The sequence below is a fragment of the Haemaphysalis longicornis genome, unplaced genomic scaffold, assembly GCF_048455015.1.
Source record: "Haemaphysalis longicornis isolate Haplotype H1 unplaced genomic scaffold, Haemaphysalis longicornis Haplotype H1 scaffold_2, whole genome shotgun sequence".
Classification (NCBI taxonomy): Eukaryota; Metazoa; Arthropoda; class Arachnida; order Ixodida; family Ixodidae; genus Haemaphysalis; species Haemaphysalis longicornis.
The window spans coordinates 168,886,739-168,958,827 of record NW_027526295.1 but is presented as its reverse complement, the minus strand read 5'-3'; the positions used below and the strand labels follow the sequence as shown (position 1 = coordinate 168,958,827).

General features: G+C 45.6%; 2 protein-coding genes across 3 annotated transcripts; both read left to right on the top strand.

Moving 5' to 3' along the window:
• Positions 1 to 27,587: 27,587 nt before the first annotated feature.
• Positions 27,588 to 32,138, top strand: LOC144169477 (uncharacterized). Of its 2 annotated transcripts, none has more exons than XM_077698663.1 (5): positions 27,588 to 27,730; positions 27,980 to 28,037; positions 28,336 to 28,348; positions 28,436 to 28,476; positions 31,849 to 32,138. In XM_077698663.1, the coding sequence occupies exons 2-5, from the start codon at positions 27,989 to 27,991 to the stop codon at positions 32,094 to 32,096; spliced, it is 351 nt and encodes a 116-aa protein (XP_077554789.1). In that variant the 5' UTR covers positions 27,588 to 27,730; positions 27,980 to 27,988; the 3' UTR covers positions 32,097 to 32,138. The 2 variants fall into 2 exon arrangements, with proteins under 2 accessions (XP_077554789.1, XP_077554788.1); XM_077698662.1 differs by having other exon boundaries at positions 27,589 to 27,730; positions 27,973 to 28,037.
• A 5,706-nt stretch (positions 32,139 to 37,844) lies between these two features.
• On the top strand, positions 37,845 to 42,177 carry LOC144169476 (uncharacterized). The gene is made up of 5 exons (XM_077698661.1): positions 37,845 to 37,984; positions 38,262 to 38,319; positions 38,423 to 38,435; positions 38,520 to 38,560; positions 41,894 to 42,177. Exons 2-5 carry the CDS (start codon positions 38,271 to 38,273, stop codon positions 42,139 to 42,141), a joined length of 351 nt encoding a protein of 116 aa, XP_077554787.1. The 5' UTR covers positions 37,845 to 37,984; positions 38,262 to 38,270; the 3' UTR covers positions 42,142 to 42,177.
• Positions 42,178 to 72,089: the final 29,912 nt, after the last annotated feature.

Below are 72,089 nucleotides of genomic sequence, written 5' to 3'. Positions count from 1 at the left end.
TGCATGAAGCAGAGTGCACGAATGTGGCCGGCCAGCAGGGCCACACCCTCGAAGCTCGGGTGTAAGCCATCCGCAGCGAGTACTGGGCACGCTGGGGGGTTGTCAACGCCATGATCGTCGAAGCGGACAAAGCGTGAGTGGCGGTAAAATTCTCGGAGAAGTGAGTTGAAACGGCGTGCCTTTTCGTTGCAGCAGCAAGCGAAGCGAGAGATTCGGTAGTTGCGGCGGCGGATAGCGGAGCTAAGAAAAATGAGACTGGCGTACATAGTAGAAATTTTCGGCCGAGATTCAAGTATGAGGTCAGTCAGTGAGCGGTAGTCACAGAAAGCATGTTCAGCGAAAGTAGAGCTGAGATCATTAGTACCAGCATGCAGAAAAACTGTAGTGGTAGAGGCAGGGATAAAGTCGATCAGTGAGCGTGCGTCAGCAATGCATGCGCCAGGCTGAGAAACAAAAGCGGGGGATCCAGGGGTTTTGGTTGTTTTTGTTGTTGTAACATAGGCGTAGCCAGACTGCATGCATACTCTTCATTTCCGAAACATCTTCCGCTCCTTCTCACAGTTTTCTGCAAAGCTATATAAGAAATGTGTTCCAAATGTTTGTGACAGCGAAATCATGTAACTACTCTGATGAAGGCAAGTCCCGTTGCTGCTACGTAAGTAAACCTTGTTTGTTATTATTCTTGCAGTGTATCCGACTCTTTACTTATATATAAATATATATATATATATATATATATATATATATATATATAGTAGGGAAATGACGGGCTTGTTGACGAAATACAGAAAGATAGGTCGGCAGTCTACAACGCCAAAGAGAAGGCATAGGGGTGTGGTTAGGCTCTTTTTTTACTACGGGTAAAGAAGTTAACATTTTTTCAAATATACGGAAGAAAGAAAAAAAGCAAGACACGCGCCCACTCTGGGCGTGTGTTTTTCTTTTCTTCTGCCATATATTTAAAAAAAATGTTAACTGGGAACCACCTGACCACCAGCGCCCGACCACCAGCCTTAATAACCAAATTCTCAAACGCCCTCCCTAACATAAACAACATCTTGCGGAAATACTACCCCATTCAAGTCAGTAATGACCGACTTAAAAAGACGTATCCGGAAGCCCCAAGAGTTACCTACAGAAGAAACAAGAACCTTAAAGACATTTTAGTGCATGCCAAAATTAGCGCTTCCCATGAACCAGTCATCAGCCCTTGCCTCCGCCCTAGATGCAAGACCTGCAAACATCTGCAGACGGATTGCATTGTCAATAGCACTGCCAACCAATACGTTCAAAAGATTAATTAAAGCTTCACTTGCACTTCTTCTAACATTGTGTATATGCTGGAATGCTCATTCTGTCAAAAGCAGTACGTTGGAGAAACGACTCAACCTATGAGCTTACGCCTGAATGGACATCGGGCCGACACTAATAACAGTGCCTCCATAGCAGTCGCGCAGTACTTCAACCAGCCGAACCACAATTTCGATGATCTCAAGCTCTATATTCTGCAGTCAAACTTTAAGTCTCCAAGGGACCGGAAATACAGAGAATCGTACTTAATACATAAATTTACCTGCCCGGAGCCAGCTGGAACCAATGCTTCGAAAGGCAGCTTAGGAACCTTACGGTATCTGAATCGAACAGAAAAATAATGATCTTACAAAAAGTGGGCATCTCCATCCGCAACATTTCTGCCTGCCCATTCCCAAAGCTGATACTTGAATACAATTTCTGTGCTTTTCTTCCCCCCCCCCTTTTTTTTTCTTCTGTGTTGCTCCTAGCCGATTTCGACATACCACGCGCACTCGCCTCCCTCGACCTTCGGCATTTCGTCTTACTATCTGCTTTACACAAACACGCAAAAAGGAAGAAGAAAAGAAAAAAAAGAAAAAAGAAAGAAAACTGGAAAGAAATCTTTGAATGTACCGCAAAGCTCCGCGTGAGTTGCACCCGCGCATACCCCTTCTATTCTTCTGCAAACACTGACCTCCGCAGTCGGAATTCTTCAAACTATACGGGCTGTTGCTGTTGAGTTTTCTCTCTTACACACAGTTCAGTAACCTTGTAATTGCACCCCCAAGCCGCCCCTCTTGTCCCCGATCTTCCCGGAAGCCTCCTTTGAGGTCGTCCGGCCCCACCGCAGCCCAGCTTAAGCCGTTCCCCCCTGTTTTCTCCGACTCTCGCGTAGTCTTCCCTCTTTCTCTACTGCGGGATCCTGTCACAAGAACCAAACTTCCCTTTCTCTCTCACTGTTTCGCTCCTTTCAACCGACCCTTGACCCACTCTGCTGCCCTCCTTCTGGCCCCGCTTTTAATAACCTCCCCCCTCTGTCTCCAACTCAATCTGTACCTATAAAACAGTGTGCCAGAGATGAACCCTGATGGCTTGAAAAAGACAAGTCTCCTTGTCGAAACGTTCGCAGAGATCTGAGGCCACTACCTTCTCCAAAGTATTATTTCTATCTGTTGACCATATTCAAAGCCCTCTCGTTCCCTATATATATATATATATATATATATATATATATATATATATATATATATATATATATATATATATATATATATATATATATATATATATATATCACGAGATCGGCCAGGGCCCCAGACACACGCCTCAACGCTTCCATAGTCTGACAAGAACTTTTTCGATGCAGAGCATCTGATTCACTCGCCTTGTCCCTCCGGCGTCGTCGTCGTCGTCGTCGGCGTTGTCCACCCCTCCCCCATTCCCCTCGCCGCGCCAGCTGCGCTCTCCGCCGCTCACCCCCTCTCCTCTCCGATGGCGAACACTCTCACGCGAGGGGTATTGGATTGGATTCGATTGAATTGGATTGGATTGGATTGGCTTGGCTTGGCTTGGATTGGATTTGGATTAGATTAAAGTGGATTGTGTTGGATTGTGTTGCGTCATAGCCGCGGCACGTTGCGTCATAGCCACGGCAGACGAGCTGGGGCCGGCGCATGTGCAGTACTCTCTCTTCCGCGGTTTCTTCTCCTTCGGGCGCGCTGCGCATATAACCGGTGTGCCGTTCTCCGGCCAAGCAACATCCACGCTTGGCTCAAACACCTAGAGTCCACGCCGCTTTACAAGTACGCCAACGCCGTCATCGACTGAGACCGGCTTACGCCGTCCCCTCAACGTTATGCGCGCTATAAAACGCGGTCCCTTCGCCGCTCCGCCTATGCATCGCATCTACACAGGGGTTCCCGCGAGGGGAGGTGGGAGTTTTTATTTCGCGTTCCAAGCATACGAGGGGCGAACACGCCATGGCCGAATGCACGGCGCCACATGTCGGAGCGTCGACGTGAGAAGGATAAGAGGGAGAGAACCACAGTCGCGCCTAAATGCACCGAAAAGCACGTACGTTACATAAACACAGTTCTCCACACCACATTCCGGGGTTCTGAAAAATTTCGTCCCGACATTTATGTTCAACACTCCCCTGAGGGCTGTAGACAGGAAACACTTAGTTTTGAGAGTCACAACACGGCTGCGAAAACTCTGCAATGAGCGGCAAGAATGGCTACAACTTTTCCACGCGAACTATTGAACTGCACGAACCGTCCATGATTTAAATCTCATAGTTCACTGGAGAAAGTCGGATGAAGGCATGTAAACTTCTGCTGAGCTTTGATGCCGACGGGAAGTATCTTTAGGAGTGCCAGCTGGTATTTATGGAACGTGATATCCCTGCGGCCCTTGTTGGAATAGGTCTTGGGCCGTTCCTGCGCCAGTTTGATGTATTGTGATGCCAATGTGCGAGCTTCGTTCAGTCGCTCGCGTACTAGCGTGGCGTAATCGGATGGTTCCCGGAGCTAAGTTTTGTAATTGAAGGTGACGGCGAGACGCAACACTGGATCTCTGCCGTACACTAGAAGGAAGGGTGTCTCCCGAATGGTGTCTTGGTAGCCGTTGTTCCAACAAAACACATCGTATGTCAATATATCAGCCCATTTTTCGCCTGTGGCGGTCAACATGCTGATCATTTGCTTCAGTGTCTTGTTGGCCCTCTCGCGCTGTCCGTTCGCAGCTGGGTGATAGACTGTAGTAGGAGAATGGTTAATTCCATGGTGCTGAAGGCATGCTGCCGTAAATTTTGCCATCATCTGAGTGCCACCATCGGTAATAATTACGGCTGGCCAGCCATGCTTGAGAATGATGCGACGTCCAAAGAATTTTTGAACATTTATGGCATCTATGTTGCCGACCGGTTTTGCCTCTATAATATTTGTTATGTAGTCGATAGCAACGATAATGTACTTGTAACCCTGTGACGACTTGAATGGTCCAACAATGTCGAGAAGAATCGTGTTGAATGGAGAATGCTCATCAGTTGGCTGCAAGAGAGCTAGCGGCGCAACTGGCGAAGGATTCATTCGTTGACAAAGGTAGCAATGGTTGACAAAACTTTTGATTTGCTGGTACATCTTCGGCCAGAAGTATTTCAAGCGCATGGCTTCGAACGTACTTCAGATACCCATGTGAGCTCCGTACTTGCCTCCGTGAAATTTGCTAACTTCAGTTCTTTCGCTTGCAGGAGAGCACATCAGAAAGCGTTGGTGCATCCGGCCCTGATCTCTCTTGTACAGAACGCGGTCGTGTATGACGAACTTAGATCGTGCTCGCTTCTGCTATTTTCTGGTACCGGATTCTCCCGCCAACAAGCTGAAGATGCCTTTACAGAAAGCATCTCCTTATTGCGCTTCATCGAAATTTGCCAACGGTTGGCCTACTTTTTCAGGAAAAATTTGAAGAGCCTGGTCGGAGTTTTCTCCAGAGTGAGGGATCCTAGACAAGAAACCAGGAGGACCGTGTACTTTTCCGGATTTATAGATTACTTCAAAATCCAACTCTTGCAGGACAAGAGACCAAAGGAGTAACCTTTGATTTCCTACTTTGTAGCGGATACCCCAACAGAGGGCATGATGGTCAGTCACAACTTGAAACTTCCGTTCCATTACATAGGGGCGAAGTTGTCCCAAAGAACATTTCACAGCGAACACTTCGAATTCTGTTGAGGTGTAGTTGTTTTCAGTGCTTTTGAGAGAATGGCTCAGGTAGACTACAGGCCGTAAGTTGCTACATTCGTCCTCTTGTAGAAGTAAAGCTCTTACATCCTGCCGCGCTGCGTCCGTATGCGTTTAAACGTTTAACCGCAAATCGTCCGAAAATAGTTTCAGCAGCGGTGGCTTACAAAGGCAAGCCTTTAGTATTTTGAAAGCATCTTTCTGTGGATCTTCCCATTAAAATGGAGTGTCCTTTTTCCAAGGCGCACGCAGAGGTGCGGCATGAACGCTATAGCTTGGGATAAACTTCCTGAATTACGACGTCAGTGATAAAAATCATCGAAGCTCTTGGTCGCTCCTCGGTGGAGGGACATTCTTCACAGCCGCCAGTTTTTTCGGATCCGGAAAAGCTCCCTCTTCTGTAACAACGTTTCCAAGGCAAACTTTTTTTGTGCAAAAGAGAAAACACTTCTGTTGTGTGAACTTAAGTCCAGCCTTGCAAAATCGGTCGAAGACTTCTTGCAAGTGGTTCGGGTGCTCTTCAAATGTTTTGATATAGATGACATAGTCGTCTATGTAAACTAGAGCGTAGTCGTACTTCAGGTATCTAATCACAGAATTCACTGCGCACTGACACGTGAACGGTGCTGCTTTCAATCCGTAAGGCATAGGAACAAATTCTTGCAGTCTCCATGGAGTCACAAATGCAGTTTTTTGAGTGTCGGAATCGTTCATTGGAATTTGGTAAAATTCTGAAACACAATTCATGACTAAGAAGAATTTGCAACCAGTGAGAACTTGCAATGCGACCTCGATGCGTGGTGTAGGATAGACTGTGTCTTCCGTAACTGCATTGAGGCGCCCGTAATCGACACAAATGCGCATCGAGCTATCTCTTTTTGTGACCAATACCAACGGTCATTTCCATCGACTTCTGGATGGTGCAATTACTTTTGAATCAATTAGGTTCTTGATCATCGCATTCACAGGATATGGTCGGCAAGCACCCTTGGCGATTGGTGTTGCGTCTCAGGTCGGTATTGTGTGTTCCTGAAATCAACAGTTCCCAAGATCCATACTGCTTGTGGAAAACTATGCGAGGTTTGCTGCGAGGAGTTCCTTTGCTTGTTCGAACTGCCCATGTGTCAGCGTTGAACCAACATTGAATGAAATGCTATTCAACTTTAAGCTCTCATGCTGAGATTCACGGCAAGGGGCTGACGCTGGTTCCTCCATATCCGCAGGAGACGCCAAGGTAGTGCAGCGGAATATATTCTCTGCTTCGTCAGCGCTGATATGTAACCCTGTAATGTCGGAGACAACTTCAGCCAATCACACTTAATGCTAGGAGTCTAGATAACAGGTTGCATGGAACAGTTTGGCAGAAAACGTAGAATATTCGCTTCGTTGAGCTTATTGCAGCTGGTTCAAACGGAACGCAGTGTCGCTCAAATTGCAAGCGCTTTCAACCAACCTCCATTGTACGTCTTCTTCCAATTGGGGTGACCTAGAAAACTTGACTTTTACTAGCTTCCGCGATCTTGGTGAAATGTGGGTCTGCTTTGCAAGACGAATCTTCGAAATTTGCTGAGGCTTAGGCACCTAAAAGGGGTTTGTACTCCACTAAATAATGGGTTTCAATGTCACCAGAAAGTCATTCCCAAAGAGAAGTCGTTCGCTCTCGAGGTGAGGGACAACGATGAAGGTTTGGTGGAATGCTTGGCCGTCAGCAACAATCGACGCAGTCACCTCTCCTAAATTTATCAGTAGCTGGCCGTTTGCTTTTTGCAAATGCACAAATGCAGGAAAGTGGCGTAATTTCTAGCTCAAACTGCTGTGCCAAGAGATCGTTCCTTAGGGTTCTCATTGATCCTGAGTCCAAAAGTGCTGAGATCCTTCTTCTCTCAATGGAAACATTCATGCTTTTTCCGCACGCTTCCGCGTGACATGCGACACGCTTGAATAATGATAAACTCTCACGGCTGTCAGAGGCATCACATCGTCTTTTCCCTGGCTGGCACAGGTGAAACGATCTTGCCATTCCAAAAACTGCTCTGTCAGTTCCTGGCTACACACCGTGACGAAATGTCTAGATTTCTTGCAGTTGAGGCAAAGCCGACGTATAAGTGTCTGCTGGTGAGTTGAACGCTGAGCGCTCTGCGAAGGTGATCCTGGTGGCGACATCAAGGCAGCGTTTTCGACGTTCGAGGAGGCGAAGTTTGGGGCGTGCTGCTTCCGCACCTGGCAGGTGGTTGTTTCCTTGAGGGCGAAACTGGTGGGCGTTGCTTTTTCGGTGGGGCAGCCTTCAGTATACCGGCGGACTCATCATTCACGGTGAGTGCTTGATCGGAGCGCAGTAGCAAATCGAACAGTGGGCCCACAGGCTTGAAAGTTTTGTCGAAGAAATGCTTCTCGGCTTTCTGTGAGAGAGTGGCCAGGATCAATTTTCGTTTCTTGACTTCGGTCTCGGTGTAGCTGCACTGTTCGATGAGCTCCAATTTTCGGAGAGCGAAGTTCGTGCACGACTCCCCAAAACGCTGGCTCGCGCCGTACATCTTCTGCTTCCTTTCAACTTCATCATCCAGGTTGAAGCGCTTGCGGAAAACTGCCTTCAGCTGATCCCAAGTTGTGACTTCCGCTGTCCTTAGGTGTTGTCTCATCAACATGAGATCTTTCGGTGGCAATTTCGAAACGATCAGAGGGATGGCTGCGTCGTTGGCAACATTGAAGGTTTTTAGCCAGAACACTGTTTGGTAGAGCCACGCCATGCAAGCAATCGAGGATGTCGTCAGTTCGAGGAAGTGGATAAACGTCCTTTTTATTTATTTTGTTTAAATATCTGTAATGAACACAGAATCGCCATGGCCGTCTTTCGTTCTGACCAGCACGACTCGCAACGCCCATTGACTAGAAGAGGGCTGAATTACATATTTTGGCATCATCTTCTCTACTTCCTCCTGGGAAGTCTGCCCAAAGGACGGTTGTCCAAGTCGAAAATATCCCGATATGACGCTAGAAGAGAACGGAGCTGACAGGCTTCCGGAGGGGAAAGGTCTGACGCTATCATGTCCATAAAATCACTGGTAGATCGTGAAATGTCCTGTTTGCTGTCCGTAGAGAATTGAGAGGCGTCCGTTGTCACCATGGAAACTTCGCATTCAGCCAAGGGAATCAGTGTAGCAAGCGATATTCCACGGGGAAGGACTTGGGTGGAGAAACCGAAGTTCAAAAATGGGAGGCCTATTTCGTTCTTCGCTACAGTCACGACTGTATAAGGAAGAGTTAAGCTGCGTTCAAAGAGTATATCGGTGACGGGTCAGACAAGGTAGTAAACATGTGGGACTGCGGGCACGACGATAAAGGCACTAAGCCATGGCCTTGGGAGCTAATCGAGTATGTCCGGTGCCGCAAAGCCGGTAAGTGGGCGTGATGTCATCAAGGGGTGCTCTAAGCAGCTCAAGACGTAAAACCCCGGCGGCGCAGCCAGTGAGGGCTGCGGGGTCTGCCAGAAAGTCCAGTCAGAGTATTATGTCGTAAGGGCATGTGTCCCAGGTGGTGACGGCAATTAAGACGCAGATGGTAAACATGGCGGATACGGGGGTATTTCCTCTGTGGCGACTGGTACGGCATGGCATATTGCCGCGAACCATACATTGGGTTTGTTTATTTGTGTTTTGCTTTTACCACCCGGCTGCGCCGGTCTGCGTTATCTCTGCGCCAAGGGAAGCGCGTGTTCCATTCTTTCTTTCTGTGCCGCATGTGTTATCTGTTGTGATAGGGAGAGCATTCCGATCTAACATGAACAGCCCAGAATAATCTTCTTGGATCTACTATGTTCTCGATGCGAATCGACGTTTCGAGAACCACGCGCGCAGAAAGATAAAAAGCCTGCAGTGCGGACGCCGGGGCATTCGATTCGACGACACTCGCCTGTGCAAGTCACTTTGTTGACCGCTGCTTCGCCGCCTCTGTATTCTTTTGAGTTGTTAGGGGAGCACAAGTTCGCTCCAATAAACGTATTTCTCATTCAAGACAACTGCTTCGTCCTTGTCTTCGTGACATCTGGTGGAGGTGCTGGGTACGCACCCTTCATGCCCACTACAACCTCTGGAAGCCGCCAAGCCAGTCCAACAAAAGCCAGCCTCCGCGTGCAAGATTTACCACCCGAGTTCGGTCTACTACCGGAGAAGACGAAGAAGAAAGACGTCACAACCAGCACCATGCTCAACCAAGCCAATCCTCCTGTCGTTCTGCAGCAGCCACGGGAACCGCCATCATTCCGAGGAGCCCCCGCAAAAGACCCAGAAGAATGGTTGGAAAAACTGGAGCGCGTCCGGAAATTCAACAGGTGGGACGACGCAGAAACGTCCGGCACGTTTTCTTTTACTTGGAAGATTCGGCTCGCACTTGGTTCGAGAACCACGAGAGCTCCTTGACAAACTGGGCTCAGTTCAAAAGCGAGTTCACTAAGACCTTCACTACCGTGGTCAGAAAAGAACTCGCAGGGCTTTTACTCGAAACTCGAACGCAGCACCCTAACGAAGGGGTAGTGATCTTTGTTGAGGAGATGAAGAGGTTGTTTCGACGTGCGGATCCGGAGATGACAGAAGAAAAGAAACTAAGGTTTCTCATGCGAGGTATAAAGCAGGAGCTTTTTGCTTGTCTTGTCCGCAATCCTCCCAAGACGGTGGCCGAATTCGCGTCTGAGGCGGCCGCGATGGAGAAGAGGCTGGAAGTTTGAACGAGGCAGTACGATCGCCCGGTCAACGTGATGGTTTCCGAGACGATCGGTGCCAGGGCTACAAGCTCCGACACACTGCGTGAGACCATCCGAGCAGTGGTCAGGGAGGAGCTTCGGAAGCTTTTTCCGACGACGCCGCAACCTCAAGTGTCTTCCCTGACTGACGTCGTCCCCGAAGAGGTTCAACACGCTTTGGGCACTTCTATGCCATCCGAGGAACCCCGCGAGCCACAGGCGATGACCTATTCTGCGGCTGTTCGTCGACCCCGCCCTGCTCCAACGCGTCTACAAGAAGCTCCACCGTACCGCCGTCCACTCTCGCCGCCGTCCCCACTCTCGTCGCCGTCGACCGTACCGCCGTACACAGCCCAAACCCAGACGCCGAGGAAGACTGACGTTTGGCGAACGCCAGATCATCGTCCGCTGTGCTACCATTGCGGGGAGGCCGATCACATCTATCGTCGCTGCCCGTACAGGAGACTCGGACTGCGTGGTTTCTCCGTCGACGCCCCACGCCCCCGACCCGGCCAGCGCCCTACTGAGATCGACGAATACCTGTCCAACACCAATCGAGGACCAGCCCGCTCACACCGATCGCCATCGCCCTACCCATACCAGTCGCCTAACCGCCGTAGCAATGCTGATTTCGCACGTGAAAGGTCCCCCAGCCCACGCGGGGGAAACTAAAAGCAGCAACTTCTGGAGGTGAAGTTGCTCTACAGCGAAATACTGGAAACCCTCCAACGACGCAAGGACGCGCCGAAGACAGTGATCCACGACATGCCCTCATCCCGACGACCCGACCAAGCCCTGACGAGATTCCTGAACACGACGACAGCTACACGGCGCGACGCGTACCCGACCTGACCGAGACGTCCGTTGAGAAGACGACGACAACGACGATGCACAGTGCCCGACCGTCAACACGTACAAGCAGAGATACGACGCCCCGACGATCCCGGAACTCGAGGAAGACTGCATCTGACGTCAAGGTGTCCATCGACGGCTTTGACGTAGTCGCCCTCGTAGACACGGGAGCTGACTATTCGGTAATGAGCGGACCATTTGCGTCAAAACTGAAGAAAGTTATGACCAGATGGGACGGTCCGCATATACGCACAGCAGGAGGCCACCTCGTGACGCCAAGTGGAACGTGCACATCGCGCGTCACCATAGACGGCACGACGTACCCTGCCGCGTTCGTCATCTTGCCTAACTGCTGGCGCGACGTAATTCTCGGAATGGACTTTTTGACGGAAAACGGCGCAATAATTGATCTGCAGACCAAGTCGATAACTTTTTCCTCCGATCACTCCATGACGCCGGAACCGAACCCCGAACACCGTGCAGCTGTAAGGATAGCCGATGATCATGTCACCCTGCCACCCCGCGCAAGTTTGATGATCACCGTCTACTGTGAAGGTGCTGCTCCTGACGTTGACGCTATTGTGGAGAGTGACCAAAGGTTGCTTCTAGACCGCGGTGTGTCTGTCGCAAGAGGCATTGCGCGCTTCAAGGAACACCAATCCCACATTTTCGTTACTAATTTCACCGAGGAGTACCAGCATTTAAACAAGGGCGCGGCAATTGCATTCCTCGAAGAAACGCAAGAAGCAAGTGACGTGATCGCGGTCGCCGACTTTGAACGCACCCCCGTAGAAACCTTCAAGCTCCCGCAGCCCTTCGACGTGAATCCGGCGCTACCGCAAGAACAACGGAACAAATTATTGGCTTTGCTGCGTCGCTATAGCGAATGTTTTTCGTCGAGCGCAAAACTACGTCAGACCCCTCTAGCGAAGCACCGAATAATAACCGAAGATGGAGCCCGACCTACCCGACAGTCACCGTACCGTGTCTCTTCACACGAACGGGAAGCCATCCGGACTCAAGTCGACGACATGCTCAGCGACGACATTATACAGCCATCGAAAAGCCCCTGGGCTGCGCCCGTCGTACTCGTAAAGAAAAAAGACGGCACATTAAGGTTTTGTGTTGACTACCGGCGACTGAACAAAATCACGAAAAAGGACGTGTACCCCCTCCCCCGAATCGACGACGCCCTCGACCACCTCTGCCACGCGAAGTACTTCTCATCGATGGACCTGAAGACCGGCTACTGGCAAATTGAAGTGGACTAGAGAGACCGAGAGAAGAGTGCATTTATAACCCCAGATGGCCTATACGAGTTCAAGGTGATGCCGTTTGGGCTGTGCACAGCACCAGCGACGTTTCAAAGAGTCATGGACACTGTGCTAGCTGGCCTAAAGTGGCACACCTGCCTCGTATACCTCGACGACGTAGTGGTATTCGCCCGGACTTTCGACGAACACCTTGCAAGGTTGGAGTCTGTACTCGAGGCCATTCGTACGTCGGGGTTGACGCTGAAGCCTGAAAAGTGCCGTTTCGCATACGAGGAACTCAAGTACTTGGGCCACGTCGTCAACGTCGCGGGAGTCCTACCTGACCCGGCAAAAACTTCAGCTATCGCGAACTTCCCTAGGCCGAAAGACAAGAAGGGCGTGCGAAGATTTCTCGGGCTGTGCGCATACAACCGGCGCTTCGTCGCAAACTTCACACGCATTGCAGAGCCACTCACGCGCTTGACGAAAGACAGCACCCCTTTGAGCTGGGAAAACGACCAAGAAAAAGCATTCTCCGAGCTGCAAAAACGGCTGCAAAGCCCGCCCGTGCTCGCTCATTTCGACCAAAATGCCGAAACGGAAATCCACACGGACGCCAGTGATATAGGCTTGGGTGCCGTCCTTGTCCAAAAGCAAAGCGGCTGCGAAAGGGTAATCGCCTATGCCAGCCGTGGTCTGTCGAAGGAGGAGAAAAACTATTCTGCCTCTGAGAAAGAGTGCCTGGCTATTATATGGGCGATTTCAAAATTTCGCCCATACGTGTATGGAAGGCCATTCAAGGTTGTAACAGACCACCATGCGCTGTGTTGGCTCGCCAATTTGAAGGGCCCCTCTGGCCGTCTTGGGCGGTGGAGCTTGCGCCTCCAGGAGTTCGACGTTACAGTCGTTTATAAATCCGGCAGGAAACACTCCGACGCCGACTGCCTGTCCCGCGCCCCCGTCGACCCACCACCACAAGACTCTGATGAAGACAGCGCGTTCTTCGGGATCGTGACGGAGAGCGACCTAGCCGCCCAGCAGCGTGCCGACCCCGACTTACGCGTCATAATCGAGTATCTCGAGGGATGCAACGTTGCCGTTCCTAGGACCTTCAAAAGCAGCTTACCAGCATTCAGCCTGAGAAACTCCGTCCTCGTGAAGAAGAATTTCAGCCCCGGAACAAGAGCGAATTACCTTCTCGTCATCCCCGCGGACCTTCGTGACGAAATTTTGGAAGCGTGCCACGACGACCCGTCTTCTGGACATCTCGGCACAGCCCGCACTATTGGAAAACTCAAGGCGAGGTACTACTGGCCCGGCCTTACCTCTGACGTCACCCACTACGTCCGGAGCTGCCGTGACTGCAAGCGACGAAAAACGCCGCCGACAAGACCCGCCGGACTTCTGCAACCGATCGCCGTCCCATTGAGACCATTTCAACAGATTGGAATGGACCTTTTAGGCCCGTTCCCTCCGTCACGATCACAGAACAAGTGGATTGTCGTAGCGACAGACTACATGACGCGCTACGCAGAGACCGCCGCTCTTCCGAGGGGGACTGCACAAGAAGTGGCAAAGTTCTTTATAAGCCAAGTTGTGCTGCGACATGGAGCCCCGGAAGTCCTAATCACAGACCGCGGAACGGCATTTACTGCGGAGCTGATGCAAGGAGTATTACGCTACAGCAACACGGATCACCGAAGAACGACGGCGTACCACCCCCAAACGAACGGACTAACAGAACGTCTGAACAAGACAATCGCAGATATGCTGTCAATGTACGTTGACGTTGAACATAAGACTTGGGACGAAGTGCTCCCGTATGTCACGTTTGCGTACAACACGGGCTATCTAGGAGACGACGCAGCTGACGCCGTTCGAGCTTGTCTACGGTAGAAGGCCGACTACGATTCTCGACGCCATGCTTCCGCACGTAGAAGACGACGACCTCAACGCCGACGTCCACGGATATCTTCAACGTGCGGAGGAGGCCCGCCAGCTCGCTCGAGTTCGTATAACGGACCAGCAGCTGGTGGATGCGGGCCGCTACAACCTCCGACGCCGAGACGCCGAGTACCAACCAGGGGATCGTGTGTGGGTTTGGACTCCCATCCGACGACGCGGACTCAGTGAGAAGCTCCTGCGACGCTATTTCGGACCCTACCAGATTCTACGACGTGTTGGCCAACTTACCTACGAAGTGATCCCTGATGGTGACTCCGGCACATCACGACAACGCAGGCGGCCTGAAGTCGTCCACGTGGTTCGCCTAAAACCTTTCTACGGACGATGACGAACTTTTATTTTCATTTGTTCGGACTGTCGCTTATGTTAGCATCGGGTCGATGTACTCTTAGAGGGGGGGTAATGCCGCGAACCATACATTGGGTTTGTTTATTTGTGTTTTGCTTTTACCGCCCGGCTGCGCCGGTCTGCGTTATCTCTGCGCCAAGTGAAGCGCGTGTTCCATTCTTTCTTTCTGTGCCGCATGTGTTATCTGTTGTGATAGGGAGAGCATTCCGATCTAACGTGAACAGCCCAGAATAATCTTCTTGGATCTACTATGTTCTCGATGCGAATCGACTTTCGAGAACCACGCGCGCCGAAAGATAAAAAGCCTGCAGTGCGGACGCCGGGGCATTCGATTCGACGACACTCGCCTGTGCAAGTCACTTTGTTGACCGCTGCTTCGCCGCCTCTGTATTGTTTTGAGTTGTTAGGGGAGCACAAGTTCGCTCCAATAAACGTATTTCTCATTCAAGACAACTGCTTCGTCCTTGTCTTCGTGACAATATTGAGGGCGTCATACCTTTCCAAAGAGTGCGGCGAAGGTTCGAACGCATAACCGAAATATTGGATAAAATTGAACGGCGCAGGGACGGGACTAAGAATAGAGGCGACAAACCGGGTCGCCTCTACACTTAGTCCCGTCCCTGCGCTGTTCAATTTCACGCAATGAACCAACTAGCCCAGTTAAAAGCCTCCTGCGAAATATTGGGGACTGTGCAGACTAAAGCACTAACACGAGCACCGTCAACTTGAACATCTATCAAATTGGATCTTGGAATCGAAGTCAGCAAAGGATTTGCAGGCTGGGTCGTTAATGCAGCGGCACCTCCGGGAGCTGCACTGACTAGTTTTCCTGGAGGGAGATTGAGAAAGTGGGTGACGGAGTCGGGCGCCGTGGCTGCGGCGAACGCGACTGGCGACGCTGAGATGATGGCCAGCGGCTAGAGCGGTTGCATTGTGTGTTGTCGGTTGCGAAGGCTGCTGAGGACGTATATATATATATATATATATATATATATATATATATATATATATATATATATATATATATATATATATATATATATATATATATATATATTCCTATATCCCATTCCGTTTTCGACGTGTGTCCCCCTTTTTAAGTGCACTTTATAAGCGACCCCAAACCATCCACCGCCGGCGTCGGCGGCGGCGGCGTCGGCGTCCGCAGTGCTCCTCTATAAAGAAACAGCATCCGGCGCCATGTTTCGATCCGCGGACTTTGCGGCCGCAGCGCGACGCTCTACCGACCAAGCCACGGACGCGACGTGATATCAGCGTTAGTGACGCGCCTTATATCTTTAACGCATTCAAACTACGTCGTCAGCGGCGTGCGTTGGCGACTCAGCGGCGTTATAGCGGCTTGATAACTGCGTGGTGTACACGTGATACTACAAACCCGATGGAAGAGATGGAAGAGAAGGCGGCGAGGCGGTGGGCTGCGGGGGCCGAGCGCAAGCGCCGCAAGCGGGCCGACAACCGTGCATTCGCACTTTCACATTCTCCCCATCGGGAAAATGCAGGGGAATTTTTTTTTCATAAGTTTGACCGGTGTCCAAGAAATTGTTTGTTGCAACTATATATATATATATATACAGGAAGAAATGCCGGCAGTCTTCCTGCAGTCTTCCCCCTCATTTACAAACCCTATATATATATATATATATATATATATATATATATATATATATATATATATATATATATATATATATATATATATATATATATATATATATATATATATATAGGAAATGAGGGGCTCGTTGAAAATAACACAGAAATAAGGGTTGGCAGTCGAGAAAACCTCGGAAAGCAAAGGGGAGGATGTGGTAGATCATTGAAACAGATTAAGAATTTGGAAAGAAAGAAAGAAAGTGAAGAAAAAATGCCCGCCAGGTGGGATCCGAACCCACGACCTCCAGAATACCGGTCTGGTGCGGTATTCTGGAGGTCGGTATTGGAGGTCTGGAGGTCGGCGCGGTATTCTTTTCTTCACTTTCTTTCTTTCTTTCCAAATTCTTAATCTGTTTCAATGATCTACCACATCCTCCCCTTTGATTTCCGCGGTTTTCTCGACTGCCAACCCTTATTTCTATATATATATATATATATATATATATATATATATATATATATATATATATATATATATATATACCTAAATATATATATCTATATATATATATATATTGAATTGAGCCAACATAACGGATTGAACCGAAAACTGTGCCGGTTCGTCTACGTGGTTCGGTTTAATGCAGATTACGTTCGTTCCGCGTCACTTCGGTTTCGGCCTAATCACGAACCCTTATCTGAACCCTTAATATAAATACCCCAGAAAGTGGAAGGGAAAATAGCCCCGCCGGTAGCGTAGTGGTCATCGCACCAGACCGGTATTTTGGAGGTCATGGGTTGGGATCCCACCCAGCGGGCATTTTTTCTCCACTTTCTTTCTTTCAAAATTATTTATCTGTTTCAATGACCTACCACATCCTCCCCTTTGCTTTCCGAGGTTTTCTTGGCTGCCAATCCTTATTTCTGTCTTATTTCAACGAGCCCCTCATTTCCTATTCTGATTCGCTACATGCATAGCGAGGGCCTCTGTTCTGGCAGTCTTGGTGCCATAGGGAGCTTAAGAAGGTTCAACGCTGGTCGACCACTCTCGACATGTCGTAGACACTCGAGTCACGGCCCGGGGGTTAAAAAGAAGGTCCCCTTCACCCCGAGTAGTCCGAGTGGCGCTGGCTACCACCCCCAAGTGCAGGAAACAAAACTACCTTAACAGATATACCCAAGAAAGTGCTGGGAGAACAGCACCGCCGGTAGCGTAGTGGTTATCGCACCAGACCGGTATTCTGGAGGTCGTGGGTTCAGATCCCACCTGGCGGGCATTTTTTCACCACTTTCTTTCTTACTCCAAAAATTCTTCATCTGTTTCTATGACCCACCACAACCTCCTCTTTGCTTCCAGAGGTTTTCTTGACTGCCAACCCTTATTTTCTGTCTTATTTCACTGAGCCCCTCATTTCCCACTTTTCTGATTCGCTACATGCTTAGCGAGGGCCTCGGTTCTAGCAGTCTTGGTGCCAAGGTTAGCTTAACAGGGTTCAACGCTGGTCGACCACTCTCGACATGTCGTAGACACTCGAGTCACGGCCCGGGGGTTAAGATGAAGGTCCCCTCCACCCCGAGTAGTCCGAGTGGCGCTGGCTACCACTTCCAAGCGCAAGAAACGCTAAGAGGCGGGTGCTGTGGCGCGCAGTTTGAATTGTACGCAGTGCAGCCTACTTTCGTTTTAGTGACCAGGATTTTTGTTCATACTCTACTATAAAGCTTTGTCGAAAGAAACCACGCAGTTCCAAATTCGAATTATTGTAGTTCGAAACACCTTCCTTTTACTCTATCGCTATGGCAGCGCTATTGATGCTGTGCGGTATAACTTTAGCTTATGGGCCTGTTCCAGTATGAAGAGCATGAATGAGCAATCCCCATTGCCAGTTCGTTAAGTCAGTGAATCGATATGCCCGCAATATCATACCAGACTGACACGTGGTCAACGATCCTGCAATACAGGACGAATACAAGCATGACATTTTGCTTTGCACACGCCAACGTGAATTTTGCATTTTTGATACAAACCGAATTCCCGAGTTTGGTGCGCACCGCAATTTGTCCTTGCTTTTCAGCTCGTGGTCACTGAGAACGTCTACGGTAGAGTGTACATAACACAAAGTCGTATACTATGGCAGTCTTTTATTTCAATGGCCTGGTCTTTCTGGTGGCTGCCCACTCAGTCAGCCCTTGTTGAGAAAGTGGGAGGCCGCTGCACCAGCCGCCCCACTAGCCGCTCCACCGAGTATTGCGGCAAGGATTGTAACAAAAAGACCGTATTCTTCGGAATCCGGGAACATGACATCTTTTAATGCCGTTTCGATCTGTTCCGGGGTGAGGAGTGACCCTTGGCTTTGCAATATTTTTCCCATTGATTCTATGGCCTCTCCCGTCTTCTTGAGCGAAGAGGTCCCATCGCCTGAAAATTGTGTGCAAAAGAGAAATCAACATTGGTTCGGTGACAACTTATTGTATTATAATAAACAAATGGTATTACCTATCTGATTGATTCCTTGAGTAATACAATTTACTCACCTCTTTGCGCCAACCTTGCCCGAGGGAGTGACCCAGGCACCCTGAAAAATACAAGGGGGTCATAAAAAGTTTACGACTATCCCGCAGTAATTTAATATAAAAGGGTTACCCCCGCACATATTAGTCGAGGTAAACGGAAAAGTTTCAAGTTATTCACACAGTGGCAGCGTCTTGAAGGTTCGCAGCGCATGAGAAAAAAGCATTTCGTTCAATCAGTTCGGGTTTATTGGTGAATTCAAGTTCCGCGAACATTTTTGGCGTTCTTTATTTTGCAAACACTTTCACACATGTGTACTGACCCTTTTACTAATTATTGGGTGGTGTGACGACAAATGAAGGGAGAGTTTCAGGGGCGTGTATATTTAAAAAAAATACATAAATCCGATTTGTGTTGCCGATTCCGGCAATAGCTCGTCGTTCTTCGAATACTTGTTAAGAAACAGTAAACAAACAAATGAACATGCTGATCCGCCATTTCAAAACTGAACGCTTCTTCGGGGGACACCCACAAGCACTTAGTGGTCTAATAATGAATCTACTATCCGATTGCAATAACGTTATATTTCCCGCAATAACACGTTCTTGCGAGCAATAGTCTTACGGAGTTGGTTATTTGTTGTCTGACAGATTGCGTGACTAATAACGCACTCCTTATCACATCACTTCGTCACGCAAGCGAGCATTTTTAAAGAACACACGTCTTACAAAATCACTTCACACTCCAGTAGGTTAGGATTTTTTGTAATTAAGATTCCAGAGTCGTTTACATGTCACTGGCTGAGGGGTTCTTATGCTTCCACAATAACGTTTGACCAGGAACCCAAATTATAGCGAAATGGGTTCGGCGGTAACTAAATTTGCTAACTTTTTTGACAGCATGGTAAAATTTTTAATGTCGCTTTTGTTGAGGCACTGTAACGTTTCATCCCTGTCGGATTATCTTAGTACTTGAATGGAGAGCAATCGTATATACGCAAATAGCGACCAGAGTCTGCGCCCCTCACCGTAATTGCCAAGTTTCTCATAGCGGTGAAACATACGAAGTCACCGAATGTGCCTACCTTCCCCCAAATTATGAGGAAGAAACGATTAAAGCACATCAAGAACAACCATGCGCTATCGGTAATGACGTTTCTGCTGCAAGCGATGCACAAAGACACAGGTAAGGGTAGGAGGCAGAAATACCGCAACTCAGGGAGGTATTTCCGGTTCGTGTAAAATCAGAAAAATGACACTTTCAATGCAAATTTTGAGATAATAATGCATGGCAGCCCCACTGGGCGATAACAGGCGCAGGAGTTCGCGGCTGGAGAATTATGTTTGAAAAATTAGTTGGCCGACATTTTCGCGCGCGTGCGTTTCTCCCATGAGAAAAACGATTCCGAGCTGGCCAGCTCACGGTGCGAGGACAAAGAACGCCTCATCACTCGCGCCCAAGCAGCTGCGCTAGCTCGCGGCTATCTGGACTGAGAAAGCCACCCACTTTTATGCTCAATAAATGTTTTCCAATCCAAAATCCATCGCTAGGATCAAACGAGCGTGCGCAGGCTGAGAAGCACAATGCCTTAACCTCGAGCAACCATGATGGGTTGATCCTTGAAAATACCGAAAAAAATCTGCATCTTCACTCTTTCAACGCATGTCCTTATGAAGCATTTATTGCTTCTTCTGTTCCCATCAAAGGAACTTCTCCGGCTCCATAAGCAGCTTGTATATGTATGTTCCATTTTACCTCATTAACAAGCCCACTATTCTCAAGTGTTGTACCCTTGAATATGAGAAAGCCGAGTCGTTACTATAAAATGCCCTTAATATAATCTTTTGGTTCGTGTTGTTTTCTTTAGCCGATAAAATAGTCGTGCGAGTTCAAACGATGTACTTGTATCGCATTCTAACACATATTTTGGTGAAACAAAGTTTGTGGGAATCGACTTCAAGAAAAGTTAGTGCCAAAAATTTGCAAATGGCAAGTTTTACCCACACGTCTCAGCCGCCAAAGCCAGGAATGTAATCCATACAAAAAGCTTCATTCCTGTTGACCCAAAAAGAAGCATTTGTAAAAAAGCATTGGAGAAATTGTTGATGTAAAGGACAAGTGAAGGACATTTCGTATTGCTGAACTCTTGTGGCAAAGTGTAAAAGCCTCTCTGGTGTTTTTTTTTTTCTTAAATATCCCGAAACGAGACTTAGGGCATACAAAGAAGGGAAATGCCTTCAAGCAGTGTGTTATTAAAAGAATTATCTGTGAGGAGCAGCGCAGTCCAGACAGAGAAGGCAGATTCATGTTTCGAAAGGGCTTAGATGTGTTGGTCTTTATATACGAATGCAAAGAAGTGAAAGACGGCCCATTTGTGACACGTATGGCCTTAGAGAATAAAAATGATTTGTCCGCGGTTGTGTGCTAAATGTAAATGGACACTTTCTATGACGTGTATTGGTGATGCGAAATACCGTTGTGCCTTATGTTATCACCAAATAGTCCTCGAACGTGGGCTGGAATAAGCAATTCAAACCGTTATCACTTGCCAACGGCCCAGACGATCATTACTGAAATATTATCCGCTACTGCACTAATCGAGGCACTTCCTTCTTGATAGCCCACAAGAAGCAAAGGGTTAATTATGAAAGCTGCTGAAGTGACCTCTAAATATATCGTGAGAACAGTAGATGCTAGATAAAAACGAAATTGATATCTATTGATATGACCAATTGTGAAATCTAGCGTTGTCGCGATGAAGAAACGCTGCGGTTCGAAAAATGTTGGTGTATTGTATTCGCACGATGTTCTGTGAAACAAAGTCGAAAATATTCGCGTTTTTTTACTTTAGTATAGCACTTTCCTTTCAGCTACCTCCCTCTGGGTATAACCTCTGTATTTTATCTTTGACCACCATAGGTTTGGCTGCTATCGAGGCACGTGCGAGTACGTGGAATTGTCGAAGCCTGCAGGCGCAAGCGAACTTCTCCATTGCTGCAGCACAGATCACATGTGGGTACGGGTTATGCCAAAATTGGCTTCCATTTGGTTAGCCCGTGTTAACATCCGTGTTTGAGGTTCCAGCACGAAAGAACTTGGGCACTTGAAATGAATAATTCGCAAGTTCTTTATGTAGCAACGAGTGCGCCTAAGGGTAAACGTCATGACCCCATTTGGAAGTTGCAACAAGGGCACTTCATCGGGATCTTCACGTCCGGAGAAAGGCGTTTCCTCACTACCCGAAATATTGAACGGTAGCATGTCATCCGCGGATAGCGTGAAGAACAGGGTAACCAGTGGTGTAAAGATCTATCCTGACGGAAAAACTGTAAACTTGATTAATAAGGCAAAAACCGTATATGTCTCATAAAGCGCGCAATGTGACCATATTCGTCAAAAGGAACAATACCAAACTGGTCGCCAATGTAGAGGATATAAATAGCAAAAACCAATTTAGGTTCTTGCAAGATTCGAACTCCTGCCGTTGGATTAGAGGGACTTGTTGTTGGGTGAGTTGGTGCATTTTATCAAAAGGGGTAAACTGCGCTAAGGAAGACGTTACACAGACAGGCGCAGCAGGTACACAAAGACTGCGCCTGTCTTTGTGCACCTGTCTCTGTGTAGCGTCTTCCTTAGCGCAGTTTACCCCTCTTGCCGTTAGAGCAGGAGTTCAGTTCGCCAACCACTGCTACAATTCAACGCCCGACAAGAGTAAAACCAGTGTTACCCTGATACGTGCTCCATGACAGGGGCGACCTGAGGGCAAGGGAGAAGAACACGTACTCGTTGAGGAGATCTGCGCCGGCGGGTAAGCTGCCTCATGAATTGAGCCCGTCGACCTCTGGGAGTAATTTGAGTCAAAAGTTGAAGTCTAATAATTGCCAGGTGCCGAGTTCAAATCAGGCGACCAGACTTTAGTATCAGAGTTGTTTTCTCTAATCATTTGAGGGGCTTAATACCCAGCGGGAAAATGATCTTTCCCCTCGTGATGCTTACCTGCGTCTTGAAGCCCTTCTTAACTTTTAGGGTGGAAGGAAGAGCTGGCAGGATCGTCACCTTCTCAGCATTGGATACAAAGTCGGAACTGAGGGAGAAATTTGTCGTTATCCCGCTTAATGTTAGAAAGGGAGACTAACCCATACTATTCAGTGCGGCTGAACTATTTCCTTAGTAACCCCCTATCTCAAAAGCTTTCCTGCAGCTGAATATCAGAACATACATGTAATATTTCTTATATTTGGCTGAATTGATAGTACAGTGCGTATAACCGATCGGGTTTCTTGATCAATCAGCCTCCGCGCTCTTACCACAGCTTTGTTGTCACAATTGCATCGACCTGGATTTGGCTGGAGCACACCTGCATAGTTCCGCTGACAGAAGTGTCTCACGTGGATCGCGGCACAATGAAAGGGTGCTTCCCAGAAAAGTACTGCGTCAGATATACCTTTGAATCAGCAGACTCCACTTGACGTGTCTGCTGATTTCGTATCTAATCGTCTAAAGCGGACATACTGGGAACTGCGAACCGAAAGGTCACGAGCGGTACATACTTTACACTAGTATAAATGCTTGCTGATAAGACCCCCTACAGGAGCTAATAGAGCTCCACTTCTGTGTTCTCTGCCCTAACAATGGGGGCAATGCAATTAGTATATTTGGAACCATTACAGCGCCACCTTTTTTCAGCACATTATTCGCGGTTGTTGCAACGACTTTTGTTTGTTCTAAATGAAGTCCCGCTATCATGCTGTAGCACATCTCCTGTAACTTGACAGTGCTTGAGCGCCATCTGTTACGGTGGCGCCATACGACCGCAGGTTGTAGTGAGTGTCGCTCGATGTCGCAACTGTCACATGTTCAGCAAAAAAGAAATTTAGCGAAAATTTAATTTGGTGCTCTCTTCATTGCTACTCCTGTAGCAACGAACACGTTCAACCTATTGGTATTAGACTCCAACGCGTCTCCAACACATGATTCGAAGTGAACTTCTACGAGAGGTTCACAATGTCCGCCCTTAGTTAGATGGAGACATCGGGTTGGGGTGACATTGATTATTTGCGCTTGTGTAACATTCTGGAGGCCTCGGGGTGTGTTACAAACCGAAAACGACATTTATTAAATTTTTATTCATATAATGGCGGTACATTGATAAGTTAATGTCTTTAAATTTTTTCTTAGCGAACCACGGCTCCATTCGCGCTCAAACTTTACCAGAAGGCCGCATTTTGTGTTTTATTTTGTGTCACACCAGTAACAACGACGGTGCTTACCTGCTTGTACAGAAAATAAATAAAAACGATCTTTGCTTATGGGAAGACGGCGCCAGTTCGAACGAGATAGCTGATGTTTGAACGATGGTGCCACCTGCGGTAGGCAGAACAAAACGTGCGATACCAGAACCAAACGTGGCCGAACATGACATTTTTCTTGGCCAGTTTCCGATCATCACAAATAGTTTCATAATAGCTGATACCAGTCATAATAAAATATTTCCCCAGTTTATCGTTTCCAATGCACGTTGTATTCGTTTCCTCACCTGTTCTCATATTTTCTGTCAGATAGCTTTGCGGTCTTACGCGGCTCTGCAAAATCATCCTCGCGATTCTTTCTTAATCTGTGCTTGTTTGTGGTAGTTTACTTGCAAAATTGTGTGTGTGTATGTCTGTGATCTTGAAGTGCAGTGATGAGAGCTTTTAATGTCCGTAGAAAAGGCAGCTGCGGCTTAGGCGCCGACTACGAGAGGGCTCAAGTAGATCGAATTAGGCGAGTTCGAATTAACGAGGTTCAGCGGTATGTATATGTATAAGTAAAGTATATATATATGTATACGTATATATATACATATATATATATATATATATATATATATATATATATATATATATATATATATATATATATATATATATATATATATATATATATATATATATATAATATATATATATATATATATATATATATATATATATATATATATATATATATATATATATATATACGACTATGGTTAGTGAAATTATTATTTTCCATAGTTTTTCTTCCTTTCTTATGTAAATTACAAAAGCTTAACCATACCCCTATGCCTCCTTTGGCGTTGCATACGGGCGACCTATCTTTCTGTAGTTACTCAATGAGCCCCACATGTTTCTAAAAATATTATTCTGCGAAAGCATAGCGAAGGTCTCGGTCTGGCAGCCTTGATGCCAACGTAACATAAGAGGGTTTCCCGACAGTTGCCCACTCATGACAGGCTGTATACGTTCGCGTCCCGCTCCGAGGGCTGAAAAGAAGGTCCCCTTCTCCGCATGTAGTCAGACTAGCTCTGGATACCCCCTCAACCGTCAGGTACAGTTGTAGTAAATATAAACACCCAAGAAAGTGAAGGAGAACACTGTCGCCCAAATAGCCGAATAGGTAAGGCATTCGAGATCAGCTCGAAAGGCGGGGGTTCGGTCCCCACTCTGGGCGCGTGTCTTTCTTCTTTTCTTATGTAAATTTCAAAATGTTTACTTCACTAACCGCAGGAAAAAATAAAAAAGCCTAACCATACCCCTACGCCTGATTTGGCATTGTGAACTGATATATATATATATATATATATATATATATATATATATATATAGAGAGAGAGAGAGAGAGAGAGAGATCATGAGGTTCGATGGGCCAGTATAAAAATAGTGAAAGAAGTCGACTGACACGTTTCCCGTTTTTGTTGCCAACAGTTTCGGAGTTAGAAACTCCTTCTTCAGAAACCCCTGAAGAAGGAGTTTCTAACTCCGAAACTGTTGGCAACAAAAACGGGAAACGTGTCAGTCGACTTCTTTCATATATATATATATATATATATATATATATATATATATATATATATATATATATATATATATATATATATATATATATATATATATATATATATATATATATATATATATATATATATATATGCTCGTTATGCGGAGATGTGGGGTTGACTCCCGCTTCCGGACAGAAACGGCGTTTTTTTTTCTCGACTTATATTTTCGCTTATTTATCACTGTATCAAAGAAACATGACAAACATACGTCATTCGGCACTACTAAATATTTTGAGGCAAAGAAAGCCGAATAGCATTGGCAATAACGACTGAAACCTTGTTACGTGTCCTTATCGAGTCCCTTGTCCCTTATCTTTCTGTTTTGCTACATGAATTATGAGGGCTCTGGCTCCAGAAGTCCGGAAATGCCAATTTGTAACCTTCACCTCCGACCACGTCTTAAGTGGCGGCCGCTGGGACAAACACCTCCTACGTCTCCCGCGGCGGTCGAGGGATGGCGCTAGTTGACCGGCCTCAGAGCAGTTCTAAATATAAACCTCCGCGGTAAAGTCGATAGGGGAACCTCCGCGGAATAGCACAATGTTTATTGCACCGCATGCTTTATGCGGAGAAGTGGGTTCGACTCCCGCTTCCGGACAAAAACGGCGGATTGTTTCTCGACTTCTATTTTCGCTTATTTATCACTGCATCCAAGAAACATGACAAACGTACGTCATTCGGCACTATTAAATATTTCGAAAAAAAGCCGAATAACATTGAGAATATCGGCTGCAACCTTAATATGTGTCCTTACCGAGTCCATCGTCCCTTATCTTTCTGTTCTGCTATGTGAGAGAGAAATAATAGTTGGCAGTCAAGAAGACCTGGGAAACCAAATGGGAGAAAGTGGTAGGTGATTGAAACAGATGAACAATTCGGAAAACCATAAAGTGGAGAAAAAATGCCCACCGGGTGGTATCTGAACCCCCGACCTCCCTAATACGCTTCTGATGCGATGAACATTACGCCACCGGCGGGGCTATTTTCCCCTGCACTTACTGGGGTATTTACGTGAAAGTATTTTTCTTTCCTGCGCTTGGGGTTGGTAGCCAGCGCCACTCGGACAACTCGGGTAAAAGAGACTTTCTTTTTAACCACCGGGCCTCGACTGGAGTGTCTTCGACATGTCGACAGTGGTAGCGCAGCGTTGAACCGTTTTAAGCTCCGTATGGCACCGAGACTGCCGAAACAGAGACGAATCAGAATGGGAAAATGAGGGGCTCGTTGAATTAAGTGAGAAATAATGTTCGGAAGTCAAGAAAACCTCGGAAAGCAAAGGGGAGATGGTGGTAGGTCATTGAAACAGATAGATAATTTGGTAAAACAGAAAGAAAGTGGAGAAAAAAATGAAAGTGGAGAAGTTAGACTTCAAGACGTGGCATTAGGTCTAACGCCCTGTCCTTTGCCGCAGTGCTGAAGCTGAGACGTGCGACATGCCTAGCAACGTCATACGCATAGTACGCGGAGGTGTTGGCGCCGTTTGACGAAGTTCAATCTCAAACGTAAGGCTTTGCGTCGGGCCTCTGCATACCCGCGTCGCCCCTCCCTGCGCTGCTTACAAGAAACTAGAAAATACGGGGTGCTTCCGAACACGCTTACGGCGATTTCACGGACGGGCAATATATGCTTCTGGATAACATATGAGGAAAACTGCAGTTAACCAATTGAACGGTGCATCTGAACGCATCATAATCCGCAGCAATGGGTGTAGGTTGAGGGTGATATGGTTAAGCGACAATCGTTCGCGTTTGGAGCGAACTCCAGTGGAACGTAGTCCTCAGCTCTAAACATCTTTTACACAGAAAAACAAAACAAAACTTGCGGGTGGTTTCAAGCCTGCTGCAGCTATGGAAAGTGCTCCATACGTGAATTGACGAGAGGCTGAACAAGCTAAACAACACGTTAGGCATAGTCACCTGAAAGCATGGGATAGTGCCTGGAAGCGAAATGTTACTGATACTGCCCTAATGACGTCGACAAGTTACCATTCACTCCTCCATTCTTCTCTCTCTACTGCTTCAGTTAGGACAGTTATCTAGCCTCCAGCATTCAGTGCTCGTTCGAAGTCGCAAACACCAGTGTACGTTAGCAGTCTCTCCAAATCTTCTAAATGCTGCATTGACAAGTTACTTTAGGGGCTGACGCCAGTGGTCTCCGACAGCGTTTCGGTGGGCGCTTCGGGCACCGCGTGTCGCTTAAATCGGTGAGCTGTTATAGCCTTACAGTGGCGAAATACGGCCGGGAATACCCGTCAGACCATGTCATATCGCTGCTTATCGCTTAAGTGACTGAAAAACACCAACCTGGTCGCCTGTACCCCTTGCGATAATATTGTTGTTCTTAGCCTTCGAAGCTGCCACACGCCATTGGAAAATACATGTGCTCGCAATGCGTTTTCCAGTTTGGGTTTTCTTGTCGCCCAAGCGATAAGGAACGATTAGGGATTGAACGTGAAAGGATTTTCCAGCACGTGTTTCTCTTGTCTATATATTGTACGGCTAGCATATTGAAACACCGGTCGGAGCGCTGCCGTTGCGGAGAACTTCGTGGTGCTCAGCTAGGGTAACTGTCGATGCCTTCTATTTTTCGACTTCAGCATACGCCCCCATAAATAGCTTCTCCTGTTGGCTCTATTAAAATCGAAAATTGCTAGTTGTATGAACTGGTTCTTGGATATTTTTGGCTTGTTTTTGTAGGTAGTAACTCCGGACGCCACGTTTAGTTTTCTTAAATGCAGAGATTCGAGCTCTGCTTGCACGGAGGCGTTATTAGCTACAGCTTTGCATGATTTGTTGTTCTCTAAGTTTCCAGGTCATTACCATGAACCTTATCACCTGTTTGACGTTCGTCGCTTTGGCAACGTTGGCCTGTAAGTACCTAAAGAAGCGGTCTTTTTCTTGTCATTTCTATTTACCCTACTGTGAAATATATGACGTATTTTATTAGCTAAAATTCGCATGTTTTTTCTGTTTGAAGGAACGTAAGAAAAGTAGTCAGACAGCATCTAATTTACCCTGACAAAATATCTAATTTGTGGGATTGGTGTCCAGTGCTTGCAGTAACACCGCTGATTGGCCAAAACCAGGCTTAACAAAATTTAGAAGTGCAAGTACGGCAAGCGTTTTCTGACCCGGTTAATATTTTCCTTCTTTTCATGTACCTTCAAGATGGTGCCACTGCGTAAGTACAGCTTACGTCAGTAAATATTCTGATGAAAACATGCATGCTGCTTCCAATGATGCACCTCTTCTTTGTTCTTACTTTCAGCGTACCAGCGAATGCCGAGGAGGGGAAAATGCTGAGCAAAGGTAACAACAACCTTTATATGCGTGTTCTTAAGGCTCCTATTGGAGTAAATATATCGTGCCAGCTTCAGTGACCGATCTACATAATTGTGTCTGAGTGCTGTTGCATTCTACATAACTACTCAAGGATTTTTGTAAAACGATCTGTGGCGAAAGAGAACACAACATGGAAGCGTGACGACGCAGAGCAAAACTAAATAATTAAATTTTATAAATTACTTCGCCATTTAGTCACGGAACTACATTTGACACATTTAGAAAGAGTGTGGATGTTTTGATATTGGTGTACATCGTTTTAAAGTACAAATACCATTTTTCCTTAGAAACTGGCTCAGAATATCATTACTAATTACGCTTTAGGGCAGCATAGTAGTGACTTGTAAGAACAGCACTTGAAAGTCAATCAGCCATTTCTTGCGGACTTTGATTATTATGATGTGCCCTTTCCAATGATTGGTTATCATCGTTCTGCATTGTGAAGATGTGTGCTCAACACTGTTGCAGTTCCTGCGCTAGTTGTCTGGACTGGCAGATGTATAAAGCGTTTTTGAGATGAGAGCTTTATGATTTGAAACAGATCAAGCCTTTGTTCATGTACTCCGAAAGTGAGCAGCTTAACGTCGACAGAGTGTTTTTACAACGGCATTCTCGCGGCGTTAAAACTTCGCACCCTGAAGTGCCTGAAAGGGATGTCAAGTGTATACCTGTTAAACTGCATTGTATATTTGATGGTCTCCTTCGTGAAGATTTATTTAGTTATATTTATTCTTTGAAGGACATCGCGGAATTTTGTATAGGAACAGTTTTTTTCATAACAAATCTCTTCGACCTATTTATTATAATTTACTCAATAGTCCAGGGAATGAAACAACGTTAGAAACCGCCATTTGTATACTTTTCCTGGAATAGTGCTAAACAATTTGGTGACGCCTTTATTATACTGAAAGAATGTATCACATTGGATGCTGCGGAGCATCGACTAAACAGCAAAATTGTGGGAAGGGGATTGATTAAAGTTGCAGCAATTTTGAATAGATCAAGTAGGCCCGCTGGCATGCACGCGAGTCACGAAATGAGAGGTTAACCTAGACGACTTGACCGGCAGGATGCGAGGAAAACGTTGAGAACAATTCAGAACTTCACCTCAGCCAATGGAACCGCTGTACTAACGACACATCGTAATACTCCGGACTAATGCACAGGCGCGCAAGTACGAATGCAGCGTAATTTGACATGAGGGCTGTCTTCAAGAACCTCAAACTTGGTACCCTAGAGTGGGAAATAGCCTGAGGTTCACAGGGTGGAGGAGGGTACGAACACGCTTACCAGTAAGCAAACTAGCAAGCCGGCATACGAGTAAGCTAAAAAGTTCGGTGACCAAGCGGATGTTGCTGCTTGGGTGGTTCGCGATGGGTTCCCCGGGTGTGAAGCGCAAATCATAGCCAGAGGCAGGCAAACGAGTAAAAGATAGCATTTACAACTGAGTAGGACTAGCGCTAGGTGTTGATGTGTACTCGTTTGCCTGTTCTGGTTTATTCATTGCGCTTCACACCCTAAGTATCAAGTATGAATTTGGAAGATGGGAGATGAAATTTACGCTTTAAGCACATGGCAGCATGCGAACCAATTTGCGGTACCTTGGTAAAAGGTAACCTATAGTAGTGATAATCGTTTTTATGTAAGCGGCAAAATTATCGACTAATTGGGCGCATAATTACGCGTAATTCAGCGCATAACACCAACAACGCCCTCCTCCTCCTTTACACGCGAAATTCCAAAAAAGAAGCTCGCAATATTAGCTGCATAAAGAGGCAGCCATTCATGTTTTTTGTACTCATGATGCTTTTAAGTCTCGACGCAGCACTGAATTGTTGCAGTTATCCAAAACAATAGAACTCGGCCTTCTCTTTCCCTCGTCCTCGGATTTCGTTGTTTCCAATGCCGCATGCAACTGCATAAGTTGGGAAAATGACAAGTTTTGCAGCCGCATACATGCCCACGTTTTTCTTCAAATATCGAATAGGTACAATCATCCCTCGTAAACTTGAACTCCGATATTTCGAAATATCGGTTAAGTCGAACCTTTTTTTTTCCATGCATTTACCTGCCATAGGTGCTATATATTTGCCCCGCTTTATTTCGAAACGTTCGTTCGGAAGACCCTGTATATCTCGAAATCTTTACAGGGAGGACACAAGGCAAAGTCTACTACATGGAGGTGATAAGGCCTCAGTTCGAACGCTTAGCTCCCACTACATTCGGAACGGGGTCGTGAAGGGCACATGTACGCGAAATAAGCGCTGTACGAGGCCGATGTCTCCGGCACAAGAATGCTGTACGTCGCCTACATAATTGAAATAGCTGTGGAAGACGCAGCTGATTGCGTACACAGGACGACGAAGAGCTATGAGAACTGCATTCAATGGCAGAAATAAGAAACATGCTGCGCCTACTCTGCAACAAGGTAGAATGGAGCAGTGGCGACCTACGATTTATGCGATGCATTAATAAGCTGCTCGATAGCGCTTTTCTGGGACGAAAATCGAAACGTGAAATAGGCGAGAATCATGCAGTTGTTCTTTCCTCAATAATAACGATTTTTTTTCGTGCGATTTACATTGCCTTTAATTTAATTTACATCGTGCCATTTACATTCCAAAGCTCCCTTTCTCCGAGAAGCTTTTGTTACTAGCACGAGCTCTTACATCAGTGATGTGGCCACAAATTTTCGGCATTGCGTTTAACTCGAAAGTCGGCTTATATCGAACGTTTTAGCAGATTTTAGACCTCGGAGTTAACGAGGGATTAGTGCAATTCTCAGAATAATATAAAAGGAATACACAAAAGTATTTTCCATATTATGGTTTACAAGGTTTGCTTAAAACCCACTAACCCGCACTACAAAAACCCTACAGAAATTATTCTAAGAAACCACATCAAGAACTTATCAATTCAGTAATACTCTCGATTTAGGCTGTGTTACCCACGATGTTTTTTTCGGTAGTCGGTTAACTATACCGCATCAAACAAGAGCTCTCATTCGGGAGTATAACTCTAACGTTTTTTTACGGCAAGGGAAAAGCGGAGACATAAGACTTGACCAGGCAAAAACACAGTGCGATGCACAAATTATCCCCGGATTTGTATCAAAACCTTTATCTCCACGGATATTCAGTCAGTTTGTCATGATTTAGTATCTCAAGATGTTACAAGCTCAATCCTTCTCTAGCAACGCCAAATACATTAATTTACTTAAAGACTTCCAGAGCATCGCCTTCTAAAATATTGTCTAAGGAATGTATAGACTGCAGAGAATTTAACTTCTTTACACCCTCTGATGCATCGTCGAATAACACACACTCTTTGTACTTGCAGATGACCAAGCCAGCATAGTCGTCGAAGTTGGCAAGAGGCTCGAGGCACTTGGGAAAGTTCTGCAGGGCAAGGTGCACGCGGACAATTCCGAAGGCCGACTGGAAATCACCCAGGCTTTGCAAGCCCTCTCTGATGCCGAAGGCGCTGTGGACAAGGACTCTTCGGAATACTGGGTTGGAGTGGTGATCAGAGGAGTCGCCGGTGGTGCCATCGCCCACGGTATCGACAGGTGGAAGAACAGGGGTTGAGAAATAAACAAAAACGAACACTTGTTTCACCTTACCGTAGTACCCTTCAGTGCATTATTTCTCGGTCAGTTGCTGTGCACTATATACGATGACACATTATTTACAAAATTGGAATTTTTTGATTCGCATCTATTCACGCTGGTACGCCGGACTATCAGAATGGTTTCGCAATATGTTTGGAGAGCTGTAAGGGGGAGAACTGCAACTCATTTACCCTGCTTTCCATTCTCTCATGGCGCAACGTATCTCGCTAAATCTCAGCTGTTGTCTATGTTGTCATCATGTTATTACTTCTCTGGGTGTGTTGGGGGGCGGGGGGAGGGGGTATATAGAGAGGCGCTTATGTGTAGACAAAAATGAGCGACATGAAATTATGGCGGGGGAGCATACAAGTCTCTGAGAATATGAAGGCGACAGCCTAATTGTACCTCCTGATGATAATCTCCTTTTGATGTTTCTGTTCAAGATTACGGCCGCGCCCGCCACCTCAGGGCAGCATTATGGCTACCGTATGGTTATTGTTCGGATTTGGGGAATTCGTTTGGTCCCTGTTTAGTTAGGGTTTCACTAAATCACGTACCAAAACCGGTTCCTCAACGGGATGAAAGCTTGCGAACGGGTTCGAGGAGTGGAAATGGTATCGAAGTGCAAAAGAAATGTTTTTTTTACCTGAGAGTCACCACAAGAACCAATATACTATTTTCGATAGTTCAAAATGTTGGTTTTCCGCAGGTAAGGTGGTGCAATTTAAAAGATTGTCAGCCGCTTTCTCGCCGCTCCTTAAGCTCTCCTAGGGACACGGAGCAAGGATAAGACAGGATGGGTAACTAGGCATCCAAGCGCGGCCAGATAATGTCACAAGAACCCGTCATGGGTTAAGCTAGTGGGTCTGCCGCGGGTGATCACTGCGCAAGCATTGAATGAATTGCGGCCGCTATCATTTCGTACATGAGGTACCGCTACCCTCTCCTTCACCGTCGCAGCTACGAAGCTTTGGAGTCCGCCATGGTAATCATTGTGACATTATCTGGTCGCTCGCTCGCGCTTGCCGCAGTGGGACGTTTCGCCTCGTATATATTCTTGCTTTGTGCCTAGGGACTTCTATGTGACTGGCTGCACCAAACCAAGGCCACCGCCAAGAGACTTGAATATGGTACTTATTCGCGCCTCTTGTGCTGTTTCCGTGTACCATATAAATTCTAACAATGAATTAACATGCTTATACCTCTGTTTTTATTATTTCAACATTGCGCCAGCGCTGACGTTGCGTAGCAAAACATTTTAAAGTATTTTTATGTTTGTTACCTCTCTGGTGACATAACGTTCTGAGACAATAAGGCACCTTCGGTATCAAACTTGCTTTCCTGTCAACAGAGAAGGAATGCTGCCTGCATATTTATAATTAGAACAACCAATAAAACATACAGTACTGCTCCACCCTGTGAAGATAGATGAGAAGCACAGCTGCGTACTGTCCAAGTGCACGAAACAAAAACTTTGTTTTTGCGATTGAGGATACTTCAAGTGGAGTCGCGCCGTAAGACGTCCATGCTGAAATCTTCCACCAGTACATCGGGAATTTGATTCGTGAGCGCGTGAAGCCTGGCTCCGCTAACACGCACCAAAGGGCATCCAAGGATATGCGCTTGCTTAGGCGTGAAAGACACCCTCCAAAACGTCGGTCCGAAAGCTCTTTAGGAAGGCAACACAAAACACTAGCTCTTGCACAAGAACTTTCCGTTCTATGCCGATTTTTCCGCACCCCCTATATCGTAAAACAAAGACATTCAGGATGTTACATCTCTTTAACGAGCCTCTAAAAATTCTGGGCGAATTGCTGCTCCGTTTCTCCCAAACTTTGCACAAAGGTTGCATTTTGCGGTCTATTTTGTTTAGCAACAAGACCAAGGCCGGCACTTTCATGCTTATTGAGGGAATAAATTAATAATGACTTTCGTCTTTAGGTAATCGGGGACAATTTGCTTGTTCATGTCAAACTTGGAACGGCGGCTCCATCTGGGTGTAAAGAAGGCAACGCGAGATGGCGTACCTAAATGTGGCCGAAGATAAAAACATCTCTTCGTCGACAGTTTGCGAAGACCACAAATAGTTTCATAACAGTTAATACTAATCATACGATATATTCCCACGGTTCGTCCTTGCCAGCACCTATATATAAATGCTAGACTTTTTTTTCACCTGCTCTTGGATCGTCTGTCGTCCGTTGTGTCAGATCACACAGCTTTCCGAAATCAGGCTCCCGATTTTTCATTCACGTTTGTTGATTTCTTCTCATTTTGCTCTTGTTATTCTGTGAGTTCGTTTCTTTGTTTGCGACATGCAGCTGCGGGATTCATGCCGTTATTCACTGCATACAAAAAGACTGCCTTTTAGTCTGCAGTGAATGAGTTCACAATGGCACGTCACAAGCAGAGACACCGCTGCCGTACACAATTACAGTAGAAAGAAAACAAATCATAAATAAGGAGTCGCGAATCTCATTTCGTAGAGCTGGGTAACCTGGCACAGCAGACGACCCGTATACCCGACAGCAAATAGAAAATTAAGGCGATTCCGCTCAAGGTGTAACCTGTATGCGAATTCAGAGCCCATCTAAAGGGGCTGCGGTGCCCTCTCGTGTCTAGCTTTAGTATCAGCCTAGCGTTGATACCTTATGCAGTCACAGAGACGGCGCCGCAGCCCCTGATAATCCCTATAAAGACACACTGAACGGAGTTTTTATTAGTCCCGGGTAATTATGGCGTAATTTATGATTTCCTCCTTTTTTATGTTATTTTGTATTTATTTGCCGCCTAGCAACAGCAGCCTCCGTGGCAACGCGGAAGGTCACCCCTCACAAGTTGAATATGAGCAAGGAGGGCTTTTGGGGCACAATGGGATTGACTTCGGCTTCCTAACGTAATAACCAAAATTGGACGCCGACCTGTGGAAGCGGTTTTCTTTACGAAGCCTCCAATTGGATTCGTGATGCCGGGCGAGTAGCACCGACAAGCCGGGCCCCTGAAGTGCTCCGCACTTAAAAGCGTTCATTGTTATCGGCAACGATGAACCGTGGCAATATGATACGTATGAACTGTAATGTGACTATTTCTGCCACCTCATTTGGCTTTTTCTTGCCGTTAACTTCCATCATGCGTTTCGTTCTGCATACACCAAGGGGCGCCGTCGTTCCCAGTTGGGCGTCAACGCCATTTTCGCGTAGGCGAACATCGTTTTTATGATTTTCTGAATAACCAAGTAAGTGCCGTTTGGTTTATTGGCGTTGAACCTAAAACAGCACAAAATGAGACCTTTTTGTACAGCTTGGGAGTGAACGTAACTGCGATTTCCTAAGCAAAAATTTTTAAAGACCCTCATTTATCGATGTAACACCCTGGATACACAGCTTTGCTGCAAACATTCCACACCCCCCTAAAAGATTAGTAATAACTGAAATGTAAAAGCTCGTGCGCTGTTGGGAAGCTAATTGTAACGCAGTATGTACTGAAATTTGCATATACGTCACATGCGGAACGGGCAGCGGAAGCGCGGCCTGTGTGCCTTCGCGGTAAGACGTTGGCCCGACACGCCCGTAGCTACACTTTAACACTACGCCGGGAAGCGTCACTTTTCGCAAGGCTGCCACGTGTTCATAGGGGTGTAAGATGGCCACTGTGAGTGAATAAGCTTTACAAAAAACTCATAGTGCCATCTGTGTCGACGTTTGTCAACATTTACATCTTCGGGAAATCTGTTCTCGTTTCGTATATATATTTCTTGGCTCATTTACCATGTTTCTCTAGCGCTGCAGCGCTCTAAACTCCTCACTTGCGAACGAATATTTACAAGATTTTATGTCGACAACGTCCAGCTATAAAGGCCTCAATGTATGCCTTTCTAGTGTGTCTGATGACCAGCTTTCCCTTCATTCTATCGGCGAAAACCTTAAATTGTAATCATAAGGCCGTCCCCTAGTGCGTTTGGGGCATGCTCTTTGACGAGAAAAACGAAATAAAAGCTAAGTAGCTTCGATGATTTTTAAAGAAAAGTATACGGCTGGTAAATTTTCACTCGCAAGGTGTCATAAATGTTTTAGATGTTCGCGTAATCAGGCTACTGCAATACTTTAAAAATTCAATTGTATTAAGCGATATCCCAGTTAATTCAGCATAGTGCGCGATCTTACCGCCGACTCTCCCTATGACGCATTTTCTACTCCCAATTATATGATGAAGCGCGCAAAATCACAGAAAATCACAGCATTAACTTGTAGAGGAGGCAGTGACAAAAAATACACATTAGATGAACGTCTGACGAGTCAAAGAGGTTTTTAAGACCATTCCCAATTCTTCAGAGTTACTATATATTTGCAGCAGCGGCAGCATCACAGCGCAACACCAGTTTGGGCATCGTTGAGCGGTTCGATGGATTTTAAGCGTTTTGTTTTTCTTTGAAATGGAGATTGCCACGGTTGAGAAGCAGGCTACTTACCCTGTTACCATTACTGGGTGGTCTCTACCCTTTACACAATGAAGGCAGGATAAAAACGTAACCGTTTTAATAGACTTGAATTGTATACCAGTGGTCGTAAGATATGGGCGGATGGACGCCGGCCTGCAGTTGTGTCGGTTAGTGTTTTAGGGAGAGCCTAACCACGGATAAGCTTTTACGTTGGTAGGGGGCCTCAGTGGTTTGTTATGCTTAGATAAATATTTTTAAAATAGGAAGGGAACAAAAACTTAAGAGAAATTTTTACCCTCAATGTCTCGTTTGAAAAGGGCAGGAGTTTTCGACCATGATTGGTCTATACCCCTGCCACACGACAAATTTACTGTCATTCCCATCGACTGTCTTTGTTCAAAATGACATTTGTTGGCTGTCACGCTAGAAAATGTAATGACATTCGATCAAAATGACATTAGGGACCGATTGAGTTTGCGGAACCCATTCGAATGCGTTCTGCCAGAAAATGTATTATTGTGACACTATTGACCCGGCGGGAATGCCCACCCAAAATAAGTTACAGAAGCGTCAGTAGCATTAGAATATTTTTACATGCGTAAAGATGTTACGTTCCGGCAGGACAGACGATATGAACGATGAGACAGTCGAACGGTTTAATTACAGCTTATCTACATGGTGGCCAAGACAGAGCCCGCGCAGCCAGTGCGCAACCGCAGAGCTTCCCCATCGTCGACGGATTGTTGGTTGGTTGGTTGCCTCAGACCCTGGCACATACCCACGCGGGCGATTGGCCAAGAATCTATTTACCTATGAGTATGAGTATTTATGAGTATTCTGTGTGAATTAGGGAATATTCAGACTCCGGAAGTCAGTCGCCATACTCGCCGTTGGAAAAAGCAGCGCATGCTGGTAGAGGCTGCAAATGATGGAATTGCTGCATCGGCGGTTTCATTAGCTGCTGACAGCAGTAATCTCCAATGGGGGCCGATGGCTGCTTGGGATTCCAAGCGACGTTTATATCAGCACGCCCTCGAATCCGTTGGCCGCAAAAATGCTACGGGAAATTCCTTTCCCGCCCCATTTTATACTTTTTTTCTTTGTATCGCTAAAGTTGCTGAAAGACACCCACCTTGTTTCCTTTATCTAGTGATGATAATATTGTTGTCTACGACTTTCAGGAATATCACGTGTCGATGAGAAATGAAAAACAGTGCATATTAGCAAGAACCCGAAGTGCTTGGTCGGGCGTTTCCTCCACTCCACTAGCCAATACAATGAAGGGCAAGAAGGAATTACGTGTTATGGGTTTTTCCGGCGACTATTTGTCTCGTCGAAGTCTTTGATAAAGCCCCAATTTAAACGCCGTCCAGAATCGCAAGCGGCAATCGGTGCCCTGCCTTTGCGGAAAGCACGACGATCGGAAGGTAACTGCTGGCCCTTTTCTCCTTGTTGTTAAACATATGCACCCAGAACTACCGTATTTTGAAAGTCGGAATTATTTAATTTTTGTTGTGTTTTTGTGTATTTTATAGCCTCAGTGGTAAACACACATAATTATTTATTGCGATTTCGTTGTGTGTCTGCAATGCGGTAAATTTAAACGAAGCAGAGTTTTCTGAGAGAGACTGAATGCCCAGTGAGTTTGCACACAGGTTTTTCAAACCACAGACTTGACAAGTTTCTTGTCCTGAATTTTCTCAGGCCGTCGCCATGAACCTCGCTATGTGTATGACATTCGCCGCTCTGGCAACAGTGGCCTGTAAGTATACTTGTTATTTCCATAATATGGTAAATAAGTTTGGGCTACTCCACATATTTTCTGACCTGTAAATATTTTGATTTTCTCTTCATGTCACCTCAAGACGGAGCCACTGTGTGAGTACATGTGATGTTTCGAATTCTGCCAAGAAAACATGGATGTGGTTTCCAATGTAATATATGTATTTCTTAACTTTTCAGCGTACCTTCCAGTCCACAAAAGGTGGCATTGCTGAGTGAAGGTAAGACCGCATATTCTATTTTTGTTTTTTAAAGCTTGAATTTTAATGGTGTCATCACCTACCTTTTACAATCAATATAAATAAGCTTAAACTCCGTTGCACTGTCACCACAGTCAAAAGTTTCCACAAAATTATTCCATTCCTCGATCGAAACATGAAACAGCAGCTAATCGGAACCCAAAGCAAAGCTTACCTTGTTGCGCGCTAATAATTTATAACTTGGGTGACCCCTTACGGTGATAGAATTTAGTGGAACAGATTCCTAGGGAGTTCTTATGTTCAAATGTATGGGACCACACCTTCCTTCTGGGTGAGTCATGACAGGCATATTACCGAGTAATGTGCATACAGCGGACTTTCTATATATGTGTAGCGGCAGAATGTAACGGTAATATAAAACTGGGTGACTAGTACTGAATACTGTGCTATTGGCTCAGTAGGCGTCACCTTGTGGTATTTCTGGTAATTCATTGTACCAGCCTACGCCTTTACCCAACGGAATTGTTTTTCAACGTTAACGTTCTCTCTTTCGGTGTTCATGAAGAATGGTTTGATCCCCTTTAAGGGCTCAATCTACAACGAAGCAAGCTCCATTTCAGAAATGCCGTGAAAAAATACCTCTCTACAAGGCTCGCGCTAAATGTGCAACAGAGTTTCCGGCACGCCTTCAGGTTACCATACGATGATGATGAATCATTTCAGAGAGTACACTGCATGATAATTGGAAGTAAAGAAAGTATAAGCAACCATTTCGTCCTTATATATTTTTCACGCTCTCTGCTATCTAACAAGCCTTTCTGGAAGTGAATTCCAATCAAGGCCTTCCCAAAACATGCTACTCCCTTTCAAAAATTCACCACTTTAATCATTGTTGATTGAGAAATACATTCAAGAACGTACGGGAATCAGCAAGTCAGAAGGCAAGCAAAGTGACTTAACCTGTGGGATGTGACGAAAGCACCGAGAACGATTTATAATTTCTTGTCGCTGAATGGAACCGCACGAATAGCGACATGTCATGGTATTCTAGGCCGATGGACAGGCAGGCAGGCTCGCACGTATAAAGCGAATTTGACCATCGTTCGTAGCTCAGGACACTCGAATTTAGCAATTAATAAAGCGGCTCACCGCGAGACGCCACAAGTGGACGAGGAGACGAACCAGGCTAGTCGTACAAAACCCAGTGCCCCAACATACGGGTGAACTACGAAGTGTAGAAAGCAACTAGAACAAGCTGTTTGGGCATTTTCTATGGGTTCCCGTGGTTCAAAGCGCAAGAAATTAACATATCTAGGTGAATGAATAAAAGGCATAGTGTGCTCCAAGTGCTGCTTTTTACTCGGCCGACTTTCCGTGATTATCTGTTGATCTTCAAACATATAAGGAATCTAGTAGGCGAGCTAGAATCGGAATCACACATGAAGGAGCCAATAGAGGCGTGAAAAAAATCTGGGTGACAATTTTCCTGATGGTAGATCAGGTTGCATTTATAGCGGCTTTTTTGTGACGCAGCGTCTAGGGCGCCGTCCGACGCCACTCCAGTCTAGCGCCCCAGCCATGGCTAGTGCGCCATCCGGGAAGATTCCCATTTTTAAGGCTGGGTTGACACAAGCCAGAGCGTCTTCAGTTGTGGTGTACAGGTTCCGTCTCATCTTCGTGTCCCCGAAGGGCGTACTTCGGGTCGGGCTCGTGCCACCTTTGTTTTTTTTCTTACATCATAATTTTTAAATATAGTTTTTAAGGCTTACGTTAGTTTTGGGTATTTTAAATGATTTTATTTATGTTCGTTGGTTTATGTCGGGTTAGTTTACCTTACAGTACCTTAATAGAAGCGAAGTAGGGCTGTTAGCCGCATTTTCAAATCGAAACGCCAATGGAGGTCGCTTTAGTGTATCGCGTAATAAAACGACTCTAAATCAAATTATTGTACTGCTATGAGACGTGTTCATCTCGATGAAGCACTCAATATGGGCAGTTAGACAAAATTTTCGCAGCAGTGGCTTTTCCCCCGTCTTTCGCGAACCACATACATTACCATTGTATTCTGTAGCTTCTATTTTCTTGCCTAATTTTGTCTCTAGGATAAGGTATAACCTAATCTCATTTCACATTTATCGGTGTTTGTTGCACAAATCCCACAGCACTTTTTCAAGATGCGATTTCAGGCATTTAAGCTTTAAGCAGGGAGATCTCCTACGACTGTCCATGCAAATTCCAGGGCTGTAACATTATATCCTAACCATGTAAGAAAGGACATTTCGTCTGCTGCTCTGGCTGCTGCTTTTAGTTTCACGGCACGAACACGCCGGGAACCTAGAATAGGGGATGGCAAACCGCAACACATCTCAGTATTTCCTACGGATAATTATTTTATATCCGCCCACATTCTTCTCGCCGCACCACTTGTGAATACTACACAGTTATACTGACCGATTCCCAAGCTGCATCGCAGTTTCCTTATCGGAAGAATGTCCCTACTAGCATTTTCTATACTAAAATAAATTAACTTCCAGAACTACAGATTATCTGGTCACCTGGCCACGAATCCCTGAAAGGAAATAAGTTGGCACACGCTGCTGCCCGCGCCCACACACACGGGGCCGCTTTCCAAGAGGGTGATCACCTGCAAAATGACGACATACTCAAGCCTACGCCCCTGTGAAAATATGCCGACATATTCCCCAACTACCGGCGCAGGCGCCAACAATACCTATCACCCCACCCACACCTATCCACCGCCGGATCTGCAATATTCCGACGACTACAAACAAACTTTTACCCCCCAATACCGAACTCCATGCAATGTACCCCACCCTCTACCCCGCATTTTGCAAATACTGCCACCACCCTGGCATTCTATACCATCTGGTATCGCGCTGTCAACAAGCCCCGTCCCTTACTCCTTAACCTTAATCTACCCAAGAGCAATGGGTGGCACGGTTGATCAGCTCTGACCTCTCCTCCCAGCGGAGCCTGGTGGAGAGGGCCCGGGTAGCCAGCGCAAACCATGGTATATCGGACTAGAGGAAACCCCCCCCAGGAGGGTGCCCAGACACCAGCATTTAAGCCTCACCTAAATAAAGTTTACTCCTCTACCTCCTCTTCCTTCTCCTGTTCCTCCGCCCAAATTTGAGACCAGCCTGTAATACCTGAACATTTCGAGCTCAACCGCATCGCTTCAACTCAAATTACCTTCGGTTGCTAGGTCCTGGAAGCCGGCCATCGGTGCTCTAAATAATTTCAGAAGAGCAGCAGAGACTTCTTCGACCATGGTTTCTTTTTGATTCAATATCCCAATGCATCAGAGTATAACACTGAGATTTGTGCTTCCAGATGACCAAGCCAACGTTGTCGGCAAAGTTGGCAAGAGTCTTGAAGCACTTGGAAAAGCGCTGCAGGGCAAGGTGTCCACGGAGAATTCCGAAGACCGTCTGCAAGTCGCCCAGGCTTTGCAAGCCCTCACCGATGCCGAAGGAACTCTGGACAAAGATTCTTCTGAATACTGGGTCGGAGTGGTCGTCAAAGGAATCATTGGCGGCGTCGTCGGCCACGCTATCGACAAGTGGAAGAACAGGGGTTGATCAATAAATATGCATGAATTTGTTGCTTCTAACCATGCCGCTTCGCAATGCTATACTTCTGGGAAGTTGTTTTGGCTGGCTAAGTCTCGCATTCTTAAAGGCGAATTTTCTTGATAAAATTTTTTTCTCGCCATTAGTCCACGGAATGTGATGGCCTGACAAGGGCTTTGGCATCATCGGTACTCAGATGTGAAGTGGGATGTGCCATTCATTGATGGCGCTCACAGACACTATGTCTCCCGTTGTCCATGGCATGTCATATGTACCCAAGCCCCTCCCCTGTTTTTAGTGTTGGCCAAGCCACTGCTAAATCGCTCTTTCATTTATTATTTACTTCTTTACTCTGTGAAGTGGAGGATGATTTTGCATAGAAAAGAGTAATAACATCAACTCTGTCTAAGTTCACTTTTGTTGAAATGCAACGAGTGAAAAAGTTAATTAAACCACTTAAAACACGCTAAGATCAATTGAAGAGTCAGTGGAACTATCATTAAGACATCGCGGGCCTGAGGATGTCCTCCTAACCTAACAATACTAGTATAACCGGTTGCACGAGGGAAACTGGTTTTCTGTGTGTACAGCGGCTTCAGTTGTACGCCGTCCAGCGTTTTTATCAGGCCTTTCAAGTGCTATAAATTTTCCTCTTTTATAGCTTAAAAATATAATCGCGCGAAACCACGCACTTTTGCAATTTATAAAACAATTTATTGTAGTGGTTCAGGCTTCATTCATCTTCTCTACGTTCATCGTGAATTTGCCATCTAGCAAGGTGTTTTTGTGTAACTGGGTTTGTTTTTAAAGCTCTGGTACGAAGTCGAAAAATCGGCAACAGTTAATAAAAGGCATAGTTGCTGGCGCATGAACTTTAAATAGCCATACGGGCAGAGACAAAAACAGGTCATTAGGCACGAATCCACTTCAAATCTCCCGTCAATAGTCCTAAACACTATTTAAATGAATGGATTTGAAAATACAGATCGGTATATTTGGATCTGGGTGGGAATAAAATGTGTACTCCTGCGTATAGACGAACGCCCTACTTTGGCACCTCCGCTACGCAACGGTTCTGGCTGACATAGGTAGGCATATAGCGTGCGTCGTTATGCACCTGCCGGGCTGCCGGAGAGGGTGCGCCTGGCGCTACATGAGGAGAATAGGGGCACCCGAGGCAACACAGCAGAAATCTGATCTTGTGAAAGTGGTGGCTTAAATTGTCACCATTCTCTCTGTCCAAGTAATTTTTGTCGTGTCTTTTGAGGGAATGTGCTGTCCTTCGGATGTACTTACAGTTTCGATACCGGCTAAGTGCGGTCGACCGCGTTAATACCCGAAAGGTAGAAGCCCAGAATATCAAGGATGAAACGAGGAGAACCGAAGACGAAGAAACAAAAGTGAACGAAGAGATGCAAACAGGAAGTAGCTGTGAAGGATGCTTGCATGAATATCGCCACAGCTAGCCATATATATTTTGCATTCAAAGCCCATTCCCGCATTAATTGCCGATAGAAATGTTCAGTGTTTGGTTGCGCACATGTGCTGGTATAATATCAGCCTATATCCGGCTGTACCCATTGCAATAAAGATTGTCCAATGCCTTTAATTGCTTACAAAACTGCTGAACTGGTGACAGACGCTGGAGCAATACAAGCCGAAAAGTAAACAGTACTAAGATTACTAGTTAGTGACTCCTCCCTGTAGTAAAAACCGATTTTGCACCCGTTTATCAGAAAAGTAGACACAGAAATCAAAACAACGTTTGCTGATCCCACAAGCGGCATTTGGATGCTCCGGCTGCTTCAACTACGGGTGATCCCCACACGAGACTCCAGGTACAGGCGATGCAAGGCCACTTGTTACGACGCCCACTTTGCGCTTTACAAAGGACGATTTGTGCGCAAAGCACGGCTATCTCGAGTAAACAGTGCAATCAACTCGACACAAAAAACAAGAGGGCACAATCACGGCGTTGTCGTTTTTTTAACAGAGAAACAATTAAAGGAGCTCACTGTCCTAGAAGTCAATGAAGCTAGAGCAGACGATTGGGCGAGTTGGTACATTACGCCCAGTAAAAACCGCAAACAACACGACACAAGAACAGAAGAGGACACAGTAACGGCGTTGCCCTCTTATATTATAGTCTCGTGTTGTTTGCGCTGTTTTTTTACTAGGCAATATGTACCAACCAGCCCAATCGTCGAGATTTCGGCGCACGATAAAGATCCCCAGGTGGTCAAAATTAACCCGGAGCCCTCCACTACGGCGCGCCTCATCGCCTGCGTTGCATCGGTGCGTTAAACCCTACAATCAATCAAATCAAACCAATCGTCCGTTCTAAGGTCTACCTCCCTCTATATACGACAATTTAGGATATAACCGTGAGGCAGTTGGATGACAATCCTCGAACAAAGGCGCGCGGCACGTCAGTGCGTTTTCCTTGAACGTATTTGATGAGTGTACCTAATTCCGTGTCCTCGTATTGTAAGCTGGCCATTATGGGACGTGCCTATTGCCTTAAAAAATATTAACTGTTCATCCTGCTCCTATGACTCTGTAGATATCGGTGCTCGCGACAAGCAATCAGCATCGCGGTACTTCCGTCCAGATTTATATTCAACACTAGCGGTAGTACCCGGCGGTACCCGGGTGGGCCATTATATTAAAGGGGCACTGACACAAAATTTCGAAGGCGAGATAACTTCGGAGATAGATTGGTGTAAACACATATACATCATCTGCAAAATATCAGTGGCGAATACCGCCGAGAACATATTTAAAATCAATTCTAAAGTGTGCGAAACGCAATCGAGCAGCCAGCAGAGGACCACGCGCAATCGACATCCCGTGGATCTTGTGTAAATAAACAATTTTGTAAGTTTGTGTTTGCCGCTTCCGTACTGCCGGTGTTTTTCGTCGGCTGGTCCGGCTCGCCACTCCAATCGGAGGGCAAGAGGGCGGAGCTTCTACTCTCGAGAACGAACAACCCGATCGTTGGTGGCGGAGGCGCCGTGATTTCGTCAGCTCATCGGGCAGCTGACCGCGACCAAAGTTCGACAGCGATTCCAGGCACTCTGTTTCTATTACTTTTTATTTACATTGGATGCGAAAACGTGCCGGCGACACGAAAAGCCCACTGAGCTAGCAGCACGGTCGCTGTGCAGGCGGCGGCCACGGCCGCGAAGTGGCCCAGGCCGGCGCAGGTAGCTCGAGTGATAGCGTGTTACCGCTGCACGAAATTGTCCCCAAGTCCCGACCATGGCAGCTTACAAGAGAAAGGAGTTAATGATGCGATGGCGGGTTGCATTAAAAATTGTCATCTGCACCGCTTACGAGAGCGGCACTTGAATATCCGCCGCAGTGCTAAGCCGAACACACCTGTAGGCGGACCTGTAGGCAGACCGGCCGGCTGCTCCCAGCGCGCGTGTTGCCACCCACTGTCTCGAGCGTCGCGCGTCGTTCTTTAGCCGCCGTAGCATTTGCACTCGCAGCGCCTGCGTCACATCCACGGTCGCTTTTAGATGCGACGCTGAGAGCATCTCTTGTCGGCTGCCCTGTCCTTCCTGCGTGCGTCCGTCATCGTCGGCGTCCGCACTCTCCTCCGCTCACCCCCTCTCCTCTCCGATAGCAAACACTCTCTCGCGAGGGGCATTGGATTGGATTCGATTGGTTTGGCTTGGCTTAGCTGGCTTGGATTGGCTTGGCTTGGCTTGGATTGGATTTGGATTGGATTGTATTAAAGTGGATTGTGTTGGATTGTGTTGCGTCATAGCCGCGGCAGATGCACTGGCGCCGGCGCGTGCCCAAGTGAGAGCGAACACCCTCTCTCAACGTCTGCGGGTGTGCGGCCCAGCGCGCTCTCACTCCGCCGGTGGGCGGCGCTGCGCGCGGTGCTGCGCATGTGCAGTACTCTCTCTCCCCGCAGTCTCCTCTCCTTCGTGCGCGCTGCGCATATAACCGGTGTGCCGCTCTCCGGCGGCCTTTCGGTCGACGGTTGCTCTCCGCTTGCGCTTGAACCCCCCTCAGCGTCGCATCACACCAGGGTTCCCGCGAGGGGAGGTGGGCGTAGTTTTTTTTAATTAAGCGGCTCACGAGGTCAGTACGTAGGGGCATTCGCAGAAACTGCCGTCGATACGGATTCGACAGTGCTACGGTAGCTCTGCCCTGTGATATCCCTCCGACGGTCACGTGGTCAGCTTTGTTAACACAAAATCCATCGTTTCGCGGCACCCGCTGAAACCGAAACTGCGACTGGCCGCATTGAAAATGCCTCTAATTAAGCAACCGTCGCACGCTGAAGCAAATGAGGTTTCTACAGGTCACTAGCTAGTTATCGCAACAAAAAAGCAAGATGCAAAATTTTTGTGTCAGTGCCCCTTTAAAGGAGCCATGAAGAGAAAACAAAAGTTTGTTTTATTCGAAAGATTAGGCGTTTCATAGTACCCCAAGCGCTTTCCCGGAAGCAAATGATGCTTTATTAACTGAGAAATGAGGCAATTTAAGCCAGAATTTTAAATCTCCCGCTAAAATTGCACATTTGGTGACGTGAACAATGGCGTCATACGAGCCGGTCCATGAAACAGATACTTAGTATGTCGACTCCATATAGCACCCACACGCGGGCAACTCGTGCCAAAACCGAGACGGCGGCCATTTTAAAAATACTATTAAAACCTAGTGCACCCGCAGCCCTAGTCATGGAATCGCCTGATCCGGAGAACAAAACTCTCGCCGAGGAGCTAGGGCTTGCATTTAACAACCTCACACCACTTGAACGCTCAATGCTTCTAAGTGCACGAGCGGCATGAGTTGTTGGATACGCGGTGGACGGGAAAGCGACCATTCCGCGTTAGCTTCAACAGGCGAACGCCCTGCCGTCGGCACCGCTGCCTCGTCAGCCCCGTCGCGACGGACCAATACAGACTGGTACGTATGTGCCGTATTTTTATTACGGTTAATAATAGTTCAATTTCAGTAGCAGTATCGCTTATGCCAGTTGGCCGGTGTCGTGTATGGAAAGCCGTTCGCTCGAGCTCTCTTCTCCGACCAGAAAGATACGAGCGTCAATGCGTGCTGTGTACGGCATTTTTTCTCCCAAGGTCAGAGCGCTTACGGCGATTTGACGAAATCGGCGACGAGCGCCAGCATGTCCCAGGAGTGAGCTAACGTAAGCGTCCCTGCCGTAATCACTTCGTCGGAAATTAAGCGAGCACACTCGTACTTCCTTTAGCTCCCGTTCTTCTCCGTTTGCAAAGTTCACAAAACGTAGCCACTTGCTTCGCCGCGGTTCGTCGTTTGGCAGCAGATGAAAGGAGATCTCTTCACCGGCGGGGATGTCGCACTCCCTCGACGATTTGCCCGTACTACAAGGACATTTCTAAACGTAGTAACGAAATTTCATTGTAAAGTACTCGACCAAACTGAAGTTTTCAGTGGTTGTAAACTGGAAACGAGCTCCTAACAATAGCAGCAAGCCAACACCCGAAACTGCGACGACTGTGACTAGCTCGTCGCTGCTTGCTGTTCCTTACTCCCCTCGTTTCTATTTTTACCTTTGCTGGTTAGCGATAGGACGGCAAACCTCCTGTGAAGGGATTACGATACCAAGCAACGTCGCGGCTGTGCGTGCTGGGACGGTTCGTTGGCCCCTAAGAGCCTCGAACGCGAATATTCGTCTGCGCGACGGTGGCGACGGCGAGATGTCGAGTTCGGCTGGCGGCAGTTTCGTACGCATTGGCGCACACGCTTGCGTGTTTATTCGGAACTTAAACCGTTTACTCCACCGTTCTTAGTGTCATAAAAGGAATGTGCAGTATGTTTAACGGGCATTTAGCTCGCTATGCAAACTGTAAGCCCTGCCTAACATGCGTTTGCTTTTGCCGGCCTCCGCCAATCGCAGAGCATTCTCGAGTGACATCATAGGTTCTGTTGCGGAAAATGAGCTGGTGGGTCGCATGGTCATTTCCTTTTTTCCTAATTATGTAGCTTATTTGAGCGAAGTTTGCGTTATAAGTGGTGTCGTTATGGTTCTAACGAGGCAACCTTTCGAATGAACCAAACTTGTGTTTTCTCTTCATGGCTCCTTTAAGGGCAGCAATGGGTATTTTTTAGTCGCCATATTAGGCTACTTCATTAGGAAGTGGACACACTCGGGAGCGCCTGCCTGCGGTCAGTACATGGGCTCCAACTGCAGGCGCGTCGTGGTAATGTGAAACCACTGGCACTCGTGTTTTACTCCAACTCTCGCTAAACAAATTGTAATAAGATGGCGCGCTCGAGCGAGTGAGGCAGTGAGTGAAAAAAGTTTTATTAAACCGGCGAAGTGGGAGTGGTTTCCAATTTCAGAAAGCCATGTGATGAATGGGCAGCCTTCCCTCTGTATGAAGTATTGTCTGAACATCCAGATCGCTGTTAGTCACCAGGTTCTCCCACAGCTAAGGTTGGGAAAAGTGGATTAAAGAAGGCGGAGCTTGGTTTGACCGCACTCTTAATATGATATGAGGAAGTGTGCCAGGTTGCAAACACATCTTGAATTCGGCAGGAGATTGCGCTGGCAACACATGATAGAGGCCGGTTGGGGGAGGGGTATTCTTCCTCGTAGGAAGTGCTATCTCAGAAGATATGAACGATGCTCATCGGTAGTGTTATCATAAGTAACATGGGCTCCGGGAGGCGCGGTGTTGCAGCAAGTCCCAACAAACGCCGAGGGCTAACCTTTGCGCTTTTTACTGGTACATCATCTCTTTTACATTTATGATATATGACACCGGCTCCTACGGGAGAGACGTAGTTGCCGAAGGTGTCAACAGATGGCGACCGCTTAGCGAACGCGGGAAAACTCAACTGAGTTTTACGTCCACAAGGATGCAGATTAAAGAAATATCGCTGGCCTTCTTATCCGCATGTTAGGACAAAAACCTGAAAGTGGTTTCTCTGGCAATTAAATGGGCAGCATTTTTTAAACAAATACGAATGAGAGATATCAACTGGCTGGGTGGTTATTTACGAATGTGTAAAAACAGTGTTTTCCTGAAATCCCGCTTGCCTCTATTGGGAGGGCGTCATTGAAAAATGTTGTATAACAGTGTTGAGATACGTGAGTAAGTTGCCTATCTCAAGAAAAACCAGTTCGATATCTCAAATGGCAGGTGGTAAAAAAATTAATATCTGAAAAACTATATTACCACTTTTTACTCTCTCTATGGAGGAATTTTTAAAATTTTCAGAAATATTGACCTCCAACACCGTAATCATAATTTGCTCTTGCAATCTGGGGCCGTTTGAAAGAGAAGTTTGGCTGGACGTGTACATAACCTGTTAGGGGTTTTGGCTCATGAGCCGTGTCATTTGTAAAGAAGCAATTTGGCCCTTTTAGAGGCATCGCAGGGCGAAATCCTTAAAAAAAAGGTTCTGTGCATTTGTATGAGTAATATATTCTAGCAAAAATCAGTTGGATAACTGAATCGGTGAAAGATTTATTTGAGAAGTTTTAGGAACACCGTTTTAGTTCCAGAATGCGGAATCGCCTCGCTGGAGTAGGTTAGCGCTAAATCAAAAAAACTACTTTTTAGATATTCTTAAGGGCTACTTATATAAGCAGAAAGCTCTTCGATATGTGAATGGGTGACCGAGAAAATCACGAATTCGCGAAACCACAATGTCGCCCTTTCCTCGCTTAGGAGTGCAATTCCTGCAAAAACCCGCCTTATTGAGCACCTACTCAATGACGCAAATTAACTGGCCAAATTTAAAGTCTCTATATCCAACAGTTTTGGCTGGGCGTTGATGAGTCAGTCAGTCAGTCAGTCAGTCGGGCACTTCTTCTTATAGGTATAGATTTATGCCTATTGCTGAAGCCGAAGGCTCTACCGAGCCAGTGTACCCGATCGGTCTTTGAGGTTGGCGAGCCAGCACAGGCAGTGATTATCGGTGACTTCTTTGAAAGGCCTGGCATAAATGTAGGGCCTAGATTTGGTGATCGCCCTGACGACGGCCAAACATTCCTGCCCTGTGTTGGAATAGTTTGCTTCGGCTGTTGAAAGGGTGCGGCTCGCATAAGCTATGGCTTGTTTAGCGCCCTCTTGCCAGTGAAGAAGTACAGCTTCTAGCCCAACCTTGAATCTCCGTGTCAGGGGTCTCGTGGAAATGTGCGAGCACTGGAGCTTCCTGCAGCCCTCTGCGTGGTTCCTCAAAGGAGCGCTCTTGCTCACTTGCCCATAGAAATGGCCCGTCGTCCCGTGTAAGCTGTGTAAAACCTTTTTACGAACCGTTTGTAGTACGCGAACAGGCCTAAAAACGTCGTACAGCCTTCTTATCGGTTGGTCTGGGAAACGAGGATACCGTGGACGTTGGAGGGTACCATGGACGAGGATACCGTGGACGTTCTTATTATCTTTTTTATAATTTATTTTCCCGCTCTCTCTTCATTCTTTTGCTACAGACCAACCATGATCCATTTGTACAAACTCTCCCTCCTCTTACCTTGCCCTCGCCCTTGCTACATTTTCTGTATATATATAACTGTGAAACGAACTTATTTTCTACTCTGAAGAAAGGGAGTCCTCTCCCTGAAACGTCAGTAAACTTATTTCTATTTTCTACGTCTTTCTCGTTTGTCTCCGTCTCTACTAACCCTATTTTTTTTGCGCTCTGTGTGAGTTTTTATCTTTACAGACTATATATTGTGTGTATGTGTGTGCGTGTGCGTGTGTAGCGAATCAGAATGTGAAATGAGGGACTGGTTGAAATAATACCCAAATAAACCATAGAAAGCAAAGGGCAGGATGCGGTAGGTTATTGAAACAAATAAAGAATTCTTGGAAGAAAGAAAGAAAGTGGCAAAAAAAGGCCCGCCGGGTGGGATCCGAACCCACTACCTCCAGAATACGCGTCTGGTGCGATGACCACCACTCTACCGGCGGGGCTGTTTTTCCCCTCCCCTTTCTCGGGTACTCGCTGTGAAGGGGACCTTCTTTTGTACCCCCGGGCCCTGACACAAGGGTTTACAACGTGTCGAGAGTGGCCAATCTTGACTGCCAATCCTTATTTCTGTATTATTTCAACGAGCCCCTCATTTCACATTCTGATTCGCTACATGCATAGCGATGGTCTCTGTTCTGGCATTCTTGGTGCCATTGGTAGCTGAAGAGGGTTCAACGCTGGTCGACCGCTCTCGACATGTCGTAGCCACTCGTCGTTATATATATATATATATATATATATATCTATATATATATATCTATATATATATATCTATCTATATATATATATATATATATATATATATATATATATATATATATATATATATATATATATATATATATATATATATATATATATATATAAACTTTGCAACTTCAATATATTAGCTTGGGTAGGTGATGCAACATGACTGTCAGCACCCACCCAGCAGCAAGGCAGGGTCCCATGAATCCAGCAGCTTGGGTATTGTTAATTTAGTTCACATGCGGGATGTCGCAAAAGCATTCAGAACAATATACAGATTCTTTTCGGTAAATGGAACTGCACGAATGGCGACACGTCACGAGGTTTTAGACCCGTGCACAGGAATACATGCACAAATAAAAAAACCTGACAGTCGGCCATACATAAATATGTTTAAATCCAGAAATTTATAAAGCGTGTGAGCTCGAGCTACCACGTGGGGACGACAGGATGAGCGAGGCTAGCGATGCGAAAACAAGTGTTCCAGCATACGAGAGAACTCCGAAGCACAGCAAGCAACTAGAACATGCTGTTGTGACAGTTGTCATGGGTACCCACAGTTCCAAGCGCAAGAAATATACACGCATATTATCAGCACTATCATCATCATCCTGCTCAGGTCCGCTGCTGGACGAAGGCCTCTCCCATTGACCTCCAATAGCTCCTTTTATGCGCTAATCGAGTCCTCTATTTGCCCCCGAAGTTCTGTATTTAATCCTTCCTTCGTGTCATCGGCCTTTCCCTCCTAGACCAATCTCTTGGTATCCACTCTATTACGCGAATTGTTCATCGGTTTACTCCCTTCTCCCAATCCCCGCAGAGTAGCATGTAGGCGAGAACATGCTGGCAAACCTCTTTGTTTTCATTTAATAAAGAGCTGTCTCTCTCTCTCTCTCTTTTGTCGGGTCGTCTCACTACATGGCTAGCCCAAGTCCATTTCTTTTTCTTTATGTGAACTATGATACCTTCTACTCTAGTTTGGTCTCTGATCCAGGTTGCTCGTTTGTTGTCCCTGAGTGTTCTTCCGAACATTATTCGTTCCATGGCCCGTTGAGGTGACCTAAGTTTGCACTCTAGTTGTTTATAAGGCGCCTAGTTCAACTCCGTATGTCATTACCAACAGTATGCACTTTTGATTTTTATTTTGAGAGACAGATGTTGCTCACTTTTCATTATTTGGGAGTGCTTGCCCCAGCCCGTACCTCTTCTGTGCCGAATTTCTCTCTCATCGTTGAGGTCACCACTAACCATCTGTCCGAAGTAGTTATATTCTGTTACTTCCACTAGCGATTCGTCTCCTAAGCTAAACAAGAAGTTCTTGGCCTACTTATTCCTCATTACTTTAGAGTTATTCATATTTATTTTGAGCCCCATGGCCGTGATTCCTTATAGTATTTCTGCAAGCATTATTTGAATGTGTTCGGCAGCCTCACTCAGCAAGACTATGTCGTCCGCAAACCTCAAATTGCTCAAGTAGTCTCCGCTTATCCTTATCCTATGTTGTCCAAGTCATGCTTTCTGAATATCCCCTCCAAGCATGCTTTGAATAGTTTTGGAGAGATGGTATCTCCCTTTCTCCCTCCCGAACAGATCGCCAATTTAATGTTTTCCTTGTGCAGCGTTATCCTCCCCGTGCATCCCTTACATATATCTTCTAGAAGTCTTACGTAGGTTTTCTATATTCCCTGGTCTTTTAATGCTTCTAAAATGGAGTGCAGAATCCAACGCTTCTTCGTAATCTATAAATGCCACGTAAAGGGTTTAGTCTACTCGGCGGATTTTTCTATTACTTGGTTGAGTAAACGGCATTGTTTACTCGAAGTGCTGCTTTATGTGTTGCTCTTCAAACCTGAAGATGGGAGTAACCAAGCACGCTTGGATCGGAGTCAAGCCTAAACGAGGCTATAGAACCACGTAAATATATGGGTGTCAATACTGCTAAAGATAGGTCAGGCTTGCTTTATAGCCACTTTTTTCTCATCGACGAAAGCACTGTGTTCTTGCGGGCAACCTTAAGCATGATTCGGGGCGTGACAGGACCGGTACCGGCGAGGCAGTATGCAATATTCTTGTAATAATGCGAGTCTGAATCACGTTATTCGACTGCTACGGGGCTTTTTCATCGCGATGAAGCACTGAATATGGGTAGTTTACAAAAAGTTCTGTGGCAGTCATTTTTTCATTGTTTTACATAAACTATATGCATACCGTTTTATTCTTTAGCTTCTTCTTCCTTGACTAATTTTATCTCTAGGATACACCATTTCTAATTCATAAGTGACGTTGATGGTATCAGAAAATCTCATTTTAAATTCGGCGGTGTATTGTTATAGGAATCCCACATCACTTTTCACAGATACGATTTTAAGGATTTAAGCTTTGAGTCGGGAGCTCTCCCAGAAGTGTCCACGCAATTTTCCATAGCTGTGTAATAATATCTTTACCCTATTCGAGCAGTTCTTGGTCTGGTGCTCTGGCTTCAGGGTTTAGTTTCAGGGCAAGAAAGCGCCAGCAACACAGAATAGGGGACGTAAAACCGCAGCACAATCCAGTATTCCATACTGATATAATTTTTGAAAGATTTATTTCCACCCAAAATTGCGACCACGCTTTTCGAGCTAAAATTTTCGAGCTCAACCACGTCGATTCAACTTAAAATACCTTCTGTTGATTAAATCCTGAATGGCGGCATTCGGTGTCTGAAATGCCTTCAGAACAGCAGCAGAGACTTCGACGATCATAGTTTTTCCGCCTCCATATCCCTGTGATTCACGGTATAACACTGAGATTTGCGCTTCCAGATGACCAAGCCGTCACTGTCGGCAAAGTTGGCGAGAAGCTTGAATGAATGAATGAATTTGAATTTTATTTGCGCAGCAGCCAAATTTGGCTATAATGCGCCAGACACAAGGTAATATATTTTGAACACACTACGGTAAAAGGCTCAGTAAAAATCACGTAAAGTGGTAGAATCAGTTTCTGTAAAAGCTTGAGTGCACTCAAAAATTTAAAAACCGCTCATGTAAATATAACGTAACATGGTAAAATCAGTTTCTCTAAAAGCTTGATGGCACTCAAAAATTTTAAAACCTTTTCCAAGGGAACCAGGGGGTTCATCACCTAGCAGTAAAACAGGGTGCAATGGATTGTGAAATGTATAAAAGTGGGAAAAAAATTCACGACGCTTGTTTTCGTAACTAGGACACTCGATAGGTATGTGTAATACTGTAAGGCGCTTCCCACATTGCTCACATTCTGGAGGGTCTTCTCCCAGAAATAGGAAGTTGTGAGTCAAGCGCCTGTGCCCAATTCTTAGGCGACATAATACCCCCTCTACAAATCTTTCTTTATGTCTGCAGCTCTGCCACTCTCTCAGGTGCAGCTTCACAAGGTGGAGCTTGTTTTCATTGAGTTCTGTCCATTCAGACTGCCACTTTTTCGTTATTGATAATTTTAGTCCCCGTCTGTAATCCTGGTAGGGTAAACGAGTTTCTGTCACCTCGAGCTCTTTTGTCTGGGCTGCGAGGGCATCTGCTTTTTCATTGCCGTCAATTCCTACATGACTCGGTACCCAACAGAAGCTCACGTCTAAGTGACTTTTGCTACAGTCCATCAGTTGGTTAAGCACTTGTTGGACAAGCGGATTTTTGGTTTTGTTTCCTGAACACAGGGCTGCTAGTGCGCTGAGAGAGTCAGAGAAGATGATTGACTGCGGTGTCCTTTCAGTGCATACTTTGTTTAACACGAGCTGTATGGCATGCAGTTCGGCAGTGAAGATACTAGCGTCAGGTCTGAGCCGCTGGCATTCTTCGTGACTAGGTCCAATTGCAGCTGCTCCCACATGCCTCTCTCCTTTAGAACCATCTGTGAAGTAAGTAGCACATCCGGCATATCTGAACTGGATATCTAAGAATTCTTGTTGCAGTAGTTCCTTTGGAGTGTTGTGCTTATTGTACTTCAGCAAGGAAAAGTCACACTGTGGCTTGCGGTATTACCATGGAGCATAACCGGTTCTGTGGGTGACCAGCATGGTATCATCTACATAAAAGTCAAGGGCTTCATTAAGAATGCGCTACCTGAAAAACATGGTTGGAATAGTCCGAGGCTTGTTGGTAAAGAGAGTTTCAAAGCGAGGTTTGAAAAACAGCTGTCGACAAGGGTGATTGGTGCAGGAAATAATTCTCATTATGTACATGTTCCCGAGGAGTACTCTCCGTTTGTTAAAGGAGCCATGAAGACAAAATACAAGTTGGGTTTATTAGAAAGACTCCTTAGTCCCGATAACAATGATGCAAATATCATCGCAATCTTCGAACAAATAACGGAGATATTAAAGAAAACGTGTGAAGCAGTCACGACCCCCTAGCCAATTTCCCGCAACTTTTCTGTGACGTCACGGAACCTTGTTTGCGCGATTGGCGGCCGACTAACTCACCTGTCGCGATGACACATGACTGGACGTCTGTAATGGGGCCTCCAGTTCCACTTGACCGCATCAAGTGAATGCTAACGTGCAGTTAACGCACTGAAAATTATGTTTTATTGTTGGCCCGTATGACGTCATTCTTGCTCATAACACGTCACTGTGGCGCAAAATTTGAATGTTTTTATATACTTCTTGCTTTTTTTTCGTTAAAAAACATCTTTTGGGGCTGTAATGGAGCTGAGTGAGATACTGAATTCTAGTTCTTTCAAATTACACGAAGTTGTATTTTCTCTTCATGGCTCCTTTAAGTGACCATTGATTGGTTTCTTTATACAGGCTTTGTACCGGAGATGTCCAGAAAACTCCGGTGCTTATTCTCCATCTGAGTAATGAATGGGGTCGAGAGCTTTGAGTACAGATTCGCGACCAGACCCATAAATAAAGCAGCCCTAATGCATCAGGGAATGAATTAGACTGCTGTACAGCCGCAAAAGGCAGGTACGATCTGAGCCACAGGTTCTATAGGATAAATGCTTTAAGGCGTTTATTGATTTAACACATTTTTGTTTTAGATAATTATTGTGGCTTTTAAATGTTAACTTTTGGTCAAATATTACACCAAAAAAATTTGTGCTCAGTTCGAACAGGGATTGGGGCTGATTTAATGTGCAGCTTAGGATCTAACACTATTCCTTGGTACAGGCTGAAAGGCACACAGGCTGTTTTTTCTGAAAAAAAGTTATATCCATTTTTTTCGGCCCACTGCACCAAACGGTTTATGCCTTTCGCAGGATGCTAAGTTGCACGAGGAAAAGCTGATCTGAATATCGTCCGCATAAAGCGAATACATCAAATATTTCGGTATTACATGTGCAATTAAGTTTAGTTTGATTAGGAACAACGTAACACTAAGAACACCTCCCTGAGGTACGTCATTTTCCTTAGTGTACACATCCGATAATACTGTTCCAAATTTCACTCAAAAGGAGCGATTTTAAAGGTAACTTTTCAGCATTCCAAGCATTCTGCCTTTTACACCATAACCCTGCAGATCTAGCATTATACCATGTTTCCACGTGGGGTCATAAGCCTTCGACAAGTAAAAAAATACGGAGACGCAGTGTTGTTGTTGAATAAAGGACTCCCTAATTTTAGTTTATAAACGGAGAAGGTGGTCAGTTGTTGAGTGCCTTGCACGAAAACCAAACTGAAGGGCATCAATAACGTGATTTTCGTCCAGAAAGTGAGTGAGCCGCTTGTTGATCATCCGTTCAAAACATTTCCCGAGGCAGCTTGTCAAGGCAATTCGCTGTAGCTTGCTGGTTCACCACGGTCTTTACCTGGCTTCAGTAGTGGGAAGCAAGAAGCTTGAAGCACTTGAAAAGCACTTGGAAAAGCGCTGCAGGGCCAGGTGTCCACGAATATTTCCGAAGACCGTCTGCAAGTCGCTCAGGCTTTGCAAGCCCTCTCTGATGCCGAAGGAACTCTTGACAAAGATTCTTCGGAATACTGGGTCGGAGTGAGCAGGTGCAGCGCCTCCAACAGGCGGGGTTCCCGCCACAGCTTGTTACCTCTCTTGCTGAGGCCTTACTCAGGAACATCAAGCACGCCAGTCGAGATGCACAGCTTGAGGCGCGTAACGCCGCTGATAGCCCTGTCAAAAATGGCTCGCTGTGATTATGTACTTTCATGACCCATCACATAAGCTGAAGAAGATTGGTGTGAAGGCTGAGGTGAACGTTGTGTTCTCCGCCCCAAGAAAATTGATAAGCCTTTGCCGCATAAATGACTGCGCAGCTCCCCAGCAGCCAATGTGCGACAAGAATGACGAAAAGCCGTTCGCTCTACGCATGGGAAACGTTGTGTACGCCATTCCCCTGAAGTGCCGTAAAGTATATGTCGGCCAGACAGGTCGCTGCCTGAACGACCGGCTTCGTGAGCATGACTGCAATGTTCATAAGGTTGTCAAGGGCCACTTAGACATTCATTGCCGCGATTGTGGTTATACACCCTTCTTTAACAGTTGTGCCGTCATCGCTCGTCACGCCAACCAGAAGAGAAGGGAAATAATCGAGGCGGCCGAAATAGCACGCCTGTGGAATCGTTGCGTGTCCGCACCATCCGTAGCCTTGTCCGACAAGGAGACTGGCTATCTGAGTGGGGGGGGTGGGTGCCACCTTAGTCAATGCCTCGTGTTCCCCTTTGGGACGTCACAGCGTTGTGCGAATAATTTTGTGTGCAAATTTTACCATTCCTTCCTTTTGTTCTGTTCTTTTATCTCTTTGTCTCTTTATTGTAATGTCCCAACCCAATGCTTAAATTGGCGCATTTTTTCAATAAAGTCAGTTGGAAGTTAGTGCTTGTGCCCGTCGCTTCACTGTGTTCTCTGTCGTTTTTTCCTTTGCGCTACTCGAAGTCATGTATTACCGCTACCAACTAGCCCAAACACAAACTCTGATGAGAGAAGAAGATATTGTTAGGGCCGCTTTCTCCAGCGTTTCGCTCGAATTCTTAGGAAAAGCTCTTACTAAGTTATAAAGCTTGGTAACTTCTGCAGACCGAATCTACCAAATAGACACCACAAAAAATATTAACGTTCGCCAAGGCTTTCTTGGAAAATTATGACTTGCCTTACCAAAGATTTGTCAAGCGCGTATACGTTTTTCTAGTCCAGTAATAAACCCTGCTAAACTTTATCGCACCGCCTGTCATGGTTCCCCCAGTGTGTGTGTTCGTAGGGACGGAATGAGCCCAACACAAATTTTGTGAGAAAATGTCCCTTTTTACCAAATCCTTATCAGTGGGTGTCCCGCTGACCAGTTCGGCACCAGAGCTTCCAGAAGCCCTCGTGCAACGAGCTCTAAATTCGGTTCAGGATCGCGGCCTCCACGACATGGGTGGCAGGTCGCATCAACATACGTATACACTTCTGCTCGAATAATGATTCTTTCTTCTTAACGTTCTCTTCAATTCTGAGGGTGAGGTGTAGTGATGCAAAAATGAAGAGCATAGACGTATCACTTCTCGCATTTCTCCTTCTCAAAACAATTGCAGAGATACCTGAGATGGAGTGCGTCTGGGTTCCGGGGTTCCAGGGTTCCGGCTCGCGCCGCTGCCAGTGCGTACATACACCGGACTATTAGCCAAGAGGGAACGCTCTCCGCTGTTACCAAAACGGACCCACTTTACCGGTATTCAAGCTACCTGGCCTATTGTAGTCTTGGCAAAATAAAATTCCCGCCACCTCATCCACGGTTAACCACACAAGAAGCCAGCACATTTCGACGATTGCAGATCAATTCCTATCCCCACAGCATGCTCCTTCATCTATGTACCCCACATTATTTCTCCCTATGCCATTTCTGTCCCACGCCCGGCCCCCTGTACCATCAGGTATGGGACTGCCAAGAGACTACAAACCTACAACCTATCTCCTTCCCATCTTTTCAGCAGTGGATGGCTCGTCGGGCTTATCGAACCTTGAAAACCAGCAAGACTTGGTGAAGAGGAACTTGATGTTGAGTCGCAGCCACGGTATCCGGGAATAGGGATGGCCTCCGCCGGGTGATTGCCCGGTTGTGAACACTTAGGCTCATCAATAAATGTTTATTCCCTCTCTCTTCTCGGCTTAAAAATCATTGTCCCATTCTTGCACATTAGAACTGACCCTTATCCTTTAAACATGTTTTTAAAATGATCGATAGCGCCCTGGAGCACTCGGCGGATGGCGAATGACACAATGTACTCCTCCGTCTCATTACTAAGGGCAGTTGTTCCACTGGGCAAAGCCTGTACGATCTTGAGGAGCCTCTCCTGGTTCTCCTTAGTGGAAGCGTAGTTGATGCTTTGAAGTAGTCGGCCCGGGGTCTCCAGCTGTTTTCCTGTCCTCCCCGGCGCATCCGCTTCAACGTCTGTGAGGGTGTCAATAACAAAAAAAGCAGTTGCGAATCGGAAGAATATATCAAAACAGAGGCGGCCCTCAGCCATCTCGTCCACCCAATTGTATTAAACCCACGACCAATGTCATAAAAATGCCCAGGCAATATTTTCAACTGTGATAATGCATGCTAAAACATGCGTACTATGATTTTTCAAGCGCTAATGCAACAACGACTTTCGGCTAAACAAAATCTCAAGACCTTTACTTGCCTCGCAGTGGTTACAATTACTGGGATATTATGTGAAGAGCAATGTTATGCGGCATTACCTTATTGTACACGGCCGTCAACTTTATGTGCGAAGACGGCGCAGCGTGGCCGCGCTCCGTGGACCGCCAGCCCACAAGCCGCGGCCGCGCATCGAAGCTGAGCGGCACAGGCGCATAGGGGCTTGGACCCTCACGGATCACTTCTATGCGCAACTCACCCCACGAACGGGAGAATTTTCCCATGCAGCCACAGCAAATACCCGAGGAAACGAGTCCACAGACCACTACACTTAAGATATGTACCTCGAATGCGGCAGACATTACCTCAGGGCTTCATGTCGTCTGCTAGCGCGGGAGCGCACCGTGCTTGCTTTGCTGTGAAGTACGCCTGGCATATTTGTAACCTCTTAGAGCGCCGCAACCACGTTGCGGGAAAAAGCACTTCTCTCACTGTGCCGCGTCGTGTAGTTTCTGCGTACGAGTACTGAGTGCTTCCTCTTCTCAGGTCCGCGGTACCAGATAAATACATATATATTGCTGCAAACATTTCAGAACATGGCTTTTTTTTTTGGTTTAATGAGAGACGCTGTGGAGGAGTGCTACATATAATTTCGGCCACCATGATTTATTTCATACGCGCTGGTATTACTGAGCAGATTGGTGCATGTGCATTTTGCCTCCGAGGAATTTTGGTCGCAGCGACTGGGTTTCGATCTCGCGATTTTGGTTTCGATGCGTGTTGGCGTTTTCGTATATATGAGTGCCATGCATCGTCTAGATGATTTAAGCAGTCTCCCAGTCATTGGGTGACGCACCCAGCACAATCGTCCTGCTACATTATAATGAATACGATATGGCTTGCGCTGCCTACCTGGCTTGTTATTGGGAGACACCGGCTGTTCCCTTTGTTGCCCCCTGCTACGTATCATTCTTTCTGGTAGGACCCGCACTTCCTCGCCATGGGCCTACGTGAGTAATGAACCTGTGGTCACCAGTTCCATGCTGCACAATTGTGGAACAGCTTCTCCGTTCTTAAGGTCCACAACTTCTGCATTTTTATCTTTACCATCTTCACACACACTGCCTAGCCTAACACTACGACCAGAAAAATCGCCAATACATTTTATACGTTTTCAATAGTCTTAATAATGCAAGCAATGCCTTACATATAAACAAACACTTGCATTGTGACCTGAGTGTATTCTGATTTCTTTTCCTATTTACACTTAATAAAGCTTCACTAACGGACAATACGAATGGCGAAGCTGTTGTGGGTGAGCATTGCCGGACACCGTTAAGTTTGAATATCATTGCTTATCTGCATAGTTGCGATGTTAGTAATCGCCGTCAAATGTATCGATGACATCGTCGTCATCTTTCCGTCGAGTGGTGGATGCGAGATCATCAGCATTTTATCTTGAATTCGAAAACGCGCAAAAAGACGGGACAAGAAAACGACTACACAAGGCGCTGTTTTTTTATTTTTTTATTATTTTTCGCGTCTTTTTGCGCTGATTCGAATTCAAATATGCACCACCAACTAGCCCAAACCACCGTTCTAACGCAGCATTTTATCCTTCCACCCTCTCTTCGTCATCGACTCGAGGCAGTGGTAGCTTGATCTGCAAGTCGTCGCGGGAAGGATTCGCACACTCGTAGCCTTCTCTCCAATTATCCATAATGGTTTCCAGAGAATGGGGCGGTCGCGGTGACCTCTCCCAAGCAGGGTGTCTTGTCATCTTTAACATTAGGTCGCCAGCATTAGTGCTCAAGTTTTTTTAGGTGCGCGGGAGCGGTTCACAGCATCGCTGGCATTTATTATTTTTTTTTTTTTGCTAAGTTCAGTGCACGATCCGTGGACTCGGCGGCCTATGCAAGGCACGCGCTCACTAGCGCTCGGCATTTTCTAGTCCCTTGCGGTTTTTGAGAGTTTCTTTTATTTTTGATAAATCCACTGCGCGTGACGGGGACGCTGGGCGCTCACCGCGTGGCGCACGCTCACAACCGCTCGAAATTTTCTTGGCATCTTTTTCTGTAACGGCGAACTCAAGGCCAGTATCAACAGCTCCGCTGTTGAAAAAGTGGGCCGAAAGGCATATCAGGTCATATGGTCATCTGCTTTAGACAGCACACGCAGAAAATAACGCTTTGTTCCTTGACCCTCTTTACTTTTATTGTGCGGTGAAGTCCTGGGGAACCCGCCAGGGCTTTACCTGGCCGGCCACGGTGACTAAGACCTTAGGGTGCTTGGCTATACGAAGCCAGGAGACCCATGTTCGATCCCAGCAGCAGGTGCCGCTTTTCGCAAGAAGCAAAATTGAAAAATGCGTGTTTCCTGCACGGAATCACTGCACGATAAAGAGCCTCAGGTGGTTATTCGGAGCCCTTCTCTGCAGCGTCTTCGTAGCAAGAGTCGTTTTGCGGCGTTAAACCCTCTAACCCCAGACAAACCATTCCTGAAATGCTTTCAACAAAACATGCATGCTTTCAACAAATGCTTTCAGCAAAACATGCATGCTTTCAACAAATGCTTTCAACAAAACATGCATGTTTTCAACAAAACTGGGACCGTGTACCTGAAAAGGGGAAGCGCTCATTTGTTGTACGCAGACACTACACAACGCGGCGCCGCGAAAGAAGTGCGCTTTCCCGCAACGCGGTCGCGGCGCGCTATGACGCTACAAGCATGCCGAGCAAGACCCTACAAGCATGCTTGCTTCCCCGCTTCCCAGCAAAGCAACCACGGCACGCTCACGCGCTAGCAGACCACACGAAGCCCCGCTTCCAATCCCCTATGCGCCTGCGCCGCTTAGCTTTGATGCGCGGCCGTGGCTTGTGCGCTGGCGCTCTGCATAGCGCGGCCACGCTGCGCCGTGTTCGCACCTACAGTGGACGGCCCTGTACATGAGAACGCATTTATCTAGCTGTTCTTAAAATGTAATGGGCATATCACACACTGGCTTCTACTGTGAACGAGGTGCCACGTACGACGCGCTCTCTTATCGAGATATTTTATTCGAAAGACAGCATAAAAAGTAAGCAAGCATTTTTTTTTCTTCTTAGTAATTATTTGCTTGCAACCGTATTCAAGAGCCTTCAAGAATGTGGCAGAGCCTATAAGTTTGCTCGAAAATTGCCATTGAGCATATCATAAAGCTGCCATTAAAATTGATACTGTCACTCCTATTTTTTGTTCTTAAATTTCAGTCGGCCCTCCTTGCCTCCTGTGGTTTTGCGCCCGAAAACTACGCATAGTTTTGACGTGACTGTTTTCTGTATGCGCCTAGAGAGGTTATAAAGACAACATTTAGCTATATTTTTCTTTAAAAAAATGTTTTTATAAAACCCTCAGCGCTTCTCTGGCAGCATGCAAATGATGATTTATTTGGTGAGAAATTTAGCAATTACGGGCAAAATTTTTATTATCCCGCTTTGTGACAGGTTTTGTCACGTCAGCGATGGTGCAATAGAAAAATATTTATAAAATGAATAGTTATTAGGTCCATTTGTTTTGGACGCTGTTAGCGGTTCCTGTACTAGTTGACGAAGTACTGCACCACAGCATTTGGTAAAGCGCTGCATTAATGATGTTCTGCCTCGCGTTCCTTGATTGCTGATGACGCGGCCGCGATGCCTCCCAGGTACACAGAATTGCTACCCCTGGTACGGAGGTGGTGCAGCAAGTCGGTGTGCATATTTTGTATAACTCGACAAACATGGTCATATCAGTGGCCGCTGTCACGTCAAGCACACCCAGCTGGCGAACTCTCTGCTGAGAATAACCCTGGGCGCCAAACCAGTTGCTTCTAGGCATAGACTTTTAGCGAAGCGTGATAATAGGAAGCAACGTCGCAGGAGCGCTGGGACCTTCAGGAAGGGTGCGTGGCCCGACGGACTCAAACGCCAAAAAGTTATCTGCACGACAGCAGGGGTTTGCAGCGTCGGCTGACGCTAGTTCCGTAGTCTGTTAAGGTGCATGGATGTGCACTTGTTCATTCAGAGTGTATGTTGTTCCTCCCAACACCGAACCCCTTGTTACTGCTGCACAAAAATATGCACTACATTTCAAGCGCGCGTAGCTCGATCCGAAAGCCTATAATCATCATCGCCACCGCAACCACGATCATCGTCATCATCATCGTCGTCGTCGTCATCACAGTCGGCGCCGTCAGCCTGGTCAGGTCCTCTGCGAGAGGAAGGCCTCTCCCATTGACCTACAACCGCTCCTATACTGCCCTGCTTGACTCCACTGTTTACCCTCGAATTTCCTTGCTTCATCCCTCCATCGTGTTATTGGCCCCTTGTGACTAACCAACTCAACGCAAGCTTATCATGCCTTTTTTTAATTTCGGCTCATTTTATCGGCCTCAGCGCAGCGCACAAGTGGGCTGTACTATTGCAACATATTTCAGCTGCGGAAGAGTATCTGGTGAGTCGGTAGCCGATTCTTTGTTTTCCTCGTTTTGTCGGTTGTTTGACTGGGGTTTGCGTCAAAAGTGCTATGGGTGTCTCTCTACTGAAGCAGCCGTTCCAACGAACTGAACTTGTATTACATTCTTTGCGGAGTAACCCCACAGCCAGGACGATGCAACGCCCGGAATTTCAACAAAAATGCAGATATCGCGGAAGTTCCACCTGCGATCGCTATAATCGCGTAAATGGAGATAACTGGTCCTAGGAAAATTTGAAAAATTACAAAATAAAAAAATAGCAAAATACGAAAAATGGCGAAAGGTGCAACTTTCGCAAAAGTTCTACCTGTAATCGTTTTAATAGCGTAAATTTAGCTAAATGGTTGTACGAAACTTTTAAAAACTAATAAATGAGAAAAATATATAATAATTAGGAAACTGGCGAGCCGTGTAACGCCTTGCACTTCCACAATATTGCAGATTTCGCGAAACTTAAAACTGTAATCGTTATAACAACGTAAATAGAGATAATTGGGAGGAAAAAAAAATGAAAACTGAAAATGCCAAAAATATCAAACAATTACGGGAAATGTCAAAACGTTTAGCATGGCATTTCCAAAGTGATTCAGATTTCGCGAGAGGTTCACCTGTAAGGGTTATAATCGCGCAAACGGTGATAATCACTAGAACGAATTTTTGAAAAAATAAAAAAATATAAAAAAAAATAATTGCGGAAAATGGGGAACCGTGTGACGCCATGCATTTCCACAATAATACAGATATCGCGAAACTTCCAAATGTACCAGTTATAATAACGTAAATGGAGATAATTTCTCGGACAAAATTTTGAAAAACCAAGAAATGAAAATAATATTGAAAAATTACGGAAAACGGCAGAATGTATAACGCATGGCATTTTCACAATAATGCAGATTTCGCGAACGTTTCACGTGGACTTGTTATAATAGCGTAAATGGGAATAACTGGTCAAACAAAATTTTGAAAATTTACAAAAATAGAAAATAAATAAAATATTTACGAATAGTGGAGACCCGTGTAACGCCCTGCATTTACCCAATAATGCAGATTTCGCTAATGTTCCAAATGTAATCTTTGTAATAACGTAAATTGAGATAATTGGTTGGACGAAATTTTAGAAAACTGAAACATAAGAAAAATATTAGAAATTACGGAAAATGCGAAAACGTATAACGCATGGCATTTCCACAATAATGCGTATTTTGCGAATGTTCCAATTCGAATCGTTATAATAGCGTAAATGCAGATGATTGGTCGGACAGAGTTTTGAAAAACCACAAAATTTGAGCGTACAAACTCACACTCAAGACAAGCGACATGAGAATGCTACGGGTTAGTGAATAACTCTCTGAATTTCTGCAGATTTTTTTGGTCTTTATTGCCCCTCCAAATATTTCTTAACATGTTTTGTGGTCCTCTTGCTTCGTAGAAATTCAATATTCCTGGGAATTGCCTGGATTTGCTTCTCATGCATGCGATAAATTCTCCATAATGTAATTTTGTAGAGGCAATGCACCACTCATAAACAACACTGCATATAATTTTTAGTTAAATGGGATCCGCAGATGATACTGCAATGTAAAAATGTTTGTTCGTTGTCATTCACTTAATGGCATTTTTTCGAAATCAGTCCAATCCCGAGCAGGAAACCCGTCAGATAAAACTAAAGCGACAAGAAAAATTCGGCAGCTTTACCCCAGAAAAGTGGTTGCAACGAAATACGCCAGACAACGCCCGGACAACCTGTACTCAGATCCTATTTTGTGTAGAAAATCAGCCAGATTCTGCTGTTGCACTGATGGAAAGGAGCCAAATCCATTTGCCAAATGGGAATTTGCTTTTGGATCGACTGTTCACACTGGTCTGTGGGTGTTCACGCAAGTTTTTTTGTTTTGTTTTCTTTTGTGGAGCTGGCGTATCATGTATTCGCACAGTAATAGAAGAATCGGTGATAATCTGTGCACAGGCGTTGGCGACAAACTGAACAGAAGGTGCGAACGAAATTAAACGGGTAGATTTGCGACAAGCATTTCGTTTCGTGTTCCCTTCCCTACGGAGTAAATCGGGCTATTTCTGGGTGATTTTTGTTTTACTTCCATATTTACCATTTCAATACTTAATAGACGACGCTTGCAGACCCCGGCCAATCTCCCACTCTCCTGTCTTTACGACCCACTTCAAGAAGATGAAGAACATATGACTAGGCTTCTTGTAAAGCATTGTGTTCAGATGAGGGCTTTCACCTACGGAACAACTATGTGTGCGGTGCCAGGTGCCTGAAGCAATCGTACATTTTTTTGCGACTGTCGCCGTTTCTATGCAGCTAGACAACTGCTTTTGAAGGAACTAATTGAGCGTTTGGGGTTGACTTTATCAATTCCACTTATATTATCAATTGGCGCAACAAATTTGGGGTACGCAAAAATGGATGGGTATATTTGCATTCAAGATGTTCTTTCTGCTTCAGATTGTTCGAATTGCTGAAGGGGGATAATTAATGGGTAATTCGGGTTTTATTCATAACGAAGTTTCCTTTTACGGCCTCTTTCCGGAAATAAATTAGTATTTTGAGGTCCTCACGTATTTCAACAACCGATTTAGCCCTGGCCAACCCCCATTGTGGGTATGTGCAAAAACCTTTGAGGCCACCATCATTATCATCAACATCATCATTGTGGAAGTGAATCGCAAGAAGGAAGGAAGGAAGGATAATACAGTGCATGAAAGGCAGGGAGGTTAACCAGGTTACAGTCCGGTTGGCTACCCTACACATGGGAAGTGGGGAAGGAGAGATTTAAAGAGAAAGAAAGAGTATTGAAAAGACAGGAATAGAGCTTGAGAAGCAAGAAAAGAAAAATTAAAGATAACTACAAAAACAAAACAATAGGCCCTAATAATGAAGTTCTTGTTTACTTTGTAAGCGTTTTCAGGCGTTCCCGAGAAAATGGTCAGGCGTTATAATTCGAAGAGAATTGCTTATGCTGCCAAGAGAATCACCCGCTTTTAATGTATAGCTCTATTGTTCGTAAAGCCCTATTGCATATGTTTAATCAGTTTTCCTCGAAACCTCTATTGTACCATTCTTGAAAGAAAATTTCTATAAATTTTTCATAAGAATGCCGCATCAGATTGAGTGTTTCAATTCAAAACGAGCCAAAAATACAGTTATCTCATTATTGGTTAAATGTGCCGCATATTTTAATTACTTTTGGCCGTAAACGTCCCCTGGCTGACATGTGAGACATGTCATTAAATAGCTTGACATCGTTGCATTAGGTCCAGTGACAAATTGCAACTCTTTTTCTCGAATTTTGTTTACGTGGATCTGCCTCATTTCGAAAACAAAAACTCCTCACAGGTACAGCTTTCCCGCTCATGACAGTCCTCTCAGTAGGGATTATTTTGTGATTATTCTGCGGAATGCAATATATTTTTGCACATGTCATATTGGGAATGAAAGCTTGATCTCTGCGCAGTTTCAGGTTTAGCACTCTGCGCGACCTAGCTCCAAATCCATGGAAACCATTCCATTGAAATGCATATCGAGTAAATTTTAACGGCGAATTACACAAAAAGATTCAGTCATGGAAAGTATTTTAAAGTTTTCATGTCCAAGGCAACTCGTAGCTCTATGCAAGCTATCTCTTTTCTAGAATGGTTTTTCTGGTTTCCTGAGAGGTCGGTATTTTGAGCGGGGAAGGTGGGGATGGATGTATTGCGATGAGACTGGTCTATGCAGGCGGCATCACTGGGCGGGAGTACATACCTCTTGAAGCACTTGGCTTCTCTGCAGTTACTTGTGGCTCACTGGATAAAAAGAGATTGTCAGAAGGAAAAGCTTCAGGTAAAAAATAAAGAAAAAAAGCAGCAATAGGGGATAAAATTTTTGTTACTCACATTGAGGCACCGTCTTTTATGCCACGAGAAAAAAATAACGACTCGTAAGTAAAAATAGACATACAAAGCATAGCTTTCTCGACACCATACAATACTTTAAAGAGTAAGGCAGCTTTTCACTACAGAATGCATGCTCAAAAGTTGACGAATAGGACCCCAGTCCATATTCATATGCCGGATGGTTTATGCGATCAGTTTACGATATCAAAGTACATCCACGTTCCCCGTTAAGTGTGTGTTTTTCTTCTGTACGTAATTTACAACGTGCAACAAACATTTCTCATTTTTCGGGCACAGTTCATTCTGTCATTTTTTATCGGCTTTGGTAGAAGCATAGACGTCTTCTTCTATCGATATTTGATTTATATTTCATTTTCATTGCAGATCCTCATCAATACACCCTCATCGCGCCAAAACTACTAAAAGTAAACTTACATGTGACGGCGGCCAGAGAGAGAAGGGCAACCCAAAAGAGGGCTTTCATTTTGTAGCAGCCTGCGGTAAACGGACAGATGTAAGACCATGTAAAGTGCTGTTTTAGGCCATTTGGCCAAAGACATTACGATATTTTAGAAAACTGCATCATCATGCATCAACACACGTTTTTCTTACAGGGCCGTGGTAATTCGCTACCCACTACAAAAAATATTTTTTGGTATTATTTTTAGATAGACACCGAACAAATATCAGTGGTAACGTAAATACCTCGAATTTGAGCGCGAGCTGTACTGATACCAAACTGTTGGCCGCTGTTGTCCCTAAAATTAGGCCTTACGCAATTTAGAGGTGCTATAGGAGACGCGATTTGTAACCAGAGGACCTTGCTGTTCAAAACTTGAATGAATCGGGTATTATACACAACAGGCGTTCGTACGTGAGCTTCTACAATACTAACAGCGCCACTGCACAAGCAGTGCCTAAATACGTGCTCCATTTCAACACAAAATAAAAAAATGTGAACAGCCACCACAGAAACTACAAATTAAATAGGGCGTTCCCAGGTTGGGTTGGCTAGAGGTGGATAAGTAATCCAAGGCTTTTCTTACCACGAAATTCTAATGTCCCCGTCGTTGAGCATTCGTGAAAATCAAACTGAACACTTACCTTTCTTCCCTCTTTACGCTTTGTCAGAACTGCGCAGCCAGTACATTATCAGCGACAGTTTGATCGATGAATGCCGCACAGTTGCTCTTCACTCAGCCTTTATTGGAGTATATCTTTGCCTGAAACGTAGGCTACACCCATTCATGAAGCTTCATGAGTGCGTACGCCATTGTCTCTTGCTTGATCTTATTACCGCGTTTCGCAATCTCTAATAACAATAGGTCACACATTGCGCCGCGTACGTATCGGGACATAAGAAGGCTGAAATGCAATTTCAGTGAGTCATGAATTACTCATTTTAACTACAGCTGCGAATGGGCAGTCGGGGGGAAAGCTCAAGTAACATCACAATTTTTAGCAGGAATGTCACGGGCATTTTGTGGGTTCCGTTTGCACGTAACAACACTTACAAATCCACTGTTCGTTGGGTAGAAGACTATTTATTTAAAATACTGCTAGCCCTTGCGGGCTGTAGCAGGGATGGGAGGTGGGTAGGTGAACAATACAAAATGTTAAGCAAAAAAAAAAAGGAGTCAAGCCATCGCTTAAAGTCCGGTGAGGATCTGCATCCTGTAAGCACCTGGGTAGGAAGTGCATTCCACTCAACAATAGATCGCACCAGAAACAAAAACTTAAATACATCCTGCCGCGGTACATATGCCTGAACAAGAAATGAATGATTGGTACGAGCCGACACTCATCCTGGGGGGCGCATGTATATTCCGGGATCCAGTTCATAGTTTTTGTGATACAGGTCGTAAAGAAATTTTAAACGGGCAATTTTCTTACGTGTAGCTAATGGTTGAAGGTCAGCCCGAGCAAGAAAAAGTTATACAGACTGTGTTCACCTGTAATTTGAATAAATAAACCTCGCTGCCAATCTTTGGTCTCGTTCAAGTTTGTTAATTTCAGTTTTAGTATGCGGATCCCAGATGATAGCTGCGTACTTCAGCGTTAGTCTAACAACTCTGTTATAGGCCAACACTTTAACAGAGGGTGTTCCATTTCTTATTTTCCTTCTCAGAAAACCTAGCTTGCGCTTCGCCAGTCCTGTAATGTTGTCAATATGCTTGTTCCACTTTAAATTGTTGGATAGAGTAACACCTAAGTATTTAAATTCAGTAGAACTCTTAATTTCTGAATTGCTTATTGTGTATTTAAAGTTTAGGGGGCATTTTTATTTGAAATTTTCATGCAAACAGTTTTACCAAAATTATTTTTATCTCCCCATTTTCACACATCAATACATCTGAGACCATCATTGAGGAGCATTTCATCGCAAACACTTTTTATGTGACAAAACAAGAGACAATTATCTGCATATAACCTTACATCAAGAAAGGAGGAAAAACCATTGCAATATCATTCACATGAATTAAAAAAACAGCAAAAGTTCTAATAGAGATCCTCGTGCAAACCTGATGATACGCTTAACGGAGTGAACGTGCGCTGCATATTTCAACATACCGCAGCCTACAGGGCAAGTAAGCTTCAACGCATCTTACAATTTCAAAATTAATACCAAGTTTCAACATTTTTTAATACGTTTCGGGTGACATACTCTATCAAAGGCCTTAGCAAAATAAATTGCTATTACATCGACTTGTTCTTTTAAGTTTATTGCAATAGCAAAATCATGAACTGTTTCAAAGGGCTGAGTTACGGTTCAAAAGCATTTTCTAAAACCATGTTGCTTATTATAAAACAGATTATTGTTTTCAATATACCTAAATAAATATTTTGAAATTATGTGTTCTATGATTTTGCAAGCCGTGCATGTGATAGAAATTGGGCGACAATTACAAACATTAAGGCAGCCACCAGCTTCGAAAATAGGCGCAACTCTTGCCAATAACCAGTCATTCGGGACCGCGGCAATACATGAAGATAAACTAATAATTTTAACTAAAAAACGAAATCAGAGTAGCGCCTCAAAAATTCGTTGGGAATCATTTCCGGACCAGGGAATGTTTTATGATACAATTCAAGCACTAATGTCATTACTCCCTCTTTAGATACGGTAAGAAGATTGGCACTAGTATCATCGAACTTGCTGCCTTTTTTTTAATCATCCATACTTGGAGAAAAAACAGTACTGAAGTAATGATAGAGTGATTCAGCAATCTGAATCAGTTCGCTATAGGAGATCTCTTTTGTAGAAAGCCCAGTTATTTCAGGCTGAGAAATAAACAGGTACCGCCAAAACTTCTAGGGAGAGTTTTTTATGTATTCCGACAATATATTAGTTAGAAAATTACTTTTAGCTTGCTTTACTTCTGCATATTTCTGCATACTGCCGTATGCAGAATTCTGCATACTGCCGACGTTTGCATTCGTTAATAAAAAAAGAATGCAAGCAGTAGCTTCACTACGTGTGCCTGTCCTGGAGACTTTGTCAGGTGGGTCAAGGTTTTCGGAGCTTACCTGAAATCTAAAATGAACGCGAGTTTCCTTTTATTTCCTAACCATTATCAGGCAACTGCCCTAAGAAATGTATTCCTCCGTCCTTCAATTTGCAAAGCGTCACAAGGTGTACTCCACTAGTATGAATAAATCCCATGGGCTTCCTAAAGAATTTGCTCGGCGAAGTTAGGACCCCTTACGTGATTAGACGACGAAAGACTAGCTATACATATTAGGAGTACCCTTACTACTACATCATACCTGCGTCTCTATGCTTTCGTGCTTTTGTCTTTTGGCG

What these genes read in the sequence shown, in the direction of transcription:
- LOC144169477 (XM_077698663.1), top strand. Translation starts at nt 27,989, where the DNA reads ATGAACCTTATCACCTGTTTGACGTTCGTCGCTTTGGCAACGTTGGCC. An exon ending in GGGGAAAATGCTGAGCAAAG is followed by an intron (nt 28,477 to 31,848) that starts GTAACAACAACC and finishes TTGTACTTGCAG; the next exon opens with ATGACCAAGCCAGCATAGTC.
- LOC144169476 (XM_077698661.1), top strand. Translation starts at nt 38,271, where the DNA reads ATGAACCTCGCTATGTGTATGACATTCGCCGCTCTGGCAACAGTGGCC. An exon ending in GGTGGCATTGCTGAGTGAAG is followed by an intron (nt 38,561 to 41,893) that starts GTAAGACCGCAT and finishes TTGTGCTTCCAG; the next exon opens with ATGACCAAGCCAACGTTGTC.